The sequence below is a fragment of the Rhipicephalus microplus genome, chromosome 7, assembly GCF_043290135.1.
Source record: "Rhipicephalus microplus isolate Deutch F79 chromosome 7, USDA_Rmic, whole genome shotgun sequence".
NCBI classification, from domain to species: domain Eukaryota; kingdom Metazoa; phylum Arthropoda; class Arachnida; order Ixodida; family Ixodidae; genus Rhipicephalus; species Rhipicephalus microplus.
The window spans coordinates 144,090,298-144,152,830 of NC_134706.1; the positions used below are offsets into that span (position 1 = coordinate 144,090,298).

The window sequence follows — 62,533 nt, forward strand, 5'->3', positions numbered from 1 at the left end:
TAATTATATGGCGGTTTCGGGACATTAAACCTAACATATCTATCTATTTACTCGGGGGCATCTTCTTCTTCCAAAACACATGGTGTTAAATTTACAATCCTGAGTTGAGGGATTCGAAAAAGGGTAATTCTAGGAGCAAGGCATCTAGGCAGTGCCGCCCAGTCCCTGTCCTTAGATCCATCTAGGCTATCAGGAACGGTAGAGGTTCAGGGTCCCACAATTTTTCGTAACAGCTGCAATGACAAGGTGAGCTATATTGGGCAGAGAACAATTTCTCAAATGAACAATAACTGCGACAATACTGAATTCACCTGCTCTCCTTGAATGAGGATTCAACACAAGAGATAACGGAAATTGACGAGATCATCGGCTCATACAGCAAGCAAGCATAGGGTATTGAAGCACGCGTACTTGATTACCCTTCAATAACATTTATTTTCAGTATAGTTACTAATAATGGGTACTATATGGTGTTCACGCTGAAGTTGCACAGCTTAAGGAAGAACAGCTTACGATGGGGCCTACATATTTTAAATATACTTGATTTTAGTACTTACTTCACTTCTGTCACTCAGAGGCTTTTATCTCAATTCACTTCATTTTTTCGCGTACGAGTGAAGTATAGCATCAATCATTGATGCTCGGTATTGTCAGTTATCCATTGCAAGTAAGTGTCACTGAAATTTATGGCACATGTTGTATAACTCCTGCGAGCTGAGAAAACAAACTATTTTAAATACATCTGTTTCAATGTTCGCTGGCGTCAATCGCGAATACCAAATAAGATTTTTTTATGTGCACCTGATTCACAAGTAACAACGAACAGATGTATATGACGACTGCCAAAGTATTGCATGCACCATAGGAAAAGCAAGGTTAAAGACGCCACCCACCTAGAGAAAATGAAGAGCACAGGATAGGTGGTCCTTAACGCTTTCTCAGCATCAACCGATTACCCCTACAACACGTTATAGCAAGCTACTATAGCAATTTGCCATCAAGGGTAGTTCAAAGATGATCACCACGGGGAAATATTTTAGTGGAGCCAAGCAAGTGCACAAGAAGTGTACTCGGAACAGTGCAAGCCTATACACGTGGGGTGAATGCCTATGTCCACGCCAGAGTCAAGTATGCGCCCACTTCTCTTGAGTGCTATGAGAGAAATCTAAGAGATTTTGCAAAGCTGCAGAAGTGGAAAGAAATGAAAGAACAGAAAGAAACTTGGTTCATTAGGACGCCGTCAACAAAGTTTCTCAATCGCAGGTTCAAAGCAGCACATCAAACTACGAGTTCAAAGCCGATGACAGATATCAAAGAGAGATAAAATCTTATCAGTATATGGTAGTTTTCGGTTTACAATAGCCAAATTGCATGTCTACAATGCTTTATTTATTGCCCAAATAAATTATTGCACTGTAGTATGAAGCGCAACTACTATAACTAACATACTTAGAGTTCTGATGTTACAGCAGAAGATTATTCGCGGTATTGGCAACACAGACTATTATTACAGCACTTAAGAAGTGTTTCCTAAATACAATGTTATTAGAATCGACCACCTTCATACTTTCTGTTTATTACATACAGCGTGAAATGCTTCTGAATCTATCAAGAACTACATGAAAGATTTGGCCTCTTTAGAACGTCGTACAAATAATGTTAACTCTAGGAACCCTGAACGATGGCCAGTTCAATAATTCAGGACGCATTATAAACACCAATCGTTGGTATATACCTGCCATCTACCTAAAATAATTATGAAAAAATCATATGTCTAATGAAAAAGACTTGTGTTTATATTTAGTGCACATATAATGTCACATACAGTAAAATTCTGTGCAATTTATTTGTGTGTAAATGATGTTTCTTCAACATATTTATTATGGTTATATGAATTTGCTGTGGCGTTCGTCGTTATTTGTTCATGTTTCATTTGTGTTCTCAGCTAGTAATGCTATAGTGATACAGGCGTTATTCTTTTGTATTGTTACTATTTCTGTTTATTGCCTAGTGCTATACAATATTTTATTTGACGTAACACTTTTCTTCCAACTTTTCATGCTCGTTTGCTTTATTTTATCTTACTTTTTTTCTTGTGCAGTTGAGGGGCTACAAATATGTTTAACCCTATGTATAAATAATTATGATATTCTATTTGAATTGTTTTACTTGTTGGTTTGTTCTCCATTGCGCGGAACTGCTTGTCGTTACTGCCCTGTACAATTTAGTACAGTCTGGTCGTTGGGTCTGGTCAAGCTACTGATGTAGCTTTCAAGCCAACGGAACCACCCAGCATGTATAACCTGAAAAAAATAAAAAAGAATTGAGTGGAGTTGAACTATCTCATACTTTAATCAGAACTAACTTGAAAGAAATCCAGAAAAATTGCAGGGGATGTTATGTGAAGCATTTATGATGCCTGCATATAAAGAAAGTAAAGCGGACGAAAATATATCTTTCCTCTGAAAGTGTTCTAACCTCCGACCTTCGAATAGTTCAACCAATGCTCTACCAACAGAGCTACTGCTGCTGTAATCCTTCTTTGCACTTTATGTGGTATATATGTGCATTCAAACCTAGGAATCTCAGTTAGTACCGCTAAAACAGTGACGGTGATAGTGAAACACGTTTTTCACCTGCTGCCATTCCCTGGCGTTTTTCAGCGGCCGCTATACTTTATTTGGTTTTCTGTTAGTGCGTTTCGTACTGGCCATTTACCTAACGGTAGAGCTATCGCCACGTGTACGTGGTAGTCGGGGCCATACAAAATTTGAAAGCAGTGCAGAGCAAGTTTCAAGTAATTAAAAACAGGAGTGTGGCGTTGTGGTCGCATCAGTGACGTAGACGCAGGATGACCGAAAAATCGCAGCTTTTACAGTGATGTTATGGAAAATAAAGGATGGTATATTTATTAATTAAAAAATAAATGTAGATCAATTGACCAGATGGATTTTTATTATATTATTACCACTTTCAACGCTTAATAATTCGCCTAACTGGCTAATTTCGCCAGTCATGAGAAATTCGATTCAGCTTTAACTGCAATATCTGTGGCATATTATGTCCCGAAATCAAAAAATGACTATTTGGCCAGCTGTATTAACCAGCTCTCAAACCACAGAGCATCTGCTTTTCCGTAAAGTGTATCGAAATAGCACGGTACACTGGCTTCTAGAATTTCGCCACCACCGAAACGTGACCATGACTGCTCTCATTGAACCAGTGACCATCGGATCGCAAGCGAACCATCGTTGCCATAGCACCGCGACGGACCTGCAGCAGGCCCGTTCACACGCCGCATAAATTCTGGCGAGCGGGCATGTTCTGTGGGTTTTCTTTGTATTTAACGCCCATTAGCCGTAAGTGTTAAAACATCAATATATTTAGGGGCACTCTTGGAAAATGTCTCATCGAGAGTGCTCGAAAGATATAAATCTACAACTTTTTAATGAGAATTTTCCCCGCTTTCGTTGTTTTAGGACACCGCTATTCAACCTTATCTAAATAAACAGTTTGCCTAATCCTTAAAGCCTTAAAGTTTCAATGGGACACAAACTTGGGGTAGACAATTATTCTAGTCCCATGGGAGAACAACTCCAGTGCGTTACACGCCACAAAACAGTACAGGCATTTTTGCTGGTCACAAGCCTGAACAAAACGTTGTAAATAGTGTAGTGCGTTTGTGTGACTGTATTTGTCTTGTGTTTATGCCCGTATATTTGGGAGTCATTAAACGGTATTTGGATTAGCATGTCCGGGGAAAATTCAGGCGAACTTCACCTGCTCTTCAATAAAATGCTTGTTCTTTCCCTATATAAACCCAAAAATGTGGTGTGACTTACATGCGATAATAAGCAACGTGCATTATTTTCATGTTTGCATCAGCATTGCGTGCATCGGCATATTTTTAAGACACTGCCAAGAGTTATGCGGAACGACCTGTATGCTGCATAGGCCATGTGAAAAATACAGTTCATCACGGTGCAAAAATTTGTTTTTGTATCGTTTAGTTTGGAAATTCAGCTTTTAAAATCAACGTGTCTTAACGTTGATTCAGCTTTTAAAATCAACGTGTCTTAACGTTGAAGTGATGACATTTGCTGCCGTTGAATTGGCATATGCACGAAGCGTATGCCATAACGTAGGTAATGTACGTCTGGTCGTTTACGCCGTCGAAGAGGTGTGCCTATGGTCCTTTGGCATAAACGGCCATATCCTCCCCACCATGAGTAGCACTCCATAAAGAATACGTTTATTGCTGCACGAAATCGTCTCCCGCTGCGTGGAAATACGCGACAATAAAGCCAGCAGTGCGTTAGCACTTAGCGGCCCTTAAATAATTCAGGCTCAGATTCACAAACCAACTTTAACTTTATCTCATACTTTACTTAGGTTTGGTACTCTGGTATTAATTGTTTATACAAGCACCTCATGGGTTCCACGTGGGAAAATTCAGTGAGGGAGAATTAGGACAATTGTTCTTTTGTTTTACAAACATCGATAATGAGAAATGCAAAGTAAACATCGTGCCTGTATACGTACGAGCGTCTGGAGGACACACGAATGGTAACAGTGTTAAAGGTAATTACAAAACAGGTTTTTTAACATCGTCTTACCATGTTTACGAAACAAACTAAAGGGAAAAGCTCGATATAGAAAATGTCAGGTAATTATGAGTTTGGAAATGCTTATGGGCCTGTGTTCAAGTATGAGTGTGCGGCATACGTTGGTAAATTTGCTGATGAGCCGACTCACTCAGACTCACTCTAGTTCTGAGTCCGTCTCAGAATTAGTGCGTGTGAGTAATATTTTGGTGAGTTCGAGTGAGTCCATTTGAAAAAAAAAAGGCTTTCGTGAATAAGAGTCTTCTTACTAATGTTGTTTGCGCTGCCTTCAATAGTACGACGCAGGTCGTACTAAGCTATTTAGGCAACAGAGACTGGCATAAAGCGGAAAGAGCAAAATGCATTGTTGTCGACGCCCGATTATTGATTGTACGCACTACTGTCAATAATCCAATGTGGTTTTCGTAAATGGCTTACATGTCTTTTCTTCCGTAATATTTTCACGTTCACTGTAGCCTGGTGCAACCGCATAGGACAGTACAGTGTGTGTGATTCTAAGCTCTCTCTATACTGTTGTGTTTCCAGACATTCCTTGAAGAAGAAGGAGAAAAAACCATCTTAAATTGGTGCAGCAATCAATCAGAATTTTATCTGCTGCTTTACTACAACATTTGGCTGAACTGTACAGAGCGATACGGGTTTAAAAGTATGTGCTCTAACGAAGCCCCACGATTGACTCATCAGTCTTTTCAAGATGGCTAAAGCAACAATGTCCGATACGCTGACAATAATTGTAATGGCAGTGTCGGTAATATTATTACTACATTACGGGTACTGATAGGCACACTTATGATGTCGTTAAACTTTATGTTACCTGACAAGTTTGAAAGCAAGCAAAGAGTCCCACTATTGATTATCGTTATTGTGGGTATACTTCTTTACTGCCTATTTGTGAATTTGAATAATTGCTCCTTCTAGCACAGGGTTTCAGAGTCGCCTATTCCACCGCTTGCGTGCGGGAGGGGTGCCGGCACGTGCGTTTCAGCAGTGCGGGAAGCGCGGGAAACGGCCCTAAACTCTCGCCTCTGCCTAGCTCGTTTTCTGCTTAGACATTGGGTTTGCAGGCGAGAGCACCTTCATATTCGTTTGCATCCAAGGCAGAAAGAGAATATCCGGCCTGGAACGTGCTTCTTTTTCTTCATCAGCGTCATTGGGCGTCGACTGCATCGGTGTTACCTTTTCCGTGCAAGTGCACGTTCACGTTTCTTTTCATACATCTTCAGCATTTTCAGCAAGATGGTCACCGTCTGCATGAGCGCACTTACTCTTCTTCATCATCAGTCTCCTCATCATCGTCACAACGGACGAGCTTAAACTCTTAGGTGCTTCGAACCTGATACCATTGGACTCTGAATACTTATTCATTTACGTGATAGCTGTTACGGACGCTGGCGGACAACTACACCATGTAAAGTGGCTGTAGCTGTGATCTCACAAAATTTCTTGTTGTGAAACGTAATGATACAACCCGTTATGCACTGTTAGGATGCTGATTTTAAATGTGACGCATATCTTGGCGTACTGCAAGCCCATCCAGCGTATCAATGCAAACATTATTTCAGCTCGACGACGAAAAAACACGTAAACATTTAGCAACAATGTTTTTGCTGAAGAAATGCATTTGTCCAATCTTTTTGGAATAGGAATGTAAGCCATTTCAAATTTTTCTGCTGATGAAATACGCTCGTACTTATAGAACGCTAATACTATCCTGTAATTCTGTCATCACAAACATGCACAACAACACATGAAATTAGCTGCGAAACGTATTATCCGAGTTTTGCACAGAATTTAATCTTATTATAAGTCTTAGTTATACTTTGAATGAGGCATACAATGTTATGGCATTGTTTTTACACAAATTAAGGTATAGGACGTCTTATCCCTCTAGCATAGCGGTGAAAGTTATTTTAAAACAGTGTAATTGCTCACCTTTGACAAGAAGTACAAAACCTTTGGGTGCTTTCGAAAGTATTTCCAAAGCAACTTTTACCAACTCCGTCAGATTTGGCTTTGTTGTGTTGGGTTCAGAGCGGTTGAGTCAGTACGGCATTTCCTCATTATCGAGTAGGCCTGAAACGAATATGTAAGTTAGGTTGTCGTTTGTAAATAGCTGGGTAAATATTTGACAGAGGGCCAAGAAAGTAGTAGTGATGCGAAGAGAAGGAGCAAAAAAAGTTCTCTGCGCTAGGGCGGGCATCGTTAATGTAACCAGTATTGCTCGCTGGTCCTCCTTGTTTCGAGTCAGCACATTGAGTAAGGTAGCTGGCCCCATTCGCCAAAGTACCGAAGCAAACTTCCTCGATTCTGAAACATGTGACGTCATCATGCAGTGTTGAGATTACAAACCGACTTTTCATGTACCGTAGGAGGAGGAGGATTGAAAGAGGAAGGACAAGGAGGTTAGCCAGTTTTGTAGAGCTAGTGCAATAAGTACTGTCTCATGTTGGTGCTGCAAAACATGGCTTTTCTTGTCTAGAGCGCTGGGGATCACCTAAACTTATATCGTTTATCATTTAGCCTGCCAGCTACAGAGAGGAAAACACAGGCGCAATAATCCCCGCACAAGTGGACAAGCGTTTGGCTGTGCTAGTACCACACCTTCTGGAAATCGGTCCATGTAACACGGCCTCGTGAACGTAACCTTTGTTTTAGAAATGGCGAATATTAACTTTTTATTACTTGGTTCTTTGCCGAACGCAATTTAAATGTCACCTCATTTAAATTATTAGCAACACATTGAGTTTGAAGCCCTTCCTAGCTTGTGCATAATACTTAGACAAGCTTTCTGCTTCTTTTTATCTTGACCGTACTTCTGTCTGTCCGTGCGTCCAGATGAATAAACACACGGACGGGTGGATGCTTCACACCACTCATCATCAGACTCGTTGGACATGCTGTGATTTTTTAGGGGCGAAGCTCTTTAGGAACTCACGATGTCCGCCGTCTCCCGTCTGTCCGTCACACGTCTTCATCTGTCTGACATTTCTGAACTATTTTGCTTGTAACCTTCAAATTATAAGCAAAAGAGGGCCCTATTGTTAATTGTAGATGTGAAGGTGCTGCTGCCAAATATATATATATATATATATATATATATATATATATATATATATATATATATATATATATATATATATATATATATATATATATATATATATATATATATAACCACGTCGTTTCATACCACACATTGTCTTCTTTCATAAGAACGAAGACGAACGCAGGAAAGCCTGATGTGCTGAGTATATGCGTCGACGTCTACGGAAAGCTACCGCGGAGACAAAAAAAAAGGAAGCGGATGCAAAGTGGCGACGGTGACAACGAAGTTATACACCACAGACTAGGGCTAAGGAAGCAATGGCTAAGCGGGGAAAACACCAAGCTGACGCGCAGTTGAGGCAAATTGAAGCGGATGCAAGGTGGCAATACCGACAGGAAAATTCTACACCAGAGACGATAGCTAATGAAGCTGTTATTATGAAGTCAAAGCGTAACCCGGAACTCTGAACCTCATATCAGCTATGAAGAGGAATTACCGCTATATCACAATTGGTCTCAGCATTATCTGTTTGAATAAAAAAATATACAAGTATCACAATTACAATCAGTCTCAGTACTATCTCAACTTTATTCAAAATAATCACCTCCAAAAGCTTCGCGCCATAATTATCATCAAGCAGCTTGAAATACAGGGTTTTTATATTGAATGCTTCTTTATCAGCGCAGCTCAAGCATTTATAGTCAAAGAAGCGAAGAATGCTGTGTGTATATGATCGCAAGACTATTTGTGACAAAAAGTCTCGCGTGGCTACGAACGTAAAATATGATTGCCATGACATTCCATCCTCAAAACATTTGAAAGAAATCTCAAAGAAACATGCCAATAAAGAAACATACTTATTCTACTTAAATGCCTTCGTAAACATTTCATCGGCGTTATCAGCCTTGTTCTATAATTAATTGTGAGAGTTACCGTCCAAAAAACCACCATATGATTATGAGAGACGCCATAGTGGGGAGCTTCGAAAATTTTTACCACTTCGGGTTCTTTAACCTGCGCCCACATCTGAGCGCATGGGCCTACAGCATTTCCGCCTCCATTGTATATGCAGCCGCCGCTGCCGGGATTCCATCCCGTGACCTGCAGGGAAGCAGCAGAGTACCTCAGCTACTAGACCACCGCGGTGGGGCATCAGCCTTGTTCTCAAACCTATTGTCGTCTTGTATTTTTCCTAAAGAGTGGAGAATAGTTAAAATGATCCCAATATTTAAATCAGCTTACCGCTTCGTTCCCCTTCACTGTCAAACCTCCTATCTCTAGTAGCATATGTACACTTCTTGAGCACGTCATATATACTCATGTAATAAATTATGTGCAATAGCATAACTTTTTTTAGAATATTAGCGCGAATTTCGCTAGGGTTTTCATACAATACCTAATTCATCAGAATATAACGATTTATTTTCAGTTGTTTACACAGACATTTAAGCGGACGCCTCGTTTATCGTTTATTCAAAGCTCTTTTAGCGTTCCTCATCACATGCTTCTAGTCAAACGAGCCCACCTCAATTTTATTTTAGCGTTGTGTGTTTAGAAAAAGCGGTTAACGATTTAGAGTAGTAGGTACTTTACTATGGGAGAGCTGTGTGCCGTCCCTGCCTCTTTTAACGACATGTGTATTTAGAAAAAGAGGTCAACAATTTCGCGTACTTGATACTCTCATATGGGAGAGCATAGAGCCGTCCCGTGGGTCTCACAGCAGCATTTGCAACTGGTTATATGACGTGAATGAGACATAAAGTAGGATTAACGACTTACTGTAATATAGACAATACGCCTGTGCTAAGTGCTCTTACTTTTTTGTATTCCCGAAACTTTTTGTGTCGCCCAAGGCAGAATATTTGGTTCCCTAATTTCGTCATTTTTTTTAAAGATCGGGGAGTAATGTGTTTTCTCTCAAATTAGATACTTTGCATATGGTTGCTTTTCATATAGCGAATCGGTAATGATGCCGACTGCCTTGACCTTTTCAGTGACTTTATTGAAGTGACAGATGCGTGCTCCTCATAACTGCTGTCCCTAATTGTGTCTATGCAAAGCTAATGCCGCTCGCTAAATCATTCCAGTCACTTCTAACAACCTACCTACTAATAATGCTAGCCTTGACCTTACATCAAAAAAGAGCTTTCATGGTGTTGATTTGCAAGACGATAGTTATAGCACAACAGAACGACGACACAGAGACAAGAACGACATGTAGGACACGTGTCTATGTGTCATCGTTCTGTTCTCGCGATATAGCTATCTTCATGTATCAACAACTAGCCCAAGCTTCCACACTAAGTTGATTTGCAGTCTAGTTTTCCTTCCCATTACAATATAACACCTTGTTAATTTCAGCTAACCGCGACGGCCTCCTTAAGCCAAACGTGAAACATGCACGACCTACCTAAAATTCGCTTGCATAACACTCATCTGACAGAAAGTGGAATATGCCTTTGCATATAAGATTCTGATCTAGACTATGTCATCAACATCATCGAATTGTTCAAAACCCGTGCTGTTGACTTCATCGGTTCCACTTACTGTCCCGCCAATATAAGTAGCTGATTGATTGATTGATTGATATGTGGGGTTTAACGTCCTAAAACCACTATATGATTATGATAGAGGCCGTAGTGGAAGGCTCCGGAAATTTCGACCACTTGGGGTTATTTAACGTGCACCCAAATCTGAGCACACGGGCCTACAACAAGCAATATAACAAGCCGGATTGAAACCACTCTCAAACGGACGACTCTGTTCGCCTAGCCTTATTTCGTAAACTGTACGATCGTTGCTCGCTTTATAATTACCTGCTTCATTCGCTCTCTACAGCCTTCCCATGCCATTGCCATGATAACAAAGTAGCACGCATCACTTCTGGCTCACATATTTCCTCTAAATTATTTATTCTTCAAGCAGTACTTTAATAAAATAACCTTGCTTCATGCATAAGAAATAAAACTAATTTAATAATTTGAGCTTTGTTACGCGAAAACAATTTTACTTACTCTTATATCACTACCTCTTTCGGTATATAAGCAAGATGGAGGCGGAAATGTTGTAGGCCCGTGTACTCAGATTTGGGTGCAGGTTAAAGAACCCCAGGTGGTCAAAATTTCCGGAGTCCTCCACTACGGCGTCTCTGATAATGAAATGGTGGTTTTGGGACGATAAACCTCACAAATCAATCAAATCAAGCAATAACAATCTTCACATTAGAGTGAGTTTAAAGAAGTGGTCACACCAAACTTAGAGGCTATCCTAAGCCTGTTGTTAGTTTCCTGTGTATGGAAGAACTCTCCACACGACGAGTCATACACAACAAACGCGTAGAATAAATTTTAATTCACTTCTAGAAGCGTAGCGGAATGCTCACCCTCGCGATCTAGGCAAATCGCTTGTAAAGCAACAATGACGTTTCAAAATAGAAGAAGCAATGACAGTTGTCATGATGTCACACCAGATTTGTAGTGACGTGAGTGACCTCCGCCATACCCGAAATGCATTTTGTAATCAAGGAGAGAGTAGCATGCCTGCTGTTACGAGTTTTCTGGCGTCCCTTGCAGAGACACCTTTCGTGTCCATCCAGAACTCAGTTTGTTTTTGAAAAGACACTCGACGCGTAGTTCAGAGACACTGTGCGCGTTCAACAGAGGGGCTGTGTCATCCTTTATCAGCATCTCGGCGCTTATAAAAGGCTGGCGCATCGAGCGTTGGGCTGCTTCCTCGTCCTCGTTCTGTACACACATTGTAAATATCAACGCTTTGTTTCCTTCTAGCTGCCTTTTGCCTTGCCACTGCCTCGATGCTACTGCAGTTGGCCTTGAAGACTGTCAGCGCGCTTGTTTTGCTGGCGCTTGGTGGGTGTGGCACGTGTATATGAGAGCAGACGAAACTCAACACGATGTGCATGACAGCCTTGTGTGCTCACGTGACCCATCCAGCTATGGATCAACGTCTCTGCTCAATGGGTGACGAGTAAAAGAGCGAGAATTGTGAAGCACCGTCTGCTGCCGGCCTCCGGTTCGAGAAGAGTAGACGACGGCGAACCGCTTCGCCGCAAGCCTCAGATTATTCGGAATTCGCGGCGCGTGGCCGCCAGTTTATCTTCGTCCTGATGAACCATGGTCACTTGTTCGCCCGTTGGCTGCTCCAACTCGAGCGTGAAAGGCAAACGCAGGTAGAATTCCTATGAAACGAAGAAAAAAATGAGGTGGGCCGTGGCTGTGAAGAGAGTCACAGCGACAGGTAGCCTTTGAGTACAGATTGTTGAAGGCAGAGTGTGCGAAAACCATTTTTAACAGGTATATGTGTATTTCACGCTACAAAAACTTACACATGAATATGGGCGAACATTATATTGAGAAATATACTGTCGCTCAAGCGCGCCTACAGAAATATATGGAAACGCGCGGGCGAAATCTACCTGCCATAAGAGATGAGCCCCGGCCAATGTACCCATATACATGACAAAAAACGCGAAAGCTTCACACAAGAGTAAGTTTACATGAAGCGCTGGACGAGTCTATTTGTGTTTATCTTGGTCAAACTGCGCCATGATGGCACCCAAATGAAGAAGTGCGTTAAACAAGCGCAACGTTTCGATTATTTGGCGCCTTCTGTCTGACTGTATTGTCACGAGGTCATGACGTGGCCAAAGACAGGAAATTTCGTGTTGGGATTTAACTGTTTATTTGGGCGAACCTGTGCCCGGTAAAGGGAAAGTCTAATTACAGCAGCAGTCTTGCACAGATAGCAGTCTCGGACTGATAGCGGAGAACGCAGCGTCGGCCTTCGATCAACAACTGACAAGCGGCGAAGCGCGTCGGCATTTATACCCTTGCCGTCGAATGTTCTAGCGTTATCGCTGGCGGTGGCGTAGGTTCCAGAACAATCTGTACCGTTCGCACAGTAGGCGTGATCTTATCGAAATGATCTACTACAGTCCGGAACATTCTAGAAACCTGCAGGCGTGGTTTGCGCCGAGAATCGTGTGGTATATCGGAACGATAACAAAAACTTGGGAAATGGAACGTGGCATTGCCCCCCTCTAAAAAAAGGCATCGTCCCGATGCTTTAACTGAAGATGAAGGTACAATAATAATGCAAGAATGCACAAGGAATAAATTACAATACAACAATAATACAAAAAACACTGTTTCAGTTTGTTAACGTGCATGAAACGGCTTGAGGCGCGCGACATAGACGACTTCAGGTCGCGATCGGCGTCGTTGAGAGTTCGTGATGCCGTCGGGGACAACCTCGTAATCAAGTGGGCCGAGACGTCGAACCACCTTGTACGGTCCGAAGTACCGTCGCAGACGCTTTTCACTTAGTCCACGTCGGCGTATCGGCGTCCACACCCAAACACGTTCACCGTGCTGGTATTCCACGAAGCGTCGTCGAAGGTTGTAACGGTGGCTGTCGGTCGTCTGTTGATTCTTGATACGGAGACGCGCAAGTTGTCGGGCTTCTTCGGCGCGTTGAAGGTACTCGCTCACATCGAGGTTTTCTTCGTCGGTGACGTTGGGTAACATGGCATCGAGCGTCGTTTCCGGGCTCCTTACGTAGACCAATTTGTATGGAGATATCTGCGTCGTCTCCTGCACCGCCGTGTTGTATGCGAAGGTCACATACGGAAGAATGGCATCCCACGTCTTGTGTTCGACATCGACGTACATTGACAGCATGTCGGCGATCGTCTTGTTAAGCCGCTCGGTGAGGCCGTTGGTCTGTGGGTGGTACGCTGTCGTCCGGCGGTGGTTTGTTTGGCTATATGCCAAGATCGCTTGAGTTCAGTCGGCAGTGAATGCCGTTCCTCTGTCGGTGATAAGGACCTCCAGGGGCGCCGTGACGTAGGACGATATTTTCGACGAAGAACTTAGCTACCTCGGATGCACTGCCTTTTGGCAGGGCTTTTGTCTCGGCGTAGCGGGTGAGGTAGTCGGTAGCTACCACGATCCACTTGTTTCCGAAAGCCGACGTCAGGAACGGCCCCAGTAGGTCCATACCAATCTGCTGGAAAGGTCGGCAAGGTGGATCAATTGGCTGCAGAAGTCCCGCTGGCCTTGTCGGCGGTGTCTTGCGTCGCTGACAGTCCCGGCATGTCCTCACATAACGAGTGACGTCGGTGGTAAGACGTGGCCAGTAGTACCTTTCTTGTATCCTCGCGAGCGTGCGGGAAACACCGAGGTGCCCTGCCGTCGGATCGTCGTGCAGGGCCTGCAGGAGTTCTGGTCGCAGAGCTGAAGGCACCACAAGGAGGTACTTAGCTCGAAGCGGTGAAAAGTTTTTCTTTTGTAGAAGACCGTTTCGTAGAAAGAACGACGCAAGTGCGCGGCGCTTGAATACCTTCGGGACTTCGGCGGTCCTGCCTTCGAGGTATTCTATTAGGGCTTTAAGTTCCGGGTCGACCCGCTGTCGTTCAGCGAAGTCGTCGGTAGTTATCGTTTCCAAGAAGTAGTCGTCATCCGAGTTGTCGGGTAGCGGTTGGTCGACAGGCGCACGAGAGAGACAGTCAGCGTCGGAGTGTTTTTTGCCGGACTTGTAAATGACAGTAATGTCATATTCTTGAAGTCTCAGGCTCCATCGTGCGAGGCGACCTGAAGGGTCCTTCATGGTGGCTAGCCAACACAAGGCGTGGTGGTCGCTCACAACTTTGATGGACCTGCCATAGAGGTAGGGGCGAAATTTCGACGTATCCCAGATGATGGCGAGGCACTCCTTTTCTGTTGTGGAATAGTTTGCTTCTGCTTTGGATAGCGATCGGCTGGCGTAACTAATAACCCTTTCAAGTCCGTCAGCCCTCTGCACAAGAACGGCGCCGAGACCTACGCTGCTTGCGTCAGTATGTATTTCTGTCTCGGTGAATTCGTCGAAATGGGCAAGTAACGGAGGCGTCTGGGGGCGATGTTTAAGCTCCTGGAAAGCGTGTTCCTGTGGCGTTTCCCACTTGAACTCCAAGTCAGCCTTGGTAAGGTTAGTGAGAGGATCGGCGATGCGGGCGAAGTTTTTCACGAACCGCCTATAATAGGCGCACAGGCCCAGAAATCGGCGCACGGCCTTCTTGTTAGTGGGCGGCGGGAAGTCGGCGATGGCGGCTGTTTTCCGTGGATTGGGACGAACTCCAGACTTGCTGATAACGTGCCCCAGAAACAAGAGCTCCTCATACGCAAATCTGCACTTTTCTGGCTTCAGTGTGAGTCCGGACGTCTTGATGGCTTGAAGTACAGCTTCAAGGCGCTGAAGATGCTCGTCAAAACTCGAGAAAAACACGACGACGTCGTCCAAGTACACAAGGCAAGTCCGGCACTTCAATTCTGCCAGTACTGTATCCATAACGCGTTGAAAAGTTGCAGGCGCTGAGCAAAGGCCGAAGGGCATCACCTTAAACTCGAAGAGGCCATCCGGTGTTATAAACGCCGTCTTCTCTCGGTCTCTTTCGTCGACTTCGATTTGCTAATAGCCAGTCTTGAGGTCCATTGACGAGAAGTACTTGGCGTTATGGAGCCGATCAAGTGCGTCGTCTATTCGTGGGAGAGGATACACGTCCTTTCTTGTGATTTTGTTCAGGCGGCGATAGTCGACGCAGAAACGTAGGGTCCCATCCTTTTTCTTCACTAACACCACGGGGGATGCCCACGGACTCCTGGACGGCTGGATAATGTCATCTCGCAGCATTTCATCAACTTGTCTCTTCATTGCCTCACGTTCTCACGTCGAAACCCTGTACGGACTCTGACGGAGTGGTCTGGCATTTCCTTCGGTTATGATTCGATGTTTCGTGATTGGGGTCTGCCGAATTTTTGATGACGACGAAAAGCAATCTTCGTATTGCAGGAGCAGGGCCTTGAGCTGTTCTTGCTTATCGTTCGGAAGTCTGGGATTGACGTCGAAAGCTATGGGAGGGGCTTGGTTCCTCTGAGCAGGTTCCGCAGAATCGGCGAGGGCGAAAGCACTGGTGGCTTCGACAATTCCTTCGATGTATGCGACCGTTGTTCCTTTGTTCACATGTTTGTACTCATTGCTGAAATTCGTGAGCATAACCGTTGCTTTGCCTCCCCGCAGCTCTGCAATTCCTCTTGCGACGCAAATATTTCGGGTGACCAACAGATGCTGACTTCCTACAACGACGTCTTCCAAGTCAGGTGATTTAGGAGCGCCGACTGAAATAATGACGCTTGAGCGAGGCGGAATGGTGACTTGTTTTCCAGCACATTCAAGGCATGGTGTCCTGACGGCGTGCGCGGCGGTAGTGCTTCTTCTGTGGATAACGTTATCGACCTTGTTTTTAGGTTGATGACAGCACCATGGAGGCATAAGAAGTCCATGCCAAGGATGACATCTCTCGAGCAACGCTGTAGGACTACGAAGTCTGTAGGATAAATGCGGCCGTTAATGGTGACTCTCGCTGTGCAGATTCCTGTAGGCGTTACGAGATGACCTCCGGCTGTGCGGATTTCAGGGCCTTTCCAAGCTGTCCAAACTTTCTTTAACTTCGCGGCGAACGACCCACTGATGACAGAATAGTCGGCTCCAGTATCGACGAGAGCAGTCACACTGTGGCCGTCGATAAGAACGTCGAGGTCGCTAGTTCGCCGTCTCGCGTTACAGTTAGGGCGTGGCGTCGGGTCACGGCTGCGTCGGCTTGTTCCGCTGCTTCCATGTTGCGTCGTCCGGCCACCTTCGGTAATTGAGCTTTTGCCTTCAGGGCTTTGCCTGGTTGGTGTTGTGCTCAAAAAGCTCCGTCGCGGCGGCGTCGTCGTCGGAGGATCTTCGGTAGTTCGTCGCACAGCAACCGCACCTCCATCGGTTGCTGCCCTTTGTTTCCCGGATACGGGCTAGGAGACCGGCCCCGCGTTGGGCCAGAGTACTGCCGGGGGTGCGGTGGCATGCGGCGGCTGGGCGACGGCGAACGGGAAGGACTTCGTGGTGTCCATTGAGTTCCTGCCAGGTAGTCGGCGATGTCACGTGGCCGATCTCCTGGCTGCGGACGCGGTGCATTGACGGTGAAGCCACGCAGTCCCATCTGTCGGTACTGGCAACGGCGGTATGTGTGCCCGGCCTCGCCGCAGTGGTAGCAGAGCGGGCGGTTGTCAGGTGCACGCCAAACGTTCGTTTTCCCCGGTGCACTGCGCTGGCCCGCTGGGGAACGGTAGGACGTCGGTTGGGGTGGTGGCGGCGGTGGCGTCTGGCGACGGAAGTGTGACGGGGCGGCGTTTTGGCGTGGACGGGGAGGAGCGTTGTGACGCACTGCAGCGGCGTAGCTCATAGTTTCTGGCTCGGGCGGCGGTGTTTCGGGAATTCGAAGTGATTGCCGGACTTCTTCTCGCACAATGTCGGCGATCGAATCCACTTGAGGCTGCGCTGAAGGCAATAGTTTGCGCAGCTCTTCGCGCACGATCGCTCGGATCGTTTCACGCAGGTCGTCGTAGTCACTGGCTTGAGCCGCAGCGCATTCTGGTGTCAGGCGACGATTATACTGTCTGGTGCGCATGTCCAGCGTTTTTTCGATGGTGGTTGCCTCGGATACAAATTCTTGGACGGTGTTCGGTGGATTCCTCATTAGTCCCGCGAAGAGCTCCTGTTTGACCCCTCGCATGAGGAAACGAACTTTCTTTTCCTCAGGCATGTCTGCGTCAGCGTGACGGAATAGGCGGGTCATCTCCTCTGTGAAAATTCCAACCTTTTCATTTGGTAGCTGAACCCGGGTCTCGAGTAGAGCAGCGGCCCTCTCTTTGCGAGCGACGCTTGCGAACGTTTGCAGAAATGCGCCGCAGAGGACATCCCACGTTCGGAGCGTGGACTCCCGATTCTCTAGCCAGGTCCCTGCGGTGTCTTCCAGGTAGAAGTACACACGACGGAGCTTTTCTTCGTTGTCCCAGTGATTGAGGGCGGACACATGGTCGTATGTTTCTAGCCACGTTTCCGGGTCTTCAATCGATGAGCCATGGAACGTTGGTGGTTCCCTGGGTTAATGAATGACGATCGCGGGCTGGGACGCTCCGGTTGTCATTGTCGCTGCAGTCGAGGTCATGGTCTTGGTCTTCCGCGCCTTGTCTTCTAGAAGGCCGTACTCCGGTGGGAGACCTTGCTGTCGGCAGCTCGTTCGCTGCTCTTGGTTGGCGTCGGTGTCGTCTCCGCGACGGGGGCTGGGTTCACGGCTTGACGGGGGCGTCCGGTACATGAACGAAGCAGCACCTCCACCAGGTCGTGACGTGGCCAAAGACAGGAAACTTCGTGTTGGGATTTAACTGTTTATTTGGGCGAACCTGTGCCCGGTAAAGGGAAAGTCTAATTACAGCAGCAGTCTTGCACAGATAGCAGTCTCGGACTGATAGCGGCGAACGCAGCGTGGGTCTTCGGTCAACAACTGACAAGCGGCGAAGCGCGTCGGCATTTATACCCTTGCCGTCGAATGTTCTAGCGTTATCGCTGGCAGTGGCGTAGGTTCCAGAACAATCTATACCGTTCGCACAGTGGGCGTGATCTTATCGAATTGATCTACTACAGTCCGGAACCTTCTCGAAACCTGCAGGCGCGGTTTGCGCCGAGAATCGTGTGGTGTTTCGGAACGATAACAAAAACTTGTGAAATGGAACGTGGCAGTATTGTTTATGTGCCGCCGTGCCGTGTAGCTTGACCAAGGTCACCGTTCATCAGATTCGGGTGCACGTTAAAGAACCCCAGGTGGTCAAAATTTCCGGAGCCCTCCACTACGGCGTCTCTCATGATCATGTGGTGGTTTTGGGACGTTAAACCGCACATACCAAGGTCAGCGTTAAAATAAGCATCTGGTTTCGACTAAGAAATGCACCTTATTGCGCGCCGAAGGATAGAAAAAAAAAGCCTCAACGCACTCAATAAGTGTTGCCCTTCATGCCAATCGACTGATGAGTTCGGCCATAACAGCGATCCCGAAATGTACTCTTAGCACAATGCTAAAGTCATCCCCATCCCTTGAAATCTTTAAAATGGTGACTTTTTATGTACAGTACAACATTACACAATGAAAACTGTTTTGCGTATCGACTGATCTGCTAGCCAAACTAACAGCATTCCGAGCAGCATAAAAGCATTGCACTTCTCTTTAGTGCAGAAACAAAACTTCCGGACCGTTCATTGCTTTCGTAGCTTGTCGTCGTAACAGTCACGGTTGAAAAAAAAAACTACTTCTAAAGCACCGACATTGCATAGCGAGGTTCTTTTTCCAACAGATCAGTATAAAAATGCGCGCGTGCGGCTGCTGACCCGTGTGATGCGTCGAACCGGAAGCCGTCGTGTCCTACAGTTCCCTGCGATTGCCCATTTTACCGGTCACCTATTCGGCACCGCAAAGACGAAACTGAAAATAATCCACATAAGAAGTGCAATATAAAATTACTTATCAAAATTACACGAATCTTGGCGTGTGTATCATGCTTACTGGAGCTGAAGGAAGCACAACAAAGAACACGCATGCCATTAACTTGGTGACACCACCCCTCTAATGCAATGCTGCATCTACCTATTGCTACTACACCTATACAGGGCGTCTCACATAAATTAAGCTAGTGTTTAAGAACATGTTGGAACACGTAATTACGACGTGACCAAATGCATGTTACTCATTGTTGCCTGGAGTTAATCAAACTAATTTTTGTGTTTACAAATATTGTTTAATAAGATAGGTTTGATTAATTACTAATTTCTCATGAAACAAAAATAGATGAAAAATTCAATGAGAAAGTTGTAGATTAGTTGCCAAAATTTCCGATTAGGCAGTTTTAAACTTTATATCTGTTAGATATTAGTGTTTTTCTGCAAACTGCAAACGTCCGCAAAATATAAAAATATATACCACGTGACAAACCCGCTCGTGCGTCAGTGCGCACGATGATCCTAATACTCTCTAACTTTCCGCGTACGAATGACACGCTTACCTCGCACCGGTTCACGACAGCGATACGCTGTCACAGCGGTAATCGTTTTTGTGGCTGATAGCAAGACGTCTTCATAGTAAAACCACCACCATCGAAGCGGCCGTGCTGACACAGTTCAATGGGACAAATGCTTTGGCCGTCCATCCATGGAACGTTGTGGAGCACTGGAACCATTGCGCGCACTGGCGCATGAGCGGATTTGTCACGTTGTATTGTTTGTATTTTGCGGACATTTGTAATTAGCAGAAAAACACTAATAACTAACAGATGTGAAGTTCAAATATGTCTAGTAGGACGTTTTGCCAACCGATATACAACTTTTGTATTGAAAATTTTTATCTATCTACCTTTCTTGAAAAGTTCTTTATTTAAACACATCTAATCAAGCAATATTTGAAAACACAAAAAATATTTTAACTACAGGTGACGGTGAGAAGCTTGCATTTGGTCACGTTTTGATTACTTGCTGCAGCACATTTTTAAACGCTGGCTAAACTTAAGTGGGACACCCTGTACATGTTGTAATTACAATGAATGTCTGAGCTTCATACTTGCGTTTTAATTCATAATCCTTCTATACTTGTGTATCAATTCAATTTTTTGAATGAGTTCTTTTTTCTAACATAGTAAGCAGTGGTATTTTGCTCAATGGCATCAATTTTTTGTCTACTTCTTTTCCTTGTCTATCGATTGTTCTCGCCACCCCTCTTCCTGGTAAATGGTCTGAGCGGTATAGCGATTACAATGGCAAAAATAAAAATATATTTTACTCCATTTAAGCACACCAAAATTAAAGTATTGTCTATGCGTACAATTTTGTGTAAAATGCGACCACCTAAGAAGTAATCAGTGGAGTTAGTTTAAACCGCTAAAAACTGTGATCTGTCCTAAACATAACGAGCATGAGTATTATTCTTCATTGCTTGCCAGACTTATATCAAGTTGAGCCCATAGATTCTGGCACCTTTCTGGCATTCTTCATTATATTCCGTAGAAATGAAGAATGCCTTTCTTCCTGCTCCAAAGATGACCTGGAAGAGAAACGTAAAAACGTCACAGTCGATGAAGGGGTAAACAGGGCCCAGAAGCGTTAGTAATGTGAGCACCATTCATTAGTAATTGTGTAATTGAAGTGGAATGTTATTGCGCTGTTGTCGTGTGGTAGTGATAATCAGCGCCAGTGGTGGTGCGTGGGTCGTACCTTAATAGCGTAGGCAATATAAGCGGCAAATTAAAAAGTCACAGCTTTGCCCCAAAGGCGAAGCAATGAGCGCGATAGCAACGTATTGGAAGGTCACGCACAAAATAGAAAGCAGATCGAAACGTGCCCAGCTTTTCTCACACACAAACGATGTAGAAAACGTGCTCACATGTACAGATTCACGCAAATAAGTGTCTCAGTTGTTATTTTTCTGTGTATGAAAAGTGCGCGCGTTTCGCAAACGGAGACTGCAATGAATGCAGTGACCTTTGTGCGCCCTGTAACTACAGTAGAATCATTTCAGGTAGAGCCGTAGGCCAGCGAAGATATACGATCCTCCCCTCCTCCCAACCGCAAAATAACGACGCGCGAGAGAGCGTTGCTCTCCTCCTCTAAGTGCAGCAAAGTTCGCGTGGGATATTAGAGCGCGTGCAAGCGCGCGTGGTGGCGAGTGCTAAAGCCAGTGCGCGCTCATTGCGCCGTCTTGCTGGTAATGCTGAAAACACAATAATTCCCTCTGAGATGCCCGTGAGCAGCGGTAAGTGGTAGACATAAAAAGCTTGCCGTTTGAAGTATTACGGACGTGCTCCTCGGTGGCTCAGTGGTTAACGCCTCGCACTCACGATTAAGAGGACCTAACTTCGAATCCGCTCAACGCAGCCTTTTTCTGGGTTATCTTCCTTTCTTGCCTTTTTATATACATAGACACGTACACATATACGATGAGTGACGCGGACGTCGACGCTGACGCCAGCGAGAGAATCCAGCCTAGAATGTCTATGTAGGCACTATCGCAATAAAAAAAAACGTCAAAGTTGTTAACACGTGGTAATTGCCACAACGTGTTGGCTCTGACAAACAATTTTACTATAGCGGTAAAGACATGATTTTACGGCATAGCAGAGGATATATTTTTTCACTTCCTTGGCGGTCAGTGTATTTATTTCCTTTACATATGTGTTTGACAGTCATCCACAAAACACGTATATTTTACTTTAGTTTATATACAAAGTTATCGTCACTCAGAATCTTCAAGATCACACAGAAAGGAATAAGCTGAGGGGAGGCTGGTACGTCACATTTCACCAAGCCGGCAGTAGGGAATAGTAGAGCACTCCTCTCAATTGTGGGCGCGGTACAGCGGCTCGTGCATGCGCAGCGGGCGCCAGCAGAGAGGGAGGCGAGCCGATTTCGGACGCGTCGGCTGCCAAAGCCGCAGCCTTCCGATAGACGAACCATAAAAGCGAAAGTTTATTGTTCGTGATGAGCAAATGTGCAGCGATATTTGGTTGTGAAGTGCGTGATAGAGATTCACAGTCTCATCCTGATTCTACGATAAATTTGCCGATTTACGCTTCGTGTTTATTCCGCTGAATGCAAGAGAGCAACGGCGTTAATTGGCCAAATAATCGCCATGACCGGCTGTTTTCTTCTGCAGATATGGTAAGTTCTTAGTACGGAACGTAATGTAACAGCGAAATTTTATTTAGTTTATCTTGTTATTTAGCCAGATGAAATATTTCCATATCCTTCTGTGACACGTGTGTCACGATTCGCGCGCATGAGTATCGTTCGCAGCAGCGTGCGGGTTGGCTGACTGCGAACATAGCGAAAAACAACAGTTACCAAATATTAGGTTAACCCATGCAAAATGTTACCAGAAAGGAATAATTCAAAGAATAAATCACCTTCTTTGTCATGCAAGTCAAATTCTTGGCTCGGCAAACTCCGGTAAGAACAGTGAACCAAGTAGTGCTTTTTCATAGTTGTGACCATTGTACACAACAACTACTCACTGCCGCCTCCCGAATTAAGAGTCGTAGACGCTGCCGTTGTCGTCTTGAAATTATAGGTTTCTTTCGCTGAAGAACGCAAGTCCAGTCTCGAAGAAAAGCAGCAAAGCTGCAGCGCCAATAATTTTCAAAAAGGTCACCAGCTTCGAAAATGACCACTTTCAATCTCAAGCAATATAACATAAACTCGCAACTATGAAGAACAACTCTCACTGAACGCTTCGGACACATTGCATCACATTTGAAGTGTTACAGCTGCATAAATATGCACATTCAGACCTACAGCCGGCTATCAACAAAGCGGTCCTTCGAGTGGTAATGCACACGATATGAGACGCCAGTGTTCCCGCGATGTCCCACAACCCCCCTCCCCTGCAAAATCATGTGACTTCGGCCACACTTCTCGCTGTGCTGCTCGCAATGCGAGGGCCTCTCCTTAGCTTTCCTTTCCCTATGTTCAAGATACTCCCACCGCAAAGAACAGTGATATGACGAGTCGTCACACTTCCCAGAACTTGTAAACTCTGCGTCCTGAATGGGATCCTCTGTAAGATGCGCTACACATTAACTCACAATTGATTCCAGAGTGCTGCAAGGCATCAGGAGTTTCCAGTCATCCAGACTTATGTAACATCTTGTTAGACGTTACTTTTAAACAGCCATTTCTGCATCAAATCTACAATGATTTTCTAGAGAAGCAGTAAAAAACTGCAGAAAATGGACGTGAATGAGCAAATTACACTTTTAATGTTCTTAAAAGGGTCCTAAATCTTTTTGTTAGTGATCAGATAACACTGCTGATTGGTAGTCGAGGCAACCGAGAACACGTGAGCGAAATAATATCACGCAGCTCGCGGCCTGGTGTCTATTCCATACACTTTCAAAGCCCCTCAAAATCGCTTTTTCTTCTATTAACAAGTGATTCTACATACTGTTACAAAGCCAGACGCCAACACGGTCCCGATGGCACAATTGCTACGAAACTCATCCCCGCCAAGAGCACTGGATGTTTATTAGCATAGGTTTCTCGGCTCGCGACGGCTTCTGCGCAGAGCTGATAGACGAGCTGACAAGACGACGGTGAGTTAAAGGCCAACTGCACCGAAATTATACTTGAGCGGAAACGGCCATAAATAAGCAGCATATATGCGGTAAGTTACGATAACGACAGAAAAAAATCTTTCAGACATGTAGTTAATTTATAATCAGTGCCCCAATTGCCAGCAAACTGACGACTCGGAGCTCTAGCGGTGTGCCCAGGCAAATTGGACAGAACCGGATATGGCGATTACTACAGAATGTTGCCGCGTCGCTCTTGTGAGCAATACTCACTGCTACTGAATCTGTTTTTTTTTGCGTTGAAACCGCCTGTAATTTATCGCGTTTGAAGCACGTTTGTGCGTTTGTAATGCCTTGGCACTACCTAAAGACAGTGCGTTCGAAAGACGTTCGTGCTGCATTGAAGTCAATGGCAACCATGCTCAAGTAAAACAGCGTTTCTGAATTTGAAGGTCAGACACTTCAAATACACCTGTGGGAAGCCTGGACCAGCGTTTGATAAGAGGCATTTCACGCAGCATTCTTAAGTTAACGTACAAAAAACACACAGATTAGGGGGCGCGTCCGCGATTCGCGTGCTCGAGGATGGTGTAGCAGACAAGTTTTCTGTCATTCACGTCACATGCGGTCAGCCGTGTTGTCGTTGTTTTCTAGTTTTGGTCTCAAAAACACCGTCGTTTTCAGGCTTTTTTTATAAGTATTGTATGTCGAAGGCGACATTTGGCAGGCAGCACTACCTCAAGCTAGACTACCTGTATAATAACTTCTTGAGGAGTGCGAAATTTTGTTACAGTTGGCCTTTCATACAAGGTATATGTACAGCATAAAAATATAGGCGTTACATTTGGGCACTGCGGCCGACAGCTTAGGGACTCGAAGAGCCGAGATGTCATCTTTCTGACGCATACGTCAGCTTCTCTCTGGGGCCTAGGTTGGCTACTTGGCAAAGCACCGCGTGGTTCTTTATAGTCTCCAGGTTATCCTTTACGTCATCAACGTCTAATCAGAACTACCGCAGAGTCGCGTCATAATCATCCATTGTGGGCCCGCCGCTGGGTTGCGTCATGATCCTCAAATCCGAAGCCACTGCGCTGGGTCGCACCCAAAAATGAGTGATGTTGCCACGCATTGCGTAAACCTCGCCAGGCTAGATGTCGCTACTTGCTTTATCGGGCCTGTGGGTTGAGGGAGCTCATCGTACATTGCGTAAGACAGACCCGTGCCGCCACTTGATGAGGTCGCTGAGTTGATGACGTCAGGAGGATTCGCTCACTGGCATTCACACAAATTGCCTTTGCAGAGGTTATGACGTTCGGTGTGGACTCCCAGGGATACCAGCAGCCCCGCCGCCAGACAGTGGGTCGGAAAGACGAGCTGCTTCCACATGGCTTAAGTATCGGATGTGCTCGTTCGTCAGGTCCCTCCAAGTTCGCCCTCAGAGCCAGGGGATGGATATGGCTCTAAACTCAGTTCCGTGAACACATCCCATTCTTGAAGGCAGATCCCAGCTCCACTGACTTGTCACCAAAACTTGTTGACTAGCTTCGCTCGTCTCTTCTGACAATTTTTGGTCTTGGTTTTTGTCGATGGTTCTGCAACTTGTCAAGAACAGTTCAACAACAGACAACACACGACACAAGCAAGTGCCTTCAGTTACCCGACAGAACACCAGACAAAGTATAGTGCAACATGCACCTAGCTACGTGTCTATCGGAATTTCATTCTCCCAACATCAGGAGGCACATGTGGGACACAAAACTCTTAAACTGAGAACCCAAATGTTTACACGTACAACAAAGTAGTGAAATAGAATACAACGTAAAGTTGGCCCCTTGACATCACTTTGGACGACAGCGCTCAGCTAAGGCCATTATGACGACAAATTTTGTCCCAACTCGCCAGCGAACGACAGACAGGTGAGAAGGTACTAACTAAAACGCACAGCTCAATGCGTCTGCATCAGCGTTTAGCTTTTCTTTCTTGTACCGAAGGTTCAAGTGGTGCTGTTAGAGTATCATGTTCCATCTCAGTAACCAGCCACTTTTAGGCGACATGTTATTTAATCAGGTTACAGGACAGTGGTCCGTTTCGACCACAAACCTCCAACCGTAGACATAACAGGCTAGCTTTTGAACGGCCCACACCAAACATGCGCACTCCTTTTCATAGGTACTGTATGCCTCTTCCTTGTAGCTCAGTTTTAGACTGAAATACAAAACTGGCCTTTCATTACGAGCACTTGTTCATGGCACAGAATGGCTTCCATTCTGCGAGCACTCGCGGCGCATTGAATGACAAATCTTTTAGAGAAATCGGGTGCCATGAGAATGGGATTTTCGCTTAGGGCCTGTTTGAGCTTTCAAAACGCATTCTGTTTTTTAGTTGCCTACCATTTTAACCGGCTCAGACTTTCGAAGTGCGTCAGTTAGAGGGCGGGCGATGCTAGAGTACTTTGGCACGTAATGCACGTATTTGGCACGAATCCAGCTAGGCCCAAAAATGTCCTTATTTCAGATTTAGTGTTTGGGGGATAGCTCATGACGGCGGCTACCTTAATATCTGGAGGTCTACGCCGGTCACGCCCACAACGTCTCGCACGTAACACACCTCGCCGCACCCTAGGTGATATTTAGCAGGTTTCATGGTAACACCAGCTTCTTTCAACCTGTTCAGCACGCCTCGCAAATGCACGACATGTTCTTCCCAGCTGTTTGAGAAGATGGTGACATCGTCAAGATATGGCAGAGCGAACTTAGAGAGGGCATTAAGAACCCGGTTCATTATGCCTGAAAACAAAGACGCAATTTTTAATCTAAAGCTCAGCTTGAGGGGCGATACGTTTCGAATGGAGAAACGAACGTGGCATAGGGGCCTGCACGCTCCGTAAGGGGGGCTTGCCAATACTCTCGCATGAGGTCTAAGGTTGAAATATAACTAGACTGTGACACAGTTTTTACCCTCTCCTCTAGATTTGGTATCGGGTAAGTTTGGTCTAGAGTTAACGCGTTAAGACGCCAATAATCGATGCATGGCCTAAGATTTTTCGCGGAACTGATAGAGGGATTGTATATTCACTCTCACCGAGCACCATGACTTTTAGCTTCAGTATTTTATCAATCTCCACTTTGATGATCTGCTTTTGCACAGGGGACATTCATACGGCTTGCTACGAATTGTTTCCTCACAAGTTAGCTTGATAGCCTGTTAAATCATCGTTATGTTTCCGGGACAATCTCAAAACACGTCCTTAAAATCAGAAACAATACTCCTTAAGTCCTCCGTCAGGATTTGGGGAGTGTTCCCTTAACCTAGGCTCCAGTTTCAACAGCTCCAAGATTACATTGGATCTCTTTCGATTACATAACTAGAAGTCAAAATGTCTTCTCATTCTTCTTCTGAAGCATTCAAATGCAGATTTATGACCGCTTGCCGTTGAGCGTATGGTTTCATCAAGTTACTTTGGTACGTTTTTTTGGCCGCCTTTCTAATTTCACCTCATAATTGGTATCAAAAAGCTTCGACATTACTTTGGCGGGACCTTCCCAACGAACCTCAAGCTTGTCCTTTTGGAGAGCCCAGCAGCATTACCTGACTACCTCCTTCAAATGAGCGCTTCTTCGCCGATTTGTCGCAGTACTCCTTCGACAACACTTGTGCAGCCTTCATGTGGCTTTCCACAAAATGTTTCGTTTTTCCAAGTCTCTGAAAGAGGTTCAGAACATACACAACTACATTAAGTTCCTCATCGAATCCCTCCCAGGACTCGCATGGCATTCGCAATAGTGTTCTCAAACACCTGCCATACACCAGCTCTGCAGGGCTAAAACCAGTGCTCTCATGAGGAACTGATCTCAAAGCGAACATAGCAGGAAGAATACACGCTTCCCCGACGCATTGTGTTCGTAGCAAAGCACTCTCAGTATCCGTTTCCGAACAGATTGCATACGCTCTACCGGATAAGATTACAGGTGATGGATCGAGCTGTGCACTACTTTTATAACAAAATTATCCAAAAGGTAGAGGTAATGCAGCTGGTGAAGACAGTAGCGCTGTCGCATTGGCTATCACAAGGAAATCCGGCGCGTGCAAACATAGATAGCAGTGCATCCCCGACATAAGGGGAATTGAGCTCCTCAAGTGGTATCGTGTCTGAGAATATTGTGGCTACACAGAGGGCCGTCAAGATGTATCGAAAACCGTGCCTTGACTTTGCAATGGCCCACCAATGTCAATTATTAGGTGCCGAACGTTTCTGTGATAATTAACGCAAGCTTCATGGGTGCCTTCCACTTGTCCGTGGATTTCCTAGCTCTCGGACAATGGTCGCATGGGCGTACAAAGTCTTCGATATCCTTCCAGCAATTTGGCCAATAAAACTCGAGGGAAATTCTAGCCTTGGTCTTCCTTATGCCTAGATCTCCTGGCCACGCACTTTTATGCGCCAGTTTTATTAGTTGGGGACGATACTTTAGTGGCACCAAGAGCAGCTCATACTTGCCACCTGGCACATTTTTGTAGCTCCAACACAGAAAGATTGCGTTCTAAAAAAAGACACATCCTTTTCCTTTGTTCCCTACTGTACACTTTCCTTATGCGCTTTAATCGAGAGGTCTTCATGCTGCTCTCGAATGAGCGTTTTTGGATTTGCCTTCGACAGCTCACTCCAACTTTCCGTTACAGGTCATAGCGTAGTACCCCTCTCGCTCTCCTCTAATGGCGTCATGTCGTCTCCTCCGCCGAATGAGACGGCTTCCGCGACGGGCGGCTTGAGTGAACAATCCGGAGAATGACGTGTTCGAGACACAATCGCCTCGCCACCAAGGTCAAGCAGGTCAGCCTCTATAGCAAGTGGTGTTTCACTACACTTAAAGAAATCAAGTTCTTGCGAAATATTCCGCATTTACGATCGCGTGAGGGCCATGTACGCTAAACTGGAGAAGAACAATTTACCCTGCTCTTTGAGAAGCTGCTCAGAGGCATTAGAAAAAAGGTAAGGAGAACGATTGGGATGCGCGGCAGACACAGCCGCTTCCGTGCGGAGCTTACCGAGCGGGCCTTCAATGAAAACCATAGCGATTGGTAAGCAAGCAGTCTAATCCGGGGCGACTTGCCTGATAAGCGCACATTCTGTTGCAAAGTTGTCTGGAGACGCCAATGAAGGGTTGACAACGTCCATGGTTGCCGCTGAGTCTCGAAGTGCTCAAGACGTTTTTTTTTTATTCACACTAATTTCCTGGAGATGCGGCTCTAGCGACCACATGTTCTTTTGCCGATTCTCCGATTTTTACGAAAGCCAACTTTTGTTTACAGTTTGCCCGTGGTGTGTAGCCACCCCAACACTCTTTCCCATAACGTGGGAGTGTGTGGAGCATGACGAAGAACACGACATCTGTGGCACATGGGAGGAATGGTAGGCGGTGCTGTCTAGCCCAGCCCTGGTGGATCAGCTGCGACTGATCCACAGAGCGGAACGGATGGCTCGTGCCAGCAAGGCCCTGGAATTAGAGCACCACCCTGCCGACCAGACTTCGCTCTTCACCCTGCATATTCCTCGGGACACTGGTGTACTAGCCTGTCTGGATTGTGTACATAATAAAGTTTTCGTCTACTACTACTACTACAGTTTACCGCAATATGCCCTTCCGTTTTATAGTTGTAGCAGATTAGCGCCTTCCATTATTCAAACGCCCGTGGTTATCCGTACGTTGTTTAGGAACCTCACTCAGTTTCTCCGTTTTCGTTCGCCTTTTCTCTACATTGTCTTTCGTAAGAGACAAGTCATTTCTGAAATTACGGTGCGGAGTGGGCTTGCGTTCATCAGGTTTCTTTAAAAAGCCCTCTTTTTTTCACCCTTTCAACGCACACTGCCCTGCTATGCAACTTTTGGCGAGTATAGAACTCCTCAGCGAACGCTGCTGCCTTGCTGAGCTTCACTTCCCCAAGTTTGTCCTGCAGCCAAAGGTTGACATCATCCGCGATCCAGCGGAAGAATTACTCCAATGCAATGCAATCTACCACTTTATCGCGATCGTCATAAACGCTTTCACCCTTGAGCCTTCCATTTAAATTGGCATTAGGACGAAACGCGAAGTCAGCGTGTGACTCATTGCCCTTTTTGCGTACCGGAACCTCTGCCAGAAAACCTCGGGTGACAACTTATAACGTCTCAAAAACACTTCCTAAACCTCTTCATATCTCTCAAACGTTTCCCCCGACAAGCACGTTATTACGTCGGACACTTCGCTGGGAAGAAGTGCTAACAGTTTCTGCGCCGAAAGAGATCGCTCCAAAGCATTTCGATCACAGACATGTTCAAACTTGACGAGATACTTCACCATGTCCTCACCGACTACGAACGGTGGCAGTTGGTCCCGAATTCTGTGATCACTGTCTTGAACTGTCGCAAAAGCTATGCTCGGCGCCTTCAAACACGTTAGGATTGCTCGTTCTATTCCTTTCAACTTGAAGTGCTCCTGTCTCTCGGCCTCCTCACGGGTTTCTCGCCTTCCAGCTTCTTTGCGATCGCGAGGCCTTTCAGCTTCCTTCTGGCGTGCTTTGAGATCTGCCCAGGCCTCATCGACTTCCTCAGTCATCACTCCTTCATCCTTCATGATCTCAAGGATCGCTTGATTTCGTTTCGCAAAGTAAGGCCATGTTCCTCACAAATTGCGATAAATTCCTTCACCTTAAAGTTCTCCATTGTTCACTCTAGCCCCTTGCTATTTGCCCCTATTAAGAATCTACTTGCCGCACCCACTATAGGTCGACTGGCAAGACGCGCAAACAATTTTTAACACTGCCTTATATACACCCTCCGCGTGAACTTTGGTTTCAAAGCGCTCCGACTTGGCTTGAAACGATCCAAGCTCCATCCAATGCTTCACACAGCCCTTCTCTATACTACTATAACCTATGTTAGAGTAGTCTGGTGAACTGATGGGGCTATATCAGGCACTCACCACATCAATGTCGCTGACGCCGACCGATCCCGCAGCTGCCATCCACTGTTACGAGGCGAGATGCCAACACGGTCCCGAAGGCGCCATTGCAACAAAACTCGCCGATGCCAATGTCTTTGGCTCTTTGGTGGCGTGTGTTTCTAAGCTCGAGAATGCTTCTGCGCAGAGCTGATAGAAGAGCGGACAAGATGACGGTGAATTAAAGCAAGGTTTATGTACAGCATAAAAATAGGGGCGTTACATATTCGGCTCTGGAGCCGACAATTTAGGGAATTTTATAGCCGAGATGTCTTCTCTCTCTCACGCATACGTCGGCTTTTCTCTGACGGATAGATCGGCTGCTTGGCGAAGCACCGCGTGGTTCTTTATAGGTTCCAGGTGATCCTTTACGACATAAACGTACAATGAGAACAGCCGCGGGTTGCGTCAGAACCCTCCAATGGGAACCCGCCACTGTGTTGCGTCATAATCCTCAAATCTAAGGCCGCTGCTCTGGGTTGCACCCAAGAAGAAGTGATGTTGCCACGTATTGCGTAAGACTCGCCAGACTGGATGGCGCCGCTTGCTTCATCGGACCCGTGGGCGGAGGGAGCTTGCCGTGCGTTGGGTAAGACAGACCTGCGCCGTCGCTTGACGACGTCGTTGAGTTGATGGCGTCAGGTTGGCTGCCTAGCTGGTCTTGACACAGATTGCCTTCGCAGAGGCAATGACGTTCAGTTTGGACTCCCAGGCGTAACAATACTCGAAAATATCTGCGCCAGAGGTCCAAGTATCTCGTCATTGACTGATTTGACCAAGACGCGCTTGTGAGTTACTGAGGCCGCCACGTGAAGCCGCAACCTGTACGCGCGCGCACGCGCGTTCAAACAGTAAAGCCCTGCATTCGAAGAAACAAAAAACAAAAAAAATCAATTGAAAGTCACGAGGCACGCGTGACGTACCATCCTTGGCCGTGCCATTCCTTGTCGGGACGAGACGAGAAAGAAACAGATTGAGTGTGTGAGAAAATGTTGCATTGAACTCCGCCTCTACTGAACAGATGTAAAATGTTTTTGTGGTTTTTAATGCATTAGGCAACAAGCTTCTTTATTCGTTCCATACCTACCTGGAAAACTGTTCTAGCAGGCCTGTACTACCCGTGAATTCATGAGGATAAACAACATGAAAATAGATGAAGTTTTCTCATTCCCTATGAGGTAGTCCTACACTACTTTTAATTAAAGCGAGTGTGGCTTACTTTTACAGCAAAAGCTGTTATGACATCACAACTCTGGTCACATGCAGTTGTCTGCCGCTGCCGCTGGTGTCAGTAACCACATCGTGCAAGATATAAAAAAACTTGCAGAAATACAGTGGGGCCTGAATCCGGGTCCACTCGGTGCCAGCCCAGCATTCTACCACTGAGCCACGCCGGCGCTTGTGACGTTTTGACAAAGTTGCCTTAGGCAGGCTTTATGTCGGGAAAGCAAACGCTTTAATACGACCTATAAAGCGTGTAAAAAATGCGGAATAACAAGCAGTCGTCACACATTGCGAATAACGTAACGAGTGAGCCGTCCAATGCTTCGATCCATTACCAAAACTTATTCTTGTTCCCCTATTAGCTGTCGCGCATACTCACGTCAGCCATAATTTCTCATCGTTTTCAGCCGCTGCATGAACAATTGGCACAACATTCCTTGCATGTGTTTAGCGAATACCACGCTTCTCAGAAGAGTGACGAAAATTAGCATAGCGAATACCGGTCTACTACCACAACGAATATTATGAATGCCCTAGTCGGTATCAAGCAAGTGTGCTTGCAGTAGTTACCCAAATGGATGTCTTGAAAAGGCTCTCAAAGGCCACTCTTCTAGCTTTTGCTTTGACTGTGCTGCACCTTTGGTGCAGGCCTGGTGTTTTTTATACCCTGAGAGCTCTCACAATAGTCTGGTTAAACTTCAAAACGCAACGGCATCTTGCAACTGAAAGGCGAACGAACACAAGGTGCACTGATAAGAGCTCACAAATACCTTTGTCATGTCAAAGAAAACCACATAGTACTTGATTTATGCTATTAGTGTAGTCACAGAGGCACTAGACTGCTAGGTTTGAAAGCGCGGCGGCCAATTCTCGGCCATCTGCGTGGGTTCTCTACGGTGGTTCAGTAGGTGCCCCACTTTTGATGCCAAGCGTACAACTATGGCCATCACCATTGTTACGCAGAATTTGTGAAGCAGGAAAGCCCACGTCTATGGTGAGGACACGTAAAACATGAGATCGTTCGCTGGTATCGTGGCGTCTGTGGCGCCACAAGCGATAACAAAACAAAAGAAAGGAAAACCATGGCTGCTGCTTGTTTTTAGGAATCCGTGTAACGCGAAAGCGGAACATGTCTTCGCAGAGGTATATGAGCGTTGATTGTACATTGTTTCATCCCAAGGGCGAAGAAATGAATGCTACAGCCACAAGCAGCAAAGTCACGGGAGGAACGGCAAGCAGCTCACAACTAGCAGCGCACAACTCAAGCAGAAAGCACGTACGAAATTAGCATGCACAGGACAAGCCCGGATGAACAGCTGTCACAGCTCCACACTTAAAACGCCCTGTTCTAACAGAATGAAAGATGCAGGAAACGAATCTACAAGTATACACAGGACGAGCGCAAACAGCTGTCAAGGTACTTACTTCTTCGCCTCCAAGCAGCGCGCTGCTTTCGTAAATGTGGCTGCGGCAGCGAGTGAAGTGAAGTTCGTGCTCTGTTTACCTATTGTAACTTCAAAGCGAGCTTGTGCTGGAAGCACAAGAGGAACAAGCCACCACGCTAAAGAACAACACTATAAAAAAACACCATGTGGAGGGCTCGTGCAGAGGGACACGCGCAGTGACGCAGCATGACGACCTTTAGAGCAAGCATCCCCAGCGCACACCCATCGTGCTAGGTAGCTACTAACGTCAAAAACGCGCTAAACTTGCTTAACTCTAAGAACCACGAGTGGTATACTATGTATATAAATGGCTTTCCGTGTACACGTAGGAGAAGGATCGCTCTGTGGTGTAGATTGGTGAGGGCAGGTTAAGCATACACCAAAAAAAAAGCGGATAATGAAAAGGACGCGCCCTTTCGGTCTTTGCCAGAGGCAATACGTGTTACCTGTTTTTCATCAGCAAGAGCTCTGGCACGGCCGCTGGACCCAGCGGCCGTGGCTTTGGTATGTTATACAGGTCACACATTGTTCACGGAATAATGTGCAAAAACTTTACAGCGTAGTGGTGGCATATGTCTGGGATTATGAATGGGAACGGTGCAGTCGTACAAACTTGTTTTGGCGGGTGAGGGATGGGTGTCTCCGACTAGGCCATCACTTATTATACCAATTAGTTAACTAGTTTTTGTTTTCTAGAGATACCCAGTAGTGGCACCTCAGGTGAGCAGTTGGGCAGAGCTTGCTTCTTCCAAGCCTCCTTTTTCCTCGCTGTCGATCTTTCCTTCCCTGAACTTGCAACGCTTCACCAGCAAGTTGCGCATATTAAAAATGAAAATAAAGTCCTAACTAAACAGCTCTCTTTCCTAACCAAGCAACTTGCTCCCCAATAACAGGGCCCTGCAAAGCCCCTCAGTACTGCCGCCCTTGTCCAGGTGGCTACGCCAACAACCCCGAAGCCTTATCCTCCCGCTACATGCACTCGGAATAATCATCCAGCTCAAGTAGCCGACGCACCTACTCCGGAAGCTGAAATAGCTACTACAGCATCTGAGGATTCTTTGCCAACTAACCCACCTCGTTCTAGTGAAGAACACCTCACGCGCATGGAGGATCGCCTTACGTGCGTTTAAGCGTCGAATACTCACTTCATTGCTAATTTCCATGTCCAACGCATAGTATCAGAGGTCACTCAGGCTAACAAAGTCTGAGAAATTACTCAGTTTCAATCCAAAGCATCGCGTTCACCCTCATCTTCGGTTAGCAGTACGGGTTCAGCTCACCGATGTCTTCGTGAGGTGGCTACCACCACTTCGCCGCGAGACAATCCCGTCTCCGTACCTGTCGTGCCTCTAATAGCTCTGAACACGACATGAAGGGTCAAGCTTAAAAGCGTGATAGGTACCACTCATACATTTTTTTCAAGTTTTACGTCAGAATTCGAGATCATACAGTGGAACTCTACAGTGTTTGTGAACCGGTGCAAGCGCTCACACCTTTCCTTCTTCCCCCCCTCACTTGGCTCTCAGCCGGCTTGTTGGCACTTGAATATTCGGGCACGACACCAAATTTTTTTTCATACTGCTCCTATGAGGGAGGCACCACTGCATACCTTGTTTTGCATAAGACGTGCACAGCGATACAGATCGACCTGGGTCTTGTCTTCCATACGGCTATTGTATGATATAAGTGCTATCTCAACGGAGAGGCCAACCAATATTTCACACAATAAACGTGTCTTGCTTCCCTCCTCTTGCGGGGTCGTAATTTACAAATGTGTTTCGTAAGGGTCTCGGCGCAGCGACCTGCCAACCCCTCGTGATCGTCGGGAACTTAAACGCCCCCTGCCCTTCCTGATGTCATCTATTTGACTAGGACTGGGGCAGAGAACTCAAGGACCCCATCTCCTCGCTTAGCCTCAGACTGCTTACCGGTCCAGCTCAGATTGCGTTCCGGCGATCCGGTCACACGTGGCACATGTCCCGTTCTCTCCCTGACTCGTAACATTCCCTATGCTACATGGGAAAATGTGGGGGAGACTATGGGAAGTCACCACGTTTTGCTTCACATTTCCTTCGCACCGCTGCAGAAAATGCGTCAATACTAGGGCCTGGCCCGTCTAACCCACTGGACTTTTAAATTCAGAATGCAGCCGTTTTTCCTGGTTCGCAGCTGTAGTGATTACGCGGCATGGGCGTCGTATACGTCCTTCATGCCAAGCGGGCAAACACTCGCACCCTCACATTTTCTAATTTGACTCCTGAAGTCGACCTACATCTCTGGAATGCTCGCCGCGGTCTTATAGAGCACTGTAAACGCTACAAACTCAATCAAAAAACTTCGCGCTCACGTCTAGGCACTCACTGCAGAAGCGGCAGATTACTGTGCGCAGCTTGCTTATTAAAATTAGGCTGACACCTGCACAAAGGCGGTAAACGAGATGACCTTTAAGAGCACCTGGCGGCTATTTTGTAGCCTTCTGGATCCCTTCAGCACTCGGGCAGAAACACAACGCCCGCTCCACCGTTCTCTGCATGTCTGTGTCGGCACTACAGACCAACTCACGCAAGAATTGGGTGACCAATACATCTGTCGCAAAACTGACCCTATATGCCCAGAATATATGTATTCCTCTAACCCCAACGCCAACCTCCGTGTCCATACACGCCTTCGAATTTACGGGCTGCACTGGCAAAAATGCGACGGGGTATGGCCCCTGGGTGGGATGGCATCATGGCATCACAGTGTAGCTCCTGACTAACCTTTTCGACAAAGCACACAACTCGCTAACACACAATTCGATATGGGCTGACTCTCCAAATTTGTTGGAATGGATGACATCACTCACTACAATCAACTTTGATCGGGCAAACCAATCAGCATCGAGGCATTGCGACCCATCTCACTAACCTCCTGCGCCGGAAAACTCACGGAATCCATGGTACACGAACGTCTTTCTGTCTACTTGAAGGCCAGAAGGACCTTTGCTGGCACAATGTTTGGCTTCAGCTTACATATGTCCGCGCAAGACATCTTCTTACATGTTCAACACGACATTATAGAACCGACCACTATGCGCTGCAGCGACAAAGTGGTGCTCACTCTCGATCTTAGAGGAGCGTTTGATAACGTTGAACACAGTAGTATTCTTCCCAGTCTCTCTACTACAAACTGCGGTTAGAAGAGGTTCGATAACATTGAAGCCTTTCTATCCCATCGCGCTGCTTTCATCCACCTCGATTCCATCGAACGTCACCCGTACCCATGAGGCACACGAAATACACCCCTAGGGGAGTCCTATCAACCCTACACTCTAAAAAAATATCGAGTAAAAAGGGTGTCTTTTTGTCCCACAACAATAATCGTCATCAGGCTTGCGTGCGCTTCCTTTCTTGAAAACTCTGCGCTGGCCACTTTTCCATCGAGAATGCAATGTAACCCTGATAATGGGCATGTCGATAGTGACCGGAAGGTACCGGGCGCGGGGCAATAGCACAACGTTGGAATGCAATATAGATGATGATTATTGTTGTGGAACAAAAAGACACCCTTTTTACTCGCTCTTTTTTCAGAGTGTACTTTTCAACCTAAACATGAAGGACTTCGCCTTCCTTCGGCGTGAGAGCCAGAGAATAAACCACGCACTATATGTCGACGATATTACAATTTGGAATAAAAGCGGCTCCCCAGCGCAAATGTAAGAGCACCTACAAAGGCTGCCCTTCAGGTGAACGCCTATGCTGATTTGTGTGGCCTAAAAAGCTCTCCAGCAAAATCAACTATTCTCTCGGTACCCGATTTACCTCCACCCGAGGTTTCGCTTCCGCCTGGTTCTGTTCCATTAGACGAAAAATTTGGAGTCCTAGTCCTTGGCTCCGCATTGTGAGAAACGAAGAAGGAGACCCGGACCCGATCGTTTGGCGGCATCGAAGGTCAAATGAACAACAGAGCGAGCCAGCGCCCTGTGGCTCGCGCAGTGCCCGTCGCCCTTTCTTCCTTCGTTATTTGCAACACACACCCGCGGCCAGCAAATTGCAGCAAAGTTCGGGTGCTCAGCGGCGAAAGTTGAGGCGGACATAGGTAAGCAAGGTGCGAACGATAAGAAGAGTGGGGTTAGAAACGATAGAAAGAGACGGGTACGATGGAGGGCTTTGGGGAGGTGGTGACTCTTGGGGAGGCGGTGGCTGTCTTGCGGGGGAAGTCGTCCAATCTCGCTATGATGTCCAGAATACTTGGTGGTCACATTGTTAGCCATTTTATGGTCATAGTGGGGGCTTTTGCACTTCTTGCGCCGCTTGTAGTATGAGGAGTCTGATTGTGGCCCGCTTTCAGAGACTCGCGAGTTTTCCCGATAATTTGCGCGCTCCTTGCGAGTGATGCTAGTCTTCTGGTCTCGGTGTTAGATATGAAGCTTCTGTAGTGGCTGCGTGATCATTTACTGCATGTCTACTGCGGAGTGGGCGGGAAGGAAGGGGGGTCAAGAAGTCCATCACGTGTGCTTGGTTCCAAATCACATTGCAGCTGGATGAAGACTCCAATTTCGAAGATTTTTTTCCTCGCTCGATGAGAACGAAGATGACGCACAAGCATTGTGCCTCTTTCGTGGAGCGGCCCCATCAAGCAGGGGTGTTCGGGCGCTTTCGGTGGTGTCGGAGACTCTTTCACGTGCGCTGTTGTCAGCAGTGATGTGTCGGAGTCTGCCTGGGCCTCATGAACAATTACGTACGTCAAGCTAATATCTTCGAACGGAAAATTCTTAGCCATGACGAAGTACTTAGAGCCATCACTGCCACACAAGTGTATTCAATTGGAGCACACATGCGCATGGTAACTGTTTGAATATTCTGAAGTCGATCACAATTCTTCTTCCTCGCTTGACGAGGATGACGACAATGACGACGGTACCAATGCATTCTCGTTCTGTTGGCCAGTGCCCTCGCCAACGACGGTAATCTCGGCCACGTTTAAAGGCACCGGAAATTTATCCGCGTGCTCTGTGGCCGGTACCGTGTTGTCGGTATTCGTCACGGCATCACGAATCTTGGCGCACATCGAACTGACGTTTTCAGTTGCATGAGCTTGAGTCATGGGTGTGTTTTGGAGGCATCGTTATAGACATTGCTGCTGGAGTTTAGAGATTACTGGTCCATCATGCTATATTTACTTCACGAGAGTCCTGGTTTCCACCGGTTTCCTTTGTGAGGCAGAAAGCATAGTGCTGGGGCTGCATCGTTTATCGATCGTACATCAGGTGCAGGTATCTGGTGTCAGGCGCCATGTTCATGCGATGTTCAGTGGCATTGTAGACGGTCATGGGATGCATATCATCAATTGAGTGCGGCTTTTAACGGCGCCGTTGCTCACGCCTCTGCGGCTGCACTAGGCTGCGTGACGGGCAGTGCGTTCGTTTGCCCTCTTCGTCTTGGACGAAAGACTGTCTTGGGAAGCTGCAGCTCAGACCACAAAAAATACTTGTGGTTGATGCGCAAGGTGTACCCGGGGTCTCCGTTGGAGAACGAGATTTTCATGGCGCACCTTGTAGACGAGTCTTTGCACTGAAGCGCCATGCATCACGTGGAAAGCGACAGGTCTTTCGGAGTGCGCTCCAAACTCATTCCAGTTTAGGTTGATGTTGTAGTCCTGGAGCGTCATCGTGTAGCGATTGTAGATCAAGTGCAGGTATCTGGTGTCAGGCGCCATGTCCATGCGGTGTTCAGTGGCATCGTAGACGGTCATGGGATGCATGTCATCAATGGAGTGCGGCTCTTAACGGCACTGTTGCTCACATCTCTGCGGCTGCACTAGGCTGCGTGATGGGCAGGGCGTTCGTTTGCGCTCTTCGTCTGGGACAAAAGACTGTCTTGGGAAGCTGCAGTTCAGACCACAGAAAATACTTGTGGTTGATGCGCATGGTGTACCCGGGGTCTCCCTTGGACAACGAGATTTTCATGGCGCACCCTGTAGACGAGTCTTTGCTCTGAAGCGCCATGCATCACGTGGAAAGCGGCAGGTCTTTCGGCGTGCGCTCCGAACTCATTCGAGTTTGGTTGATGTTGATATCGGTAGGTAACTGAAAAGCGACTTGCTTCGACGCAATGCGGGAGAAGTTCTGAGGCTGGTCAAAAGCGAAGTCGTGGCCTGCGGTGACATCAAGGTGAGAGGAGTTGTGAGGCCGGTCGCAAGCAAAGTTGATGTCTGCAGTGGTGTCGTTAGGAGAGAGGTTGAGAAGTCGGTCGAAACCAAAGTTGCGGCCATGTCCGACGTTGAGGCGAGAGGGTTCAGGGGGCCGTTGGAAGGCGAGATCACGGCTTTTGATGTGGATGCGGGAGGGGCCGATAGGCTGATCGAAAGTGATGTTGCGGCCCATGGCGGCGTCGATCCAAGAGGGGTCAAGAGGCCTGTCGAAGGCGAAGTTTCGGCCTGCTCCAATGTGGAGGCGAGAAGGGTTGAAAGGCTGATCGAAAGCGACGTCACGGCGGGCTGCGACGTGAATGCGAGATGCTTTCTGAGTGCAGTAGTAGTGACGGAAGCCGATGCGGGTGGAGTTGGTAGCCATGACTCGAAGGCGTGGTGAGCTTTCTCTTAATCGCGAACGACTTTGCCCTCGAAGTGGCTGGCTGTGATCAAATCCGCTTCCAAGTCTTCGTAGTGAAGGTAAGCGAGGACCTTTCTGTCGAGGTTCATCAGGTGGGTTGTTTCACGACTACAATTGTGAGGAGCTCCTGGAGCCTGAAAGCGGGGGTCGTTAATTCAGCCAGAATGGCGTCGAGCATCTAAATGTCTTTTGTGATCACTGTCCGGTAGAAGCCGTCCCGTACTGGGAGTTTATCCATGGGCAAGAGTCGAAGGCCAGACGACCGGGTAGGTTTCGGCACCAGAACGAAGTGTGAGAAATGAAGAAGGGGACCCAGACTGAATCGTCTGGCTGCACCGAAGGTCACAGCAACAACTGAGCATGCCAGCACGCCGTGGTTGGTGCTCGTGCCTGCAGCCCCTTCATGCTGTTTTATTTGCAACACATATCACATCATGTTTGGATCCCAAGGGCATAATAGCAAGCCTCCGATGCACGGTGAACCGTATGATACGGCGGCTATCTACCAAGCGCGGTGGCCAGCGTGGGGCCCCGTCCATGTGGTTTGTTCACGTACTTGAAATCAGTCGCATCCTGTACGCCTCACCAAATTTTCACCTGCGTCGTGACTATGAGCACCAACTGGACGTCCTCCTTCATACAGTATACAAATGTGCACTGGACCTTCTAATTGCCACCTCCAACTGCCGATTTGCGGCACCGGTGCTTCATAACTCCTTTGCAGAGGGGGGGGGGGGAAGCTCTTTGCGTTAGCCAAATTAATGGTCTGTCGCAGACGTCCTCAGCGTGACGTCTGCTACGCAGGCTAGGCCTCAATGCGATCTCTGATCAAGACACTCTGACGCCGAAACCGGATCTGTGGCGTCAAAAAACTATGGGTGAAACCACTACCTCAGAGCATAAATCCCATGCTACATTCAGGCCAAGGAATAGCACGTTCCGTGCCACTTCAGGAGCGACACTCCGATCACTGTGGCATTTTATATGTGGACGTCTCGGGCCCCTCCCTTTCAGGTCACTTGATGGCCGCCGCTACCACAGAGGGAAGCGCGTCGATGGCCTCTGCTTTAGAGCCAACACTGTGGCTCAAGCTGAGGAGGTTACAGCTGCTTTGGGCACCTCGCATCCCATCTCACACACCATCCTTCCCAACTCGCACTAGGCCTGGTTGCAATACCTTCAAGGTTCTATCGTCCCACTGGCCGCTCACCTACTTTGGGCAGCCTCTTGCCGTTTTAACTTTCACCCCATTCGTATAGTATGGCTTCGAGGCCACTCGGGCCTGCCGAGCAACGAGGCTTTGAACGCCGCCCTCGCTTCTCTCATACGGGTCATTGCCCCTTAACGTCCCGAGTCAGAATCTGGCAATACGAGCCTGATACGCTTCCGCGAAACTCCGGCTTATTACCGGGCTTTGTGCCGCCTCTACCCAGACCCAGCACGTGTTCTGGGGAAAGCGGATTAGTGAATACTACGCCGCGTCCATACGAACACGTGTCTCGGTGGGGCGGTAACCAAGCATTTTTTTGCCGGAAATTATTGGCACCTGCTCGACCTGCCAGGTCTTGACCAACACTTACTACTTTGTCGCTTCGTGCCCCACCCCCTCCATTTTTTATCCCCTTTCCCCACCACAACTAGAAAGGCTTGGAAAGAGTACCTGCTTGTCTGCTCCACTTTGAATGCTCAACGCTATTTGGCTACTTGGGGAGGCACACTCATGCAAGGGCTGGCGCTTCAGAATAGGGTCTTGATACTCCAGCATTAAATATTCCACAACTACCTGGTATATTTTCTGTATTTTAATGTTTTATACCAGCACCGCCACCAGAAACGGGGGTTGATGTGGATGCTAGAAGAGCGGTTTGAAGCAAAACTCAGTGTGGCTTTTACTCAAGTAAACGTTTCTTCGCAACACAAATACATGGAAGGCAGGTTGGGTTTCGAGTAAGTTTCATCGCAGGTAAACGAGCAGAGTGTTCCCACTCGACATGCAGTCGAGCGTTAAGGGTGGTGGATGGGGTGAAGCGAGAGAGAAGTGTGTTGCGAGTAGGTGTAGGAGCAACACCACCTAGGTGTGTTGGGAGGAGCTGGTAGCTGCTGCGGGTGAGGGCGAGAGAAACGTGAACGCGCAGCTGTGGCTTTAACTACTTGGCGTTGTTCCAAGAACTGTGGCGGGGGAAACGCAGTGCGGTGCGTTGGCGCTAAAACACGGAGAGACCGCGTTACACAGGCTAGTCAAAGAACTGCTTCGCATCTAAAATGGTCAATAAACATCTCAAGACTACGGCGTCGACAAAACTGCAGGCAAACCTGGTAAGTTTGAAAGCTGTTGTAAAGTTCTTGCTTATACTTAAATAGGTAACTGCTTTTAAGGCGTCATTGCTATAACAATTACCCAATAGTTGTTAACTCTACTGAGCTTTTTGATTTGACATAGAGCTTACACGTAGACGTCAATTAGCTAAATGTAGAGCTTCAGAGCTTCTCTGCTGCAAGATAAAACACAAACTGAAATTGAAAAAAAGTTAGCTTCTCCTATATATTCCTACAGTATAATTGTCTAGGCTTACACAAACATATCTGCGAATTTCTTTCATAATTGCAAAATAGCGTCCTTAACGTCCGTCATCCGTCAGTACAGATGTATTTCATGAGATGTCGTTTAGACAGAAATGCGATATTTGCCGCCATGAATTTGGAGTGCAGTGTCATCTAGACTAATACAACAGCTAACTTTGCAAGGGCACAATAGGTTGAGCTTGAATTTCATGTCCCGATGCTTCTAGTACAAGGCCAGACTTCATTACGATAACAAAATTAGTTATATATATTTGTACGAATCACGTTGTCTAATATCGTTTCAAAAGGTGCCTTCTTCTTTTCATTGCACTAAAATTACAAGGAAGCATTCATACGGCACAAGATTCTTATTCTGAATTGGTCTTTCACCACACCGTTTTGGCAGTGTGAAACATCTCCTAAAGAATAAGACATTCAAGGTCTTACTCCGGATAGCAATTTTCGCAATATCGTGGAAGCAACACAACGAACAGTGAGCAGCGCTGTCTGCATTTCTTCTTTTTCCTTGTGTTGCGCGCTATTACAATTGTCATCACGAAGCACCAGCTAGCGAGATCATTAATTCTGACAGTTCATTTCGGCAAAAAGACGTGGTAGGAAGGTGAGTGGCAGTACCCTCATGTTTTTTTTTTCCAGGTGGATTTAATAGTGGTTGCTTGGCAATATGAGATGCATTGCAGCCTTTCGGGACGTCATACCGCCATCTACGATAGCCCGAGTGTGCATATGAACCGGCCGGGTTCGCGTCCATGACTGCTGTTGTCGTCACTATACCAGTCCACTTGCCGGCGTCCTGATCCCATTGCATGAGACTGTTCACGTACGCAGAGCTGTCATTGTGGCACTGTTTGGCCTGCGGATGTAGATGGCACAGTGCGCCAATTGGTTAACGCGGTAGTAATGACTCGTCGACAAATCCGCAATTAATACTCAGAGATCGCGTAATCTTTCCGTCAAAAAACTCAACGAAAAACCCAAAAATGAATGAACCCCATAGTGCACTTCAAATTGGTGCATGTTTTCGTTAACGGTGCAGTTGCATTTGCAGCATGTTGGTGTACTTGTTTTTTTATGGTAGAAATTGATGCAAAAACAGACGCACGTAGTGATGCCGCTTGTCATTGGTCATTATTTTAACTTCGTTGCTCATTATTTCATACAGGTCAAGTATGGAAATTATGTATTGGAAAAGAAAAAATTTGCAGTTTTAACTATTATAAGTTTGATCTCAATATGAAGCACCTAATATCAGGACAATTTGGATTGCATTGATTGCCAGTGATTCTTTGCTTGAACAATCACTACGCAATTGCAGTGGGTGAAATTAAACCTAACACTTTATTCTCAGAAATTTGAAGTCGTAGTTTCAAGCTGCTTGCCCTGAATTAGTTGTGTGTTCGCGAGCTTGACATTCACATTTGTTAAAACATTGATTTGTGTCTTATCCCTAGATTATAAGTCCTACGCATGGCGTCGCACTCTGCCATGCGCTATCTTTCAAAGGTCCTTACAATTTGCAACACACCTTTTTGATAGTGTGTTGCTAAATAAATAACCGTAACTGGCGTAAACTTCGGCAAAGGCGTCTTGCAATATCAAAAACTAAAAAATACTGGTCAAGCATTTTTTTTTCAAATCGAAAGAGAGATTGTTAAGCTAGTTGCTAAGGAAACAAAAAAAAGAAAATGAAAGTTGCAAAAAAGTGTGTGACGAACGAAGGCTGTTTACTAACTGCTAAAATTGTGTTTTTTTCTCCCAGTCTTGTGTGCACATAGTAAACATCAACTTCAACGCACAGGTTAGACGTCAAATTGAAATAAGTTAACCCCTGACTGTGACTGGACGTACCAGAAGGTTGATTTCTTGAAGTCGTAACGTGTTCGCAGAAAAGGAATAGTCAACTTTTCGTAACTCTTTCGCTTGTTCATGGTTATGTCAGAGACTAAAAAAAAGTGCGAGTTAGGTATCGTATTAACGTTTAGCAAGGTAAGATATGCACCACCATGCAGAGAAAGATAGAGCTGGTAACACAAAATGAAGGACTTATATTTGTGACGTGAAACAAAGCAAGATATTCATTATTTCCATACAGGCGTGGTATACAGCGTGGATCAGCTATCTTTACGAACAGTTTAAAATATTCCGACAAACTTTTTGACAATGCAAACAAATTCCTGTTCCTTACTGTCGAATGAAGTAAGTCACACTGTCTGTGTACCGCTTTTGTATGGTGAGGCCACGTTTAATTTACAGTTTTGAAGGAACGAAGCTAGTCAGCACACTTGATGCAAAAATATACTGATTGTTTTCGAAAATGTCTCATTCGACAGGCTCTAGCTTCACATCTGCTAAATATAAGTATTTTCGGCCGGCTAAAGATACCCGCGAAACGCAAAAAAAAGAAAAAAATTGGCCCTATATCTCCATGTTAATCTGCAAATTTCGTCTTAAGGCGATAGTCTTGCGTCTGGAGAGATTGAACAAAATGTTTATTTAATGTTCTGCGCAAGAAAATTGGTGAATGTTATTCTGGAGGCGCTCCGTTAGAGTGCTTCGAGTGTGCTGCGGAGGCGAACGAGCGCACCAAGTCACGTCACACGTTAGACATGAGCGCAATCTGGCAGTTATCTCGGAAAACGAAATGAGTGGCTCTGAGACGGGCATGCGCGCCCGTCTCAGAGTGTACCACCACCGTGTCTTAGCAAAGCGTTGAAAACACTCCCCTTATCGTGCCAAAGTCCACTCCCCTTATCACTCCCCTTATCGTGCAAGCTGTGCATGGTCAGCACCACGTGATAAACGCTACGATCTTTAGCATAACTTTTCTTATGACGGGCGTGCGGCTCTGAGACGGGCGCGCACCTATTTCAGAGCCACGCGTTCAGTTTTCCAAGATAACTGCCAGATAGCGCTCATGTCTCACGTGTGACGTGGCTTGATGCGCTCGTTCGCCTCCGCAGCACGCTCATGAGACTACAACGCAGCGCCTCCAGAATACCATTCACCAATTTTTTTGCACAGAACATCAAATAAACTTTTTGTTCAATATTCTCCAGTTTTTGATGTCTCATTTGCGCCTTTCTCAATGGTGATAAGGAGTAAAACGCAAAGCGACAGATAGGTTCCATTACCGTGTCACCTCAGCAAAGTGTTGGAAACACTTTCCTTTTCGTGCAAGCGTTGCAAGGTCAGCGCTGCGTAATAAACGCTACGGTCCTTAGAATAATTTATGTGTGCCTTTTCTAGTAAAGGACGCTCATACAGAATACATACGCGTTGTTATAGTGTGTCATATATGCGCGATAATTGTTTTTAATTGAAAATCACACAAGTATGAAAGCTGAACCTAGAGCAACATGCGTGGCCGCTGCGGATGGGGTCGGCCATTTAAATATCCACTAGTGCTGTTTAAATTGCCCAATACTGTTATGGGGGGTTGGGGGGCAGACAAAGGGACAGACAATCAGCCAGACCAAACTTTTTGTGTCGAAGATCCCCAAGGAGGACTATCGTCTTTAAAATGTAAGACAGAGCTCGTCCACCACTAATTGAACATACGACACCTTGGCAGCGATATTGAAAGCCCGGCGTTGCACCAAGTGAGCTGTTTTGACAGTTTCAGGGCTCCGAATAAACGAGTCCTATGAGTCTCTCCCACTCTCCCACGCACAGTGGTCTCTTCTGGCGATCGGGTTGTGCCGCCCTCTGTGAGCGGTGACAACAAGTAATGCAACATGACACCTGTTAGCACGACAGAGAACGCTTCGTCGACGACATAGTTAGAACAAGGAGTCCTAATTTGCACGCCAGCTCGTAATCTCAAAGGGCGTGGTCAAATCGTCCCGTTAGAAGCGAGAAACTCACAGCATACCTACGGAGTGAATGATGACATATTGGGGTGAAATAATTCGTCCATGTGTCTGTCTGTCTGTCTGTCTGTCTGTCTTTCTGCCTGTCTGTCTGTCTGTCCACTCCTTTGACACTGCAGCACGCATAGTGGGGAAGGACGGATGAAGGCTTCGCCCCACTCATCATCATTCACTCAATGATTAGGCTGTGAATTCCTTATTATACTAAAACCACTAACGCCATGTAATAATATAGTTTACATGGACATATACACATAGCCCCATCTATTGAGGAATTCTTTAAACTAACTAGAAGTGGCTACTACAACATAAAACTACGAGTGAATGGCTTACACCCTATGGAGCTTCGCCTATCAAAACGCCGTCTGCGCTAGCATCAGAAAGTCGTCCTAGGCGCAGTTACGCTCATTGCTGTTCACTTCGTGTTAGCGCGGTACGGCTCGTTGTTGAAAAAGTGCACCTTCCACCCACCCTAATGGCGTTCAAAGCTGATAATAAAACTGCTGCAGTAACTGGCGCAGAAAGGCAACGTTGTCGACGGGCGAATGTCGAGCCTTGCAAGGGTTAAATATAAGCCTGCGCGATGTGGCCCGCCTGCTCGCTTTCACTCCTGAAGATGTGAAGATGTTTTCCATGGTTAACTGCAGTGTGGTAGTGCATGTATCAGCGCAGGATTAGGTTAACTTATTACTCGGAAGTGCATATTGTGTCGTTTAGCTTCCTAAATGACGACGCTTTCAAGAAGTCTATATCAAGTATCAGTGTTTATTGTGTGCTTGTTGATGTTAACTTTGCGCGAGATTCGCGAAACCCTTTATGTCAGCATATGTTAGCCACTTCATCTACTATAACGGTTACATAATGATTATGGGCTTTAGTCGTCGCAACAAAGATGCACCACATGGCGTCAACGTGGCTAGATCCACGTCAAACAATGCTATAGCTGTCAAATACGAATATATGTTAACAAACTCTCATATTTCATCAAAATAAGCACTACTTCTCTGAAGGCAACTTTTTTGTGCTATACTTATTCGGATCACTCAGCTCCAGTCATGTCTTTTTCTGTCTTTTTTACAGCAAAAGTTGTTACGAGATCACAACACGGGTCACATGCAGGGTCGTAGCTGTCCGCCATCACATCCTGCGGTGTCTGTAATCACTGTCGCATGAAATGAGATATAGTTGAATCTAGCGCAGTAGATAAGAAAACCAAAAGACACAACGGGATTCAAACCCGACTCTGGTGAGTGTCAGCCCAGTATTTTACCACTGAGCCACACCAGTCCTTGAAACTCGCTCGCTAACTTGCGTTAGGCAGGCTTGATGTGGAGAACAGCTTCGTGTTATTATAACTTTAATGTGTTTTAGAGCAGCAAAGGAAACACCAGGCGTCACACGATGTGAATTGCGTAACGAGTTGGTCGTCCGACGCTCCAATCGATTACACAAGCTTGTTCTTGATCACCCAATAACTGGGGCGCTACCTACTTCAGGCCTAATTCTTCATCGCTGCCAGCTACATGCATGAAAAATTGGCACAAAATTCCTAACAACTGGGAAGTGGTTGTTGTTTTTCTTGTTTTCCTCTGCACATGGCTTATACCCAAAGGAGCAGATTGGCTGATTATAAGGTGAATTCGCCCGATACTCTCTGCATCGCTTCATTCGTAGAAAGGCTAGTTATCTAGTTATGACTTTAAATGCCCATTCCAAATTAAAGAAAGCCGTGAGCCCACAGCTTAGCAAGAAAATTTTTTTAGTCGCAGTGATGTATTCCAGAACGGCGAATAAAACTTCTCTGTGGCTGTACCCAAGGGCAATCGCGCCACCGTAATATGTACTGTAGGTGAGAAAATAGAAGTGATCGGTGCGGAAAGCGATCCTTCGCAAGAGAATCAGACATTTCATTTATCAAAATATTTTGTGCCCTGGTGCTCAGATAAAATGAATACTTCGGAGATGACAGAGAACAAATGATTTAAAAATTTCAATATAGGTGAGCAACCAAATGTGGACTGAGAAGAGCACACTCATGAGTCAGTTGTTATTGCTACGACTGGAATCGAAGTATTTACCTTGTGCAAAGCTAACATTATTGCCATAAATTACATCAGAAAGACAGGAAGAAAATCTGGTAAGGGAAGTGAAAATGACCAATCAAGTACAGGATAATATATTCTTCTTCTTCCTTCTTAAATGCTTTAGCGTGATCATTATACAACAAATGGAGAATTACACCAAGTGCCTATGACAGCTTTCTACATCATACAAGAGTCCGATCCTGAAAGTATTGCGCAGTTAAAATGTGAATAGCTCTGTATGCGTTCATTGTGGGCATCGTTGTCTCTAATGATGTTCCCTTTTCATGTTCTTGCCCCGCCACGGTGGTCTAGTGGCTTAGGTACTCGGCTGCTGACCCGCAGGTCGCGGGATCAAGTCCCGGCTGTGGCGGCTGCGTTTTCGATGGAGGCGGAAATGTTGTAGGCCCGTGTACTCAGATTTGGGTGCACGTTAAAGAACCCCAAGTGGTCAAAATTTCTGGAGCCCTCCACTACGGCGTCTCTCATAATCAAATAGTGGTTTTGGGACGGTAAATCCCACAAATCAATCAATCATTTTCATGTTCTTGAGTATGCAGTAATTACAGTAAGGCGGAGGATGGCAATGTTACAAATACTGCTTAAAATACGTTACGCACGTTTTGAAAGAATTTTGCTTCGTGCAAATATATATGAATTTGGTGTCACATTTGATGAACTTGTTCTATTTTTTCTTCACTATACACGATTGTTAGAAAGGCTGAACGACGTACCTTAACAGTAGAGTCTACACCCAATGTGCCCATGTTGGCCTTGACTACGCAAAGATAGGCGGTTGCAGAGTTCGCCGAGTCAGATGTCTGGGTGTCAAGTCCATACGTCTTTGACAGTGCCACGTATGGGAAGCGTTCCCACGAAAGAACAGACTCTTCGCCGCTGTTATTGTACTTGGACTGTCCTTTATAGATACGAGCCGCAATGCTCACACCCATGCTATCACCTGAGAATAGCACAACGTTTTTGGCAAGATTGGTGACCAGCTGTCTCGATAACTTCTCCTGAATGGTTTCATCTCCAAGACGTTACCAGTAACTCCTATGAGCTGCAGAAAATAAAAGCAAACATAAATCACTATTGGCAGCAATGATGTCCACCGAAAAGATGTGCTTGAAGTAGATTAGACTGTGTGGTGATTTGCGGATAACTAATATTACTGCGACCACAAAAGTACGCCTTCAAATAGTGCTAATTCACGCGACTTTCGTGGCTTGAGTAATGTGAAAAGTTGTTAGTCCAGAGCCAGCAAGAGAAAAGGCAGAACATCGTGACTTCGGAAAGATGGTGTAAATTCAAGACAACCTTGGACGTTTTAAACAAAAGGGCCTTCTTCTAGATCTGTAGGGTACTCAATTAAGAAGCAAATGAGCTTGACCTTCTGAAATATTTCTCTGTATTTAGTAAATGGCTCGCCAAAAATTGTTAAGCTGTGACAGGATTTTTATTGCCAGTACACTACTAGCAAAAATAAAGCCTGTCCTTTTGTACTGCTACCCATTTCTTCGCCTCCTCGGCATCTTTTCCCACCTTACCTTTCATGCCCACTTTTTTCCCCTCATGGCAAGGTAGCAAACCGGAAATTTTCTTCTGGTTAACCTCTCTGTCTTTCACTCAACTTTGTTCTCTCTCTCTCTCTCTCTCTTCTCGGCATGTTTATCCTTTAGTTTATGAATATTGAACTGTACGTAAATATTCAGTCTGCGCAGCCACGCTTGCGTATTTTTGTTTCGCATGATCAAACACATGGCACACGCCAGTTGGCCCCTACGGTTAATAAATAATTCGAACTTATGCGTGTTGCATGGGCGTTGGCACAATCTTTTTTTTCTCTGGTGGGTGGGGGCACCTATATGTAATAATAATTGGCTCTGTATGCCATTCCGAAAAAAACAATGGCGAGAGGGGGGGAGCACGCTCCTGGTGTGCCACCCCCTGGGTACGCCAGTGGTGTGCACTGCTATATTTATTTAATGAGATATGTGAAAGGCTGAGTTCATCAATTTCTAAAATAGGTGTTTTGGAAATCAGGGAAGCTACCAACTCCCCCGTTGCAAACTTATTCAGGGGCGCGAAATAGCATGAAGAGTGGCAGTCAGCTTGAGAAAACACTAAATTAGGCAATTGCCTAATTGAGCAAACTATCCAGGGTTTATTCAGCAACACTTTGCAGGTTATATGCCTTGTTACTCCACTCTAGAAAAATTGTGCATCTTAGATTATATCGCACAGGAAAAAGCCTTTATACTGGCCAGGTTGTTTTCCCTCGCACCGTGCGTAGTGCTCATTCGTACGCTTGTTTCGGAAATACTTTTCGACCTATGAAGCCATGTGTAATTGAGATCAACTGAGGCTGTTCTTCAGAATGTAAGACTCTATGCCCGTTATAATAGGGGATTGCTACTCCTTAATGCGCGTGCTCCAACAGTACATTTGCCGGATATTCATGACATGGACCACAGCTTGTATACGGGATATTCACTATTCGGCTCGAAACCTGTAAAGTGCTCAGAGAGTGCACCTCAAGTGCTATGGATATAATGAGCTTACTGAAAAACGTGATGCGTGCGTTTCTTTTATAACGTGACGAAGGGGATGTATAACACTTTAGTCCTTTCATGCTTTGTTTAATTCGTTTGACATAACAAGCTGATTTTGAATAATTCAGCTAAGATATTGCAGTTCCCAATCTACCTCACTTAGGCAGCTAACGAGCCTTCGCGTTATCGTTTCTTCAATAAACCGAATATGCACATACAGGAGCTGACCCTTTTTCTTTATTTCTTTCCGCCAATACACCCATATTTGTCTGACACACTCGAGTGCCAAATATTGACCCTACCGCAAGCTACGTAATTAAATTGTTGCAAACAAAAAAGTTTTTTGTATTAGGCGCACAGTCTAGTGACAGTACGAATGAAAGTAATGCTGTTTGAATTATGTTTGAATGCATATACCGGCATTCAATTATAGCAACCAGGCACCAACACATGGTGGCTAGGATGTTATTGAACAGAGGTAAGCGGTCCGGTCTTTTGATAGGGCGGAATTCTAAATAACGCCTTTTCTGATACTTCTCAACTGAACTCTAAGAACAGTAGGGTGTATGATGAGACTTTGATCTGGGGGAGTTTATTCATAGCAACGGGGACGTACAGGGTGACTGAGAGAATGGACGAAGAACGCGCAACACGCACGAGTACCGAGGAGTCACTTTTGATGATTGATATGTGGGGTTTAACGTCTCAAAACCACCATATGATTATGAGAGACGCCGTAGTGGAGGACTCCGGAAATTTTGACCACCTGGGGTTCTTTAACGTGCACCCAAATCTGAGCACACGGGCCTACAACATTTCCGCCTAAGAATCACTTCTACATCACGTACGGTACTCACACAGAGTCTCTCATGCATTCGCCTATGACGATTTAAGGCGAAAACGATCGCCTTTTTTTCTACGTATCGTTGTATTGCTCCGTCCCCGGCCAGCTGCGAATGCCCTCTGCGCCTAACCAGGTTTTGCACTGCCTGTGTGATCTGCTAAAGTTTGATCAAGTGATAGTCCCATGGGCGTTCATAATCATGCTATGTTTTATAATGTCACGCTCCAGTGACATCATGACGTCACAAATTTCGGCGATAATTGATGTCATCAAGACATAATATAGTGACACCTTCATTTATGATAATTTTTCGCATCGCTTGTGGTGACGCTGACCGCCAACTTTGGTGTATAGTTGGACAACTAGGGTATTTGATGAGCAAATAAGAGACAATAAAAATTGGAAAAAAAATATTACAAGTAAACACTTTATACAAATTCCTAAATCATCTCGTCCACCTTAAAGAAACGCTTGGTAAGCGGTAAAATGCGCGAAAAAATGCAGATGGCGACGCCACTAAACGTCAAAATCACATTTTGGGTCATATTGTTTATTGGTGTATAATAAGTCCTACGCAGCTCACAATAAGAACATAATATACTCATTGTCTGCCTATGAGACCAAAGACTTGACATACCAAATTTCGGGAAATTTTGTTGAGGCAATCTAGAAAAAACACGCCGAAGACATTTTGAATTCGTGACACCAAGAGCGCATATTTCGGCGTAAAAGTTGGAAATGGGGCTTCCACTTTCATTTCCCCTTGTATTAACTTCTGGTGGTAGGATTAACGGCGATAAAGTTCCTGAAGAAATCTTTATTTATATTACTTCATTGTTACACTTTGGTGTTCCTTTAACAGTAATCACACAGTGTTTATCGTTTCAGTAACCATTCTTCACTAGGTCAAACATTTTATGCAGTTATCGTTAGCGGCTAAAGGCACATTCCTCTGCAAAAATTTGTCGATTGCAGTCGCCTACTACATGGGCAACTCATTTGTGTAAACGAAGTGAGCGAAGGAGTTTGGTGTTAATGAGCGTTCTGGAAAGAAGACGCAGGTTGTGATTACGCTGGCTTGTGCCATGAGTTATGAATAAATTGGGAGGTACTAATGTCCGCCATGGGGGTGTAGCAGTTACGGGGCTCTTCAGCTGACACAGAGATTGCGAGTATGATTCCAACGTGTTGCCGCATTTCGATGACGGCCAAATGATACGGTCTCATGTACTGTGACATGTCAGTGCAGGTTAAGTAACACCAGATGGTAAAAACTCCCGGTGACCTTCACTACTGCACCCCTCTTCTTGGCGATAGTCGGCTGTCTTCACCGCTCTCGTAGAGCTTCGAGCTCTGCTTCTTTCACTGTGGCCTTATTGGCCAAATAAAATAACACTGAAGAGGAGTGAATCATGTATAAAATGGTGTTTTACAAAAGAAGCTGTTATGAGATAGAAACTCGGGTCAAGCGCGGCACCGTAGTTGTGTGGCGCTGCTGCGCCGCCACCAGTGTTCGTAATCACGATCACAGAAATATGAGGAAAAACCTAGTACCAAGGACACAGTGGTGCTCAAACCCGGTTCCACTGGGTGCTAGCCCAGTATTTTACCACTGAGCCACGCCGGTGCTTGGGATTTGTTCGCAAACTTGCCTTAGGCAGGCTTAATTTCGGGAAATAATTGCGTAATATTAGTAACAAAGCATCTTAGAACAGCAAAAGAACAACCAGACATTACAGAATGCGAATAACGTTACCAGAGGGTCGTACAATGCTCCAACTCACTAGAAAAGCTTGTTCATGGTCACCTATGAATTGTGGCGCATAACCACTTCGGGCATAATTCCTCATCATTGTCCGCCATTACATGAGCAATTGGTACAAAAATCCTTGGAAGTGTTCAGCGGATACAACACTTCTCAGAAGAAAGACAAAAAATAGCATAGCGAATGCCTGTCTACTACCAAGAAATTAAATTACTCATGCCATAGTGGGTATCGAGCAAGTGTGTTTGCAGTAGTTACCTTTGAGGGTTTAGAAAAGGCTCTGAAAGACTTCTTTAGCTTTCGCTGTGACTGTGCTGCGCCTTCCGCGCAGGCCTGGCTTTATAGCTCCACTAACGCGAAACCGAGCGAGGGGCAAATCGTGCAGAGTTTGTTTCTTCTTTTCTTACTCGTATTTCACATGCCCGGCTTCAGTTCTTTACGCAAGTTGAAGTAGGTGTCATCTCCAGTAATGTAGTCAGGTGTTTGAAGGGCTCACTATTGTTTTCGAGATTTTTAGTGTATGTGTGACGAGTACCATGCAATTTTTGTGGCGCATGCCCATTTTAAGTGTGGTGAATATTAGGAGGCTGTGCTCTCGCATGATGTCGCAGGTTGTGGTATGCTGTATCATAGGCTGTCGCTTGACGTAATGAAGGCAAAATCACATATCGCCTAACCACTTGAGTGCGAACCCGCGTCAAACAGAAGTCTTCTACCTATTTTTCTTCGAGCGCCTTGATGATGATAATAACTGCGAAGCATGTTACGGACTCTGGCTTTCGTATGCTCTTTTGGCTTGGAGAATCGCAGGTGAAACCACGTGTGGAAATTGAAAGAGAGGAAGCAATCGAGACACAGAAATGGCTGAATAGAAAAAATGAAATGGAAGGTAAATAAAAATGAAGAGAGGAAGGCACAAACAACTGGAAAAAATACAATCAAAAACAAAGAAAAGAAGAAAAAAGTTGAAAAGAAAGAAGACTTCCCCACTGCTCACTTTGTTTTTAGGCTTGGCGCTACTAATCTAAAGTGAAACGTTCCGCATGCCATTACAATAAATTCACAAGTAAGCTGACGGAGTTTTTAAAAATATTACGGAAACATACCGAATGATTGGAATGGCATACGACATATTTCAGTACGAATGCGCAGCTAGCGTTGTAAGACGGACCATGACTACATGACACACAATTACGACAATACACAGCGATAGGTTGAAACCCGGAGGTGCTTCGCCATGTTATTTTCACGCCATGGATGCCTCACTAAATTTGTTAACCTTGTGTCGTCATAGTTCTTTGATAGAGTGGAGTCGCCAGGCGGAGTGAACTTTATGATAGACCATGACTAAAAGAAGCACCAAGACGACCAGAGACACCGAGAAGCCGAGCCCCTAAGTGGCTTTACACGTAAAAGCTTCCCCAGGCAAGAATTGCGCATTCCGCTCAAGACAAGTGACAATAAACGCATGCTTAGGATTCGTAAAATCTTTTACCTGAATTTAGAGATAAAGTGTGATGCAGATTCTTATGAAAACTTTAGATGCATAAATTCGATCGATCAATTTGGTGCCGACATGCGTCAGTCACTATTATTTGCACTTGGAACAACTCCACCTTCGTGAAACGAAAATTCTAATTATTAAGTCAGCTGCGCTTGATGGACACTAAGGCTGGCGTGCAATGAGGTGGAATAAGTTAAGCTGAATGAAGTAGAATGATTTAGCAATGAAATAAATGAAGTGGGAAAATCAAGTGAGTATAGTGGCGCGAGCAGTAACGCGTTAAGTTGTGGGAGTGGTTGGAGGAGTGGCACAAATCCGTAGTCAGGAGATACCAACTTTCTGCGAGTAAATTCCCCTAAAACCTACGACGACTCTTCTACAGGCAAGCTTCGACGAAAAACAGCTTCGCTGCTAAAATTTCATCAGCAGTCTAAGATTAACCTGCTTGCAGTTTAGCAATTTGCTTTGGGTTGTTTTTGTGTATTGCATAACAGTATCTTTGGCACGTTAGACTTTACTGGAAGGGCAACAGCGCACGCTTAGGTACGCAGTTCGAAAGACGGCACAGGCACTTGTGTCTACTTTCTTACTCCATCGCCGTCTAAGTGGTAGCTGTTCAACTTGCGTAATGAAATGACTGATTGGGAAAAAGAATGCTATAGACTTCGTTGTATTTAGAGTTGCTTCTGGTTAGAGATATATTTATTTAAGCGACATGGAATGTAATACAGTAGAATGTTCTGGCGTAAATTCAAGAGAACAAAAAAAGACGAGATCAGGAAACAGCACAGCTGCGTGCTGTATAACTCAGTGATAATAAAATGTTGGAAATAAAGTGTTAAACCCTTAAATTATGTGCAAAATTTGATGTTACCTTCCAAGGATGAAAATCAGAAAGAGGCAATTCCTCCAATATTCGCAGATATTTCTTTATGTCCGCTCGCATGTGCACACTCTTTGCATTATGATATGCGCGTGGCCATGATAATGTGAAAAGTTTTTAGGAAACAACAAACAAACAAATGTTCGCTATAAAGCATTGCTTAAAAGTCTCGTTTGATGTGAAGAGTTCTGAGAAAGGTCATGTACGGTTCTAGCAATTTTCCTGCATCACATAATTTATCTCTAGAGTTCTTGTATAGAATTACCTTCCCTACGATAACGAAAAGCCACCTGATATGATCAGAACAGCTCAACTTCATCCTGCTTGTTCGGTACAGGAAATTCAGCGTATGAAACGTGCCAAGTTGTTCCAACAAATATTAAAACACGGCTCATTTTTTACGAAGAAGCTAAAGCTAGAAAAATCAGTATAAGTAGAACTGCAAAAAAGTGACGTAGTTTTTTATACAATGCATCTTCGATTGAAACACCAAGTATGATGCATGAGAAAATGTCGGCTGTTTGATGCGTTGTACGCGGAATTTCGCACTCTTCTAACTTCAAGCTAAATGAAATCCTTGAAGGGCAAGCGAACTTTCGCCGTCATGACATTCTACTGTTTGCTCAGACACATGCCACCTTCCCATGCTTTTAACAATTTAGTATTGATACGAACGTGCTTGGAAACATTGGGCACAAAGTATGATCATGACGCGACAGAACACCACAGCTTGTGTACTGCTTTCTACAACCATACACCGCATCTCATTTTCCGAGACCCTAGGCGTGGCTCGCTACTCGCTTTTTCAATGAAGGCTTCCTCTGTACCACCATGGGCCAGGCCACTCTGAGGTGCTGTCAAAATGCATAACTTCTGAGAAGTGCTTTCCCGAGGCTGTGACGTGAGCTTTTGTGCGTCAATTCAAGATTTTAGAGTGAAGGCACTGCGTATCTTTGTTGAAAAGGTCCATAGACCCTTTTCGAGTTTTCCCTGGCTCCACACGTGAATTGGTAGGAACGATACATCTATATAAAGCAAAGTTGAGCTACGTAAGCATACAAATATTTTATGAACAAAATGAGTCTATGAGCTCTTGAGTGGTACAAGAAAGACATTATATAAGATAAAGGAGGGCAACCGGGGTTGCTCCGTTCTTGGGCATTCTAAATTTATTTATTTAAATATTCGTTTACTTGTTTATTTATTCAGATATTTACATAATAGTTTATTTATTTATACTGTCAACCCACACTGGGTGCCTACACAAGTGAAGAAGAGAGTAACGTACAAGGTTTCTAGGTTCCATGAAAATAACATGCTTTGCATGTGATGCATTGCAGGTGCAAACGCCTTTCTCAGATATGAACCTAATAAAGCAGATGGAATGTATACACGCCGGAATACATTATAAGAGAGAATCACCAGTCATCAAAGAGAGATAAAGAAATACATGAAAGAGTTAATAAACATCATAAAACCGCTATCTTGTATCCAGAGTTTCTTGTCAGAAACACAAAGCAAGCGGGCATAAAAGTGAGAGCCACAGAGAACAATCACTACAGAAGAATGCAGTTACAGCCTAAAAATAAATAAAATATTGTCATGCGCTAGTGACAGTCGAGGCTGCGAACGAAGAAGTTCTTGGCTGTGGAGATTGAAAGTAAACGACGTAATACTTTACAAGACCATTGAATTATTCGCCGATTCCCTTCAGGGGGTATGAGTCACAAGTGAAGGGCAACAAAAACACGAACAAGTAAACGACCGTTCGCTACGTTTCGACCCTTTTAGTCATTTCCTCTCGCAACAAACTGGTTAAAGATCTCAGCGCTCGGACGTCCTGTGCCTGCTGGTCCTAGACCGGAAACAACCGACGCCACTACACCAGGTTCTGCTGAAGCGTCGAAGCAGCTACTACCACCACGGTCCGCTACCCTGATACGGTCCTCTGGCTAGTTCTGCGAAGAAAATGTTGTACGCGATGTAGTATCGTGCGTCGGAAGCGAAGCATAGAAAATACAGGGCATGATGCTGAAGCACCGGCCGTCAAGAACTACGCAGCAGCCGGTAGCCAAACAGAAACTTCTTTTACGCGACACAAGCATGGCATTATATACATACGTACAACTCCCTCTAAGGGCCAGCCAACTGGTTCTAAAGCAGGAACCGAAACCACGACACCATATCCCTCCCCCATAAGTTGAATATGATCTAGGGTCATCCACAGAACCAATGCACAATAATACGATGCACAGAATACACAGAAAATTAAGAAATTGTACAACATAATGCATGAAGAATTCCACAGCAAACACACAAAATTTATAGGTAAAGCACACTTGAGAAGGAGTAACAAGCACACATTGCAGGTAGCACAACGATGGATGAATAAAAAATGCGTAGCGTGCACACCGACAATAGAAGCACAAGGTACATCGCCGAATAACCACGACACCATCCCTTTCCCTAAGAGAGAATGTCTGCGTAGTGACTGTCGTATTTGAGTCTATGGCGTCGACGCCTGTAGCAGTGCCATTTTAACGAAAGGCGTCTGAACTGCCCCCGCCCACAGCAGTCTGGTGGAGCGTCAAGATAGGCCCATGAATTCTGCCTCCAGGGTACCTTCAGCATAGTCGGGACCGGAACAGGCAGGTAACGATGCTCCGATAGGGCATGGCTCGGCGCCACCAATGCAGAACCCGTGCTGAGAGCAGGAACGGGCATGGTTGGCGTAGACGCCTACCAAGCCCGTTCTTAGGTGGCCCGACACACGTCGAGAACTGACCAACACGGGATAAGAAGCAGATGTGGACGTATACGGACATTTGGTTTGTTCTCAGTGTTGACAGTGGTTCTTCCTCTTTTTTTTCTTCTTTTTTCTTTTTTTCTTTTCGTCTTTTTCTTGTCTTTTTTCTTTCTTTCTTTTTTTAAATCTTTCTCCTTCTCGCAAACATCTTTCAAGGCCAGATGGACGCGACAGCAACGAAGTTTGAAAAATCATGTTAGTATAACTCATCCCCTGATGAAGGGTGGACTTTTCCCGAAACTGTTGAGAAATAAATATATTTATCCTTGTAGACAACGCTCCCGTTGTGCCATATCCCATACCTATATATATATATATATATATATATATATATATATATATATATATATATATATATATATTATAAAGTCTTGGTAGTCTTGGCTGCGACAGCGTTTATTTGAGGAAAGACCTCGCAAAACGAACGGGCAGAGCCAGCACACAGACGATGACGATGATGATGACCCAGAGTGGCAATGAGGGCAAAGAGACAAGGGGATGATGGTGATTGGGATTATGCAGGAATGAGGACGATGTAAGTTACAAATGCCCACACTAATTCCCCCCACTTGGAAGCGGACACCCTGGCCGCCGTAAGTCAAAGTGACGGGGAACGTCATGTGAAAGGTTTCATGCGACAAACGTGGACAATCTCTGTGCTGCGGTAGCGGCGGTCTGTTGGGGCGACGAGTGGTGTCACACGTTAATTAACCGGCGAAGTCTGTTCTAAAACAATGTATGGCCCGATGAAGCGTGGTTGGAATTTGTCACAGAGACCGGGAGTGCGAATAGGTGTCAAAAGCAGCACCTCGTCACCAGGTTGAAAAGACACAACGCGGTGGGATTCGTCATAGATGATCTTCCGCTCGTGCTGTCTCGCTTCAGTATTGATGCGAGCCTGATGGCGAGACTGGGCCAGGCGGGAAATGTATTCTTCGCTAGAAGACTGACATGAATTCCCATGGCTGCTAAAGAAGGAGACGTCGAGAAAGGTAGTCGGGGTGCGTCCGTACACGAGGTAAAACGGTGAGTAGCAAGTTGTTCGCTGAACGGCGGTGTTGTAAGCAAATGTCAGGAATGGTAAAAGAGTATCCCAGTTTTTGTGGTCGGGTTGGACGTAAACGGCTATCATGTCTGCAAGGGTTCAGTGAAATCTTTCTGTGAGACCATTTGTCTGAGGGTGGTAGCTTGAAGCTGTCTTGTGAGTAGTTCCAGAAGCGCGCAGTACTTCATTTACAACTTTTGACAGGAAAACTTTGCCGCGGTCACTAAGTAGTACACGAGGAGCCCCATGACGCAGTATTATTGCGTGAAGAATAAAGTCTGCAACTTCCACAGCTGAGCCTCTAATAACCGACGAAGTCTCAGCGTAGCGTGTCAGGTGGTCCACGGCAGTCACTATCCATCGTTTGCCAGCAGATGTGACGGGGAGAGGCCCGTAAAGGTCAACACCTACAACCTCGAACAGCATTGAAGGGCACGGAAGTGGCTGTAGAGGTCCACCAGGTTCCGACGTGGGGAGTTTACGACGCTGGCATGGGTAGCAGGAACCGACGTACCGAGCTACACTAGAAGAAAGGCCAGGCCAGTAATAACGACATCGAATGCGGTCAAGAGTTTTTTTAAAACCAAGATGACCAGCAGCCAAGTCGTCATGGAAGGCTTCGAGCACCTGAAGTCGAAGAGAGCGTGGCAGTACAGGAACCCAGCGCTGACCGTCAGGGTGGTAGACGTGGCGGTAGAGAACCCCATTGTCCAGCTTAAAGTGCAGTAGTTGACGACGGAGTCGCGCGTTTGGTGGATGAGAAACTCCCGAAAGGTGGTCCATGATGCGTCTGCAGTATGAATCGGACCGCTGGCGGGAGATAAATGTTGGCTCGTCGTCCGAAAAAGGTTGCGTTATTGATGCGAGCGTATGAACTTTGGTAGATGTGGCGGTTGAGTTCTCACCAACGCTCATATAGGTAGTTGGAAGCGGGCAACGAGATAAAGCATCGGCGTCTTGATGTTTTCTGCCTGACTTGTAAGTTATGTCAAAGTCGTACTCCTGCAAGCGTAGTTTCCACCGACCCAAGCGTCCGGACAAGTTCTTCAGTGTAGAAAGCCAGCATAAGGCATGGTGGTCCGTAACGATTATGAAGTGACGGCCGTGGAGATAGGGACGGAACTTCTGGACCGACCAAACCACAGCCAAACACTCTTGCTCAGTTATAGTGTAGTTCTTTTCAGCAGCGGTGAGTACGCGACTGGCATATGCAACAACTTTCTCTAGGGAAGACTCGTCGCGTTGTAGAAGAACGGCTCCTATACCAAGGCCGCTAGCGTCGGTATGAAGGATAGTCGGGGCGGCTTCGTCAAAGTGGCAGAGCAGAGGTTCCGACGTGAGTGCCCGCTTCAACAGGTCGAATGCTGTTTGGCATTCTCGAGACCACAGAAAGGGGACGTTGGAAGCAAAAAGTTGGTGTAATGGAGCAGCAATGGAAGCAAAGTTCTGGATAAACCGGCGAAAATAGGAGGCGAGGCCAAGGAAACTGCGAAGCTCCTTTGGTTTTTCGGGGCGCGGAAAGTGAAGGACTGCAGAAATCTTGTCAGGGTCGGGCCGGATGCCATCTTTGCTAACGACGTGTCCTAAGACCTTGATAGATTTGCTAGCGAAAGAGCATTTCTTCCTGTTTATTTGAAGCCCGGCGCCGGCAAGGCACGTCAAAACTTGATCCAATTGTTCTAGGTGCTCAGAAAACGTTGACGAAACGATAATAATGTCGTCCAGGTAGCAAAGGCAACTTTCCTCTTTCAGGCCGCGCAGCACGGTATCTATCATGCGCTTAAAAGTCGCGGGTGCGTTGCAGAGCCCGAAAGGCATCACGTTGAATTCATATAGCCCGTCGGGGGTTGCGAATGCTGTTTTCTCCTTATCGTCTTCATGCATGGGGATGTGCTAGTACCCAGAACGCAAGTCGATGCTTGAAAAGAATTCCGCGCCTTGTAGGGAATCAAGGGCGTCGTCAATGCGTGGCATAGGGAACACGTCCTTGCGTGTGATCTTATTGAGCGCCCGGTAGTCCACGCAAAACCGCACAGAGCCATCCTTTTTATGGACCAAAACAATAGGAGACGACCAAGGGCTAGATGAGGGACGGATGACTTCCCGTTTAAGCATGTCCGCAACGTTTTCTTCTATAACTTTTCTTTCAGTTAGAGACACGCGGTAGGGTCAGCGGTGTACAAAAGATGTCCCAACAGTTTGAATTCAATGTGCTGTAGTATTAGTGCGGCCCAGCTTTGACGAGCAAATATCGAAAGAATTTGCATGTTTCTGTAACAATGCGAGCAGCTGCTGCCTCTGTGAATATGTCAATTCGCTGATGATAGTGGTGGTAAAGGCGGAGGAAGAAACATGCTCACCAAGGTAAGGTTCTTTGGATGTGATGGCCTGAAGTGGCGTGACGAGTTTAGGCTCGAAGTCAGCAACACGGGCCACAGTAGTGCCCTGTGGCAGTAAGATCTTCTCCGGTGTAGAGTTGACAGCGGTGACAAGTGCCGAGCCATTGCAAAAACGAACGACACCGGACGGAAGAACAATACCTTTGCGAACGCAAAGTGGTGACGGTGAGACCAATACATCCCCGTGATAGATGTCGTTGGACGTAATGCTGACAATTTGCTCTTGTAGTGGCGGGAGTTCGATGTCTTTCGCAGCGACCAGACGAAGTGGCTTCTGATTGTCGTCGTCAAGCATGTAGTCGGTGTCAGC

At 45.9% G+C, this 62,533-nt stretch overlaps 1 pseudogene; it reads right to left on the minus strand.

Annotated features, from left to right (window-relative positions):
• Positions 1–20,485: 20,485 nt before the first annotated feature.
• On the minus strand, positions 20,486–58,697 carry LOC142767896 (alkaline phosphatase, tissue-nonspecific isozyme-like; annotated as a pseudogene).
• Between the last annotated feature and the right edge of the window lie 3,836 nt (positions 58,698–62,533).